General features: G+C 35.0%; 4 protein-coding genes across 9 annotated transcripts; 2 read left to right on the top strand and 2 right to left on the bottom strand.

Annotated features, from left to right (window-relative positions):
- The first annotated feature begins 13,558 nt into the window (after positions 1-13,558).
- LOC110816209 (tobamovirus multiplication protein 1-like) lies at positions 13,559-22,726 on the top strand. The gene is made up of 11 exons (XM_022044290.2): positions 13,559-13,840; positions 18,110-18,200; positions 18,282-18,334; positions 19,209-19,301; positions 19,412-19,483; positions 19,605-19,677; positions 19,960-20,005; positions 20,083-20,146; positions 21,545-21,598; positions 21,730-21,807; positions 22,423-22,726. Exons 1-11 carry the CDS (start codon positions 13,688-13,690, stop codon positions 22,513-22,515), a joined length of 870 nt encoding a protein of 289 aa, XP_021899982.1. The 5' UTR covers positions 13,559-13,687; the 3' UTR covers positions 22,516-22,726.
- A 2,212-nt stretch (positions 22,727-24,938) lies between these two features.
- On the bottom strand, positions 24,939-43,765 carry LOC110809617 (Calmodulin-binding transcription activator protein with CG-1 and Ankyrin domain). 2 transcript variants are annotated; one of them, XM_088206726.1, is made up of 13 exons: positions 43,533-43,765; positions 42,196-42,315; positions 41,523-41,638; positions 41,248-41,336; positions 39,140-39,182; positions 32,087-32,225; positions 31,752-31,871; positions 31,327-31,619; positions 29,937-30,464; positions 28,580-29,271; positions 27,429-28,011; positions 26,438-26,761; positions 24,939-25,305 (listed from the first exon to the last, which is right to left on the bottom strand). In XM_088206726.1, exons 1-13 carry the CDS (start codon positions 43,570-43,572, stop codon positions 25,192-25,194), a joined length of 3,201 nt encoding a protein of 1,066 aa, XP_088062852.1. In that variant the 5' UTR covers positions 43,573-43,765; the 3' UTR covers positions 24,939-25,191. The 2 variants fall into 2 exon arrangements, with proteins under 2 accessions (XP_088062852.1, XP_088062850.1); XM_088206724.1 differs by having other exon boundaries at positions 31,752-31,874; positions 43,533-43,764.
- Positions 43,766-49,472: 5,707 nt separating this feature from the next.
- On the top strand, positions 49,473-58,556 carry AOX2 (alternative oxidase 2). 4 transcript variants are annotated; one of them, XR_015812870.1, is made up of 5 exons: positions 49,568-50,120; positions 56,470-56,598; positions 57,095-57,583; positions 57,686-57,867; positions 58,006-58,556. XR_015812870.1 is itself a non-coding variant. In XM_022044220.2 (4 exons), exons 1-4 carry the CDS (start codon positions 49,776-49,778, stop codon positions 57,743-57,745), a joined length of 1,023 nt encoding a protein of 340 aa, XP_021899912.1. In that variant the 5' UTR covers positions 49,568-49,775; the 3' UTR covers positions 57,746-57,972. The 4 variants fall into 4 exon arrangements, 2 of the variants coding, with proteins under 2 accessions (XP_088062590.1, XP_021899912.1); XR_002539974.2 differs by having other exon boundaries at positions 57,987-58,556; XM_022044220.2 differs by lacking the exon at positions 58,006-58,556 and having other exon boundaries at positions 57,686-57,972.
- Positions 58,557-59,195: 639 nt separating this feature from the next.
- Positions 59,196-62,832, bottom strand: LOC110816161 (uncharacterized). 2 transcript variants are annotated; one of them, XM_088206463.1, is made up of 3 exons: positions 62,253-62,476; positions 60,177-62,047; positions 59,196-59,922 (listed from the first exon to the last, which is right to left on the bottom strand). In XM_088206463.1, exons 1-3 carry the CDS (start codon positions 62,324-62,326, stop codon positions 59,438-59,440), a joined length of 2,430 nt encoding a protein of 809 aa, XP_088062589.1. In that variant the 5' UTR covers positions 62,327-62,476; the 3' UTR covers positions 59,196-59,437. The 2 variants fall into 2 exon arrangements, with proteins under 2 accessions (XP_088062589.1, XP_021899913.1); XM_022044221.2 differs by having other exon boundaries at positions 60,177-62,832.
- Positions 62,833-71,023: the final 8,191 nt, after the last annotated feature.

Raw genomic sequence — 71,023 nt, 5'->3', positions numbered from 1 at the left:
TTATCCATTATAATATTTTTATATACAAACACTTTTTTCACAAATTTTATTAATATCATATTAATTGTAATATTTTATGTTATATTTAAAATGTATATATTTGATAGAAATTCACGCATTTATTGATTATAAAGAAAGAGACAGGGAAATGTTAGGCTTAAACCCATAATCTTTTATAAAGTATTAATCATTCATCTAACTACCACCAACCTATAGAAATGCATGTATATACATATAAATATCATAGATTATGTATATATATTATATACGCATATGTAATACGTTAATATATATTATAATTATACATTTAATACCCGCTGCCCACTCTCTCAAAACTAATATATATACTATATTAATGTCTGTGTATATATATAATATATTATTAAAAACCATATATGCACTTATTTAAACTATATAACGATGAGTAAGACAAATCTTCTCCTTAATTATTCTACTATCTTTTTAATTATTTTAATTAAAGATGTAAAATATAATTAAATTAAGTTAAAATTTCTCTTATATTTTATTTTCTATAGTTTTCTAAAACCTATTTATTAAGTTAATTAAAATCGTCTGAAATTAATCTTTACTTAGTGTAAAGTAAAACACAATAATTAAATAATATAACAAACTAATATTAAGAAGAAAAAAAATAACTAAAATTTATTGTACTATGATAGGTTCGCTCTCATATTTTCATTTATTTTTTTTAAAGATATTTTTTTACCACCCCCTACTTTGAAATCATGCTTGCAACTTACATATTAGATTTCGACCTTAAAATTTAAATAATTTAAAATATAAGACATATATGTAATTTGACTCTAAATAATTTAAATTTTGTACGTATACGTTATTACTTTAATTTTATACTCGTACAATTAATCTAATACATATGAATTTAGATTTTATACGATAAAACAAAAAAAGATTATGTTTGGTTTAATTAAATATGTTATTTGAATAAAAATTTTGAGTTTCATTGCACTGCACGTATCCTATTGAATTCATGTGTACATTTAAAAGTTAGACATGTTGCATAACTCTTCAGAGTCTTGTTTTTAAACACCATCACCAACAAATAAACTTAGAGAGAAATATATACTATTAATTAGTTTTTTTTACTTTTCAACATCAAATTAGGTAGGTTATGGAGAGTTAAAAGTGTGCGGTAGTCATTTCAAGTATTGGGCATGCAAAGATAGAAAATTAAAACTATCGTGGGATTGACTCCTAACAATGAAAATTACTCATAATTTTGGTAGCACAAGCCCAACTTTCCATTATTTTTATATTGAATTATAAACACCCTTATAAACAAATAGCTATATATAGACTAGCAATGTAACGACCCCTTAAATTCTGAAGGAAATAAATCATAAATTAAGTACGAAAGCAAAATAATTAGTTAGAGTTTATATTCCTTACACAATAACTTAAAATACCAAATAGTACTACAGGAAGTACATTTTTTAAGAAAATACAAAAAAAATTAAAGAAATAAACGGAAAATAAATAAAACTGGCATTCTACTCACAACACTCTTGTGCATCGTGTTCTGACTCCTAGTCCTCTTGATCTGAAATGATTAGTAAATGAATGAGTTATACTAACCCAGTAAGAATATCACGCTACTCACCGACACAGAAACGAAGGTTTGTAGAAAAATCAAAACAACTAATGGAGCTCTTAATTAAGCAAATTCATTTATCATAACAAAATCGTTTACCGTCTACTTACCGTAACGAGATTTACAAAAACAACCTGTAGAGTCAATAACATAACACATCATGATCTCATATTCAATTAACCAGAACAACAACTTTCTCTTTTTATCAGCCTACTAGTATCCATGGGGGTTCATAGGGATGTCCCCACAATGCGTGAATCCTTTCCTTTAACATTTTCAAGTAACGGGTCATTCCTATACTCCGTCCGGTATGAGCGTCAAATTATAAAATCTCAATACTCCGTCCAGTATGAGGGTAAAACGGGTCGTCCCCATACCCTGTCCGGTATAAGCGCCAAATTACTAAGCATTGATACCTCGTCCGGTATGAGACAACGTTCACAGTAGAATTTCCTATACACCCAATCTGTCTATCATCTCTCAAGATATCCAGTAAGGCTGTCATTTCATCCATTCACTTAATCACACAGTTCCCCATTTACCTTTAATCTTCAGTTTTCTAATTCAACTGTAATCACATAAAACAAACGATACATGCATTCAAAACTATAAAATCGATCAATCAAATACTATAATGCATTTAAACTGTAAACTCAATCAACAAAATCAACAGTGAATAATTTTCGGTCCTGACTCTATTTATAATCCGTAATTAATTATGAATATTTTTTAAATTGCACAAAATACCGTATTTATTGTTAATTTGACTTCAATTCCATAACAAAGAATAGGGTAAGAGATTCTTACTCAAATTGATGCCCAAAAAGCTAAACTTGTTGATTGCGCCTACTAGCGGTCCCTTAGTTCTCTAAATTTTTTTTCAGGGATTAAAACATGCTACAAGTACCTACAAATATCCCAAAAATCCAAAATCAGTGTCAGGATCTCTTTTTGGCCAATTTCGAAATTCCAGCATAGCGACTCCGCCATGCTTCGAGCAGCGGCAGTTTGCCTCAGGTCGACTATTTTCGGTCGGTTTTGCATTAACATTTACGAGAAAACACGTTAAGAGGGCTTGGTTGACCAAAAAAAAATGCAAAACTGAAACTCACCGGCGGCGGGGTTATCCAATGCGGCGGCTCCGCCGACTCACCTTTGTGGTTGGGTATTTTTCTTCGGTCAACCTGTATAGAAGGAAATAGTGGTTACAATGGTGAAAGAATTATGCAAAACGGAAATCGAAAAGGGTCTTATCGGAGGCGATTTTTGTAATTTCCTACAGCGGCAGCGGCACCGGGTTTTGCCCATAGTTTCCAATCGTTCTACCAGTCTTTTGGCTCCAATTTATTCATAGGGGTGTTTAAAATTGAATTCCGAGTAAATGAGGGAATTTTTACCTCTTTTGGTGGTCGAAAGTGGCTCCGGCGTGGTGACTGGTTGCGGCGGCTTCCCTTCCCGGCGGCTGGGTCTTGTTCTTCAGCGAGGGTGTCTAGCGGTTAGGGTTAGGGTTTCGTGTGAAGAGGGTTATTTATATCCGTCCCCTTTTAATTTGGGTCGTCCATCGCGTTTAATCTGAACCGTCCAATCGTGATTAAATAAGAAGTGGATCTGCATCGTTAATCGCGTTTAAATCTGACCGTTCGATCATGTCTGGAGAGGGGATGCATCCGGGCTATCCGTGCGCGTGGGAGCGGATCTGGGCCATCCGATCGCAGGCAGGCGGATCACCCATGTGGCATCGCATCAGTGTCTGTTGTCACGCAGTGCGTTCCGGTTCGTCGGGGTTGTTGACTGGGCATCCTACGTGGCACAACTTTCCTAAATTGTGTTTTGACCCCAGATTTTTGATTTTTCTTTCAAAAATAGCCCCAGAACCCAAATTTTCACCTCTTTTTCCCAAAATGATTTTCAATTTCATCATTTACCTATTTTTCTTCATTTTTATATTAATTTAAAATTCAAAAATATAAAAAATTATATTTATAAATTAATTTAAAATACATTAAAATTAATTGTGCATTACAACTCCCTCCCCCTCAAAAGAAATTTGGTCCCTCAAATTTGTCTCTCTCTCGCTCAATCAAACAATTGGGTATTGGGCTCTAAAGTCTGATTCTAGCTCTCATGTGGCTTCTCTCGACGTGTGATTTTGTCATAAGACCTTAATAAAGGGAATTTTCCGGTTGCGAAGTAATTTGCTCTTTCAGTCCACAATATCGACTGGTACTTCCTCGTAGGACAGATCCTCTTAGAGTGAAAGAGGTTCATGGGCCAAGACGTGAGAGGGGTCCGGGTTGTACTTACGTAGCATGAACACATGAAATACATTATGGACCCTGAAAAGTTTTGGGGGCAGTGTCAGTCTATAGGCGGTGGTACCAATTCTGTTTAAGATTTCAAATGGCCTAATAAATCCGGGATTCAGCTTCCCCCTTTTGCCAAACCTACGAATGCTTTTGAAATGAGTGACCTTAAAGAACACCCGATCGTCTTTCTCAAATTCTAAATCTCTTCTCTAGGTGTCTGCATAGCTCTTTTGCCTGCTCTGAGCCGTCTGAATATTCTTCCTAATCTTAACTATTTTAGCCGTAGTCTCCTTTACGAGATCTGGGCCGGACAGTTTTCTATCCCCCACTTCTTCCAATATATCGACGATCTGCATGGACGGTCATACAATACCTCGTACGGAACCATGTCAATACTTGTTTGGTAGCTGTTGTTGTAAGCGAACTTTATCAGGGGTAGATGATCATCCCAATGGCCATTGAAGTTACGAACACAAGCTCGGAGCATATCTTTGAATGTGCGGATCGTCCTTTCTGACTGTCCATCAGTCTAAGGGCGAAATGCAGTACTAAGGGACAGTTTCGTTCCCATGGCTTGCTGAAAGTTAGACCAGAACCGAAAAGTGAACTTGGGATCCCTGTCGGACACTAATATCACTGACACTCCATATAATCTGACTATCTCCCGAATATACATTCTTGTTAACTTGTCCAAGGGGTCGGTCATCCTGATGGCCAAGAAGTGTGAAGACTTAGTAAGCCAGTCAATAATTATACAGATAGCATCATGTTCTGAGTGTGCCCTAGTCAATCCTGTCATGACATCCATGGTGATATGTTCCCACTTCTACTCTGGAATCGGTAATGGCTGAAGTAGCCTACCTTGGCGTTGATGCTCTCCCTTGACTTGCTAACATACCAAACACTTAGAAACAAAGTCAGCCACATCTTTTTTCATCCCCTTCCACCAAAATCGGGGTTGCATACTTTGATATATCTTGGTGCTTCTGGGATGCATGACAAATTTTGAACTATGGGCCTCTGTCATGATGCCTTTTTTCAATTCACTGTCACCTGAAACACATACCCGTCCTGGAATTTGAGCAACCTATCGGTAGAAACTCGAAATTCTGAATTAACTCTCTATTCTGCATCTTTCTTGAAGTCTGCTAGGGTGGAATCGGCGGACTGAGCTTCCTTTATTCTCTAGATTAACTTAGGTTGAACGGTCAGGTGGGCCAAACATGTGACTCTCTTCAGGTCCTAAAGTCGTACCTATTGTGCGGCCCCTATTACTTTATATTTTCAAACCATCAAGTGAGCTAATATACTTGCACTTTTCCTATTGAGTGCGTCGGTTACTACGTTGCCCTTATCCGGATAGTATAAGATGTTGCAATCATAGTCCATGAGGAGTTCTATCCACCTTTTCTGACGCATGTTGAGATTCTTTTGAGTGAATATGTATTTCAAGCTCTTATGATTAATATAGATCTGAAAGGTTTTTCCATACAAGTAATAGTGTCAAGTCTTAAAGGCGTGGATAATGGCGACAAGTTCTAAGTCATGGGTGGGATAGTTTTTCTCATGATTCTTCAACTGTCTGGACCCATAGGCTATGACATTCTCATGTTGCATAAAAACACAGCCCAATCTTAGCTAAGAGGCATCACTATAAACTGTATATCCACCTGATCCACTTGACAAGGCTAACACAGGTGCGGTAGTCAACCGTTTCTTTAGTTCTGAAAAACTTCTTTCACAGTCCTCCTTCCACTCAAATTTGACGTTCTTCTTAATGAGCCGAGTCAGAGGAGTAGCTAGGCTAGAAAACTCTTCTACAAACCTGCGGTAATAACTTGTCATCTTCATAAAGCTACGGATCTCCTTAACCGAGGTTAATTTTTTTCAGCCGAGCACTGCTTCAACTTTTTCGGGGTTCACCGATACTCCATCTTTTGATATGATGTGCCCTAGGAAGATAATCTGCTCAAGCCAGAACCCACACTTATTCAATTTTGCATACAGATTCTTCTCTCTGAGAACTTACAAAACCTGAATTAGATTGTGAGCGTGTTCCTCTCTACTTTTTTAATAAACCAAGATATCATCAATGAACACAATGACGAACTGATTCAAAAATTATCTGAAAATCATGTTCATTAAGTCCATAAAGATGGCTGGAGTGTTGGTTAGTCTAAATGGCATGACTAGGAACTCATAGTGTCCGTACCTAGTTCGAAATGCTATTTTGGGAATGTCTTCTGCCTTGATATTTACCTGATGGTAACATGAACGCAAGTTTATCTTGGAGAAGACCTCGACACCCTACAATTGATTAAAAATGTCATCGATCCAGAAGAGGGGGTACTTGTTCTTGATTGTGACCTTGTTCAGGCCTCTGTAGTCAATACATAACCTCAACATCTCATCTCTCTTTCTTGCAAATGTGACTCTGGCACGCTAAGGGGACACACTATGTCGGATGAATCTATTATCCTACAATCCAGTGATCTGTTTTCTCAGTTATTCCATCTCAACACGGCTCATGCGGTAAGGAGCAACCGAAATAGGTTGGTGTTTGGCTGAAGGTCTATGGTTAATTCAACTTCTCTGTCCACTGGCAATCTGGGTAGTTCATCTGGAAACACATCTAGTAAGTCTCGGACTACTAGAATCTCTTAAATACAAATTTCTTTCTTGAGTTTGCCTAGTTAGAGAAAACAGTTGGGTGAAAATACTTGATAATAAGAGAATTTGTCATGAGGGAAATAAAGGTTAAAGAATTTTATTAATTTGTAAATGACTTCTCATTAGAAGGGGTTGAATACAAGTTTCTTGTGAACATAATCTACGTTGGCGTGATACACCGCTAGCCAGTTCATTCCTAAAATTACATCAAAGTCCCTCATATCAATTTCTATTAGGTCCACACTCAATTTTCTATCTGTTATATTTATGATACAACCTCTGTATACAACTTCTCCCAATAGTGTCCTACTCCCAAGAGTAGACACAAACAATACAGAATCAAGTTTTTCAAGTAATACATTTAATTTTGATGCAAAAACATGTGAAACAAATGAATGCGATGTACTAGTATCAATCAAAACATGAGCAAGATAGTTATAAATAGTGTACGTACCCTGTACCACGTCCGGGTCGGCTTCTGCATCTTGCTGAGTGAGGTTGTAAGTCCTGCCCTAGATAGGAGGTCTAGCCTGGTTCTGGTTCCTCGTGCACTTCCTTGCATAATGTTAGACACTACCACATATGTGGTAGGTGTTGTTGAGGCGATACTAGGATCGGTCCCCATGATCCTTGCCACAGTGCTGACAGATCCTACCGTGTCCTGTCGCAAGAATCTAAGGGGGAGCCTGAGTCATCAGACTGTGTCTTTTGTTCTGTTGAATATGTGTAGTAGGTGTTGGTCTGCAGTGTGAAGCTGATGGCCTGATGTTCTCTACTACTGGAGGAAAAATGTGAAGGTTCATCTTCACCAACTGTGCCTTGATCAGAACAACCAAATAAGTACTGAGCTCGAATACATCTAATTGTTGTCTGATCTCAGGATAGAGACTCCACTCGAATTTTTTTGCCTTTTTACCTTTATCCATCACGCTCTCAGGGAAATACTGGCCCAACTCTAGGAACTTCCGAAAATATTCTGATACAATCATGTTTCTCTGGACCAAGTGTGCAAACTCCATCTTCTTCAAATATCGGAGATGCTATGGAAGGTACTCTACATGAAAGACTGTCAGGAACCGTTCCTAAATGACTGGAAAGAGCAGGGTGGCCTGCCTCTCTCACCAGCATGTAGGTAGTAAGGATGACTTTCTGTTCGGGAATCACCCCAAGAGTCGTGAAGGCCTTCTCTGTCTCAGCTAACCAGTACTCGGCCTCTTCAAAGGAGGATCTCTCTACAAAAGTGGATGAGTTTAGTCTTTTATATCTCTCGATGTAGCCTGGGTCCATCATGGGAGGAGCTGGGTCCCATGGAAGAGGGACTACACTGTGCTGATGATGGATTTGGTGGCCCTACGGTGGTACTGGATGATACGGTGGAGGCACCAAATTATACTGTAGTGGTACCGAGTGATGCGGTTGGGGCACTGAGCCATATTGTGATAGTGCCAGGTAGTACTGTGGTTGGGGCACCGGATCATACTGTGGTGGTGTCGGGTGGTACTGTAGAGGAAAAAGGCCGTATCGGAGTGGCTCGGGATTCTCTCGCTGCAGGGGTGGCTCAACCTGTGGCAGCGGGAGAGAGTCAGGTAGCTCCCACCTTTCCTCCCGAGCCTGTTGGGCAGCGATAAGTCTCTCCAACATCTCAAATAACCGGTCAACATCCTCTCAAAGCGAACCCTCCCGGGATGTTCGGTTTAGTGGGGGTCTTCCTCTCCTCATCTATCCGTACCTACATTTCACAAGGAATGGTTGAGTGATAATTAATTGTTTTTAGTGTTTCCTAAGGACTTTGTGTAAGGAATGGTTACGAAGAACGCGGCTCTGATACCAACTGTAACAACTCCGAAAATTTCAAAGGAAATAAATCATAAATTAAGTGTGGAAATGAAATAATTAGTTAGGGTTTACATTCCTTACACGATAACTTAAAGTATCAAATAATACTACGGGAATTACCTTTTTGAAAGAAATACAAAAAATTTAAGGAAATAAACGAAAAATAAATAAAACTGGTATCCTACTCGCAACCCTCTTATGGATTGGGCTTTGGATCCTAGTCCTCTTAATCTGAAATGATTAATAAAAAAATGAGTTACACTAGCCCAGTAAGAATATCACGCTATTCACCGACACAGAAATGAAGATTGGTAGAAAAATCAAAACAACTAATAGAGCTATTAATTAAACAAATTCATTTATCATAACAAAATCGTTTACCTTCTAGTTATCGTAACGAGATTTACAAAAATAACTTGTAGAGTCAATAACATAACACATATCATGATCTCATATTCAATTAACTAGAATAACAACTTTTCTTTTTTATCAGCCTACTGGTATCCATGAGGGTTCATAGGGATGTCCCCACAACGCGTAAACCATTTTCTTTAACATTTTCAAGTAACAGGTCATCCCCGTACCCTGTCCGTATGAGTGCCAAATTATAAAACCTCAATACCCCGTCCGGTATAAGGGTGAAACAGGCCGTCCCTATATCCCGTCTGGTATGAGGGTGAAACGGGCCGTCCCTATACCCCGTCCGGTATGAATGCTAAATTACTAAGTCTCGATACCCCGTTCGATATGAAACAACATTCACGGTAGGGTTCCTTATGCACCCAGTCCATTTACCATCTCTCAAGATATCTAGTAAGACTATCGTTTCATCCATTTACTTAATCACACAGTTCCCCGTTTACCTTTAATATTCAGTTTTCCAATTCAACCGAAATCACACAAAACAAATGATACATGCATTCAAAACTATAAAATCGATCAATCAGATACTATCATGCATTTAAACTGTAAAATCAATCAACAAAATCAACAGTGAATAATTTATGATTCTAGCTCCATTAGTAACCCGTAGGTAATTATAGATATTTTTTAAATTGCACAAAACACTGTATTTATTGTTAATTTGACTTCAATTTTATAACAGAGAATAGGGTGGAGAATAAGGTGAGAGATTCTTACTCAAATTGATGCCCGAAAAGCTAAATTTGTTGACGCACCTATTGGCAGTTCCCGGGTTCCTTGAACTTTTCTTCAGGGATTAAAATGCTACAAGTACCTATAAACATCCCAAAAACCCAAAATCAGTGTCAGGATATCTTTTTAGCCAATTTCAAAATTTCAGCACGGCGACTCTGTCGTGCTCCGACGATGGCACTGCCGCCCGCGGCGGCAGTTTGCCTTGAGTCGGCTGTTTTCAGCCATTTTCCGCCGAATTTAGCCTGTTTTGCATCAATCCCTATGAGAAAATACGTTAAGGGGCCTCGGTTGGCCCAAAAAAAAATAAAAAATCGAAACTCACCGACGGCGGGGTTCTCCGGTGCGGTGGCTCCGCTGACTCACCTTTGCGGTTAGGTGTTTTGCTTCGGTCAACATGTAGAGGAGGAAACAGTGATTACAATAGTAAAAGAATTACGCAGAACATAAATCGGGAAGGGCCTCATTGGAGGCGGTCTTTGTAATTTCCTGCGGTGGCGTTGGGCTTTGCCCACATTTTCTGACCAATTCGCTGGTCTTTTGGCTCCGATTTGGCCATGAGGGTGTTTAAAATTGAATTTCGAGTAAATTAAATTTTTTTTACCTCTTTTGGCGGTCGGAAGTGGCTCCGGTGCGGCGGTAGGTGGCAACGGCTTCCCTTTCCGGCAGCTGGGTCTTCTTCTCCGGCGAGGGTGTATGGCGACTAAGGTTATGGTTTTATGCAAAGATGGTTATTTATATCTGTCCCTTTTTAATCTGGGTTGTCTATCGGTTTGATCTGAACCATCCGATCGCGATTAAATAGGAAGTAAATATGGACCGTTGATCACGTTTAAATCTGATCGTCCGATCGCGTTTAGGGAGGGGACACATCCGGGCCGTCCGTGCGTGCGGGAGCAGATCTGGGTCGTCAGATCGCAGGCACGCAGATCGCCCGCGTGGCCTTTCTGCGTGGCACCGCATTAGTGTCTGTTGCCACGCAACGCGTTCCAGTTCGTCGGGACTGCTGACTGGGCATCCTACGTGGCACAACTTTCCTAAAATTCGTTTTGACTCCTGGTTTCCGATTTTTCCTTCAAAAATACTCCGAAAACCCAAATTTTCACTCATTTTTCTCAAAATTATTTTCAATTTCATCCTTCACCTATTTTTTTTATTTTTACATTAATTTAAAATTCAAAAATATAAAAAATTATATTTATAAATTAATTTTAAATACATTAAAATTATTTGGGCATTACAATCAGCTTGATTTGTACTAACGTCGTTTTTTTTAGAGGATGGTATAAATATATGTGGAAGTTTACATGCGATGTTTTAAAAGTATTGAGTGGTTGAAGAAATGTTGGGTACATGTGCATGTGTATGCGGGCATGTGTGTTTTCATTTTGTGTTTGTGTTTGTGTTTGTGTGTGCAAAAACATATATATTACACGTATCATTTTTGCAAGAAGCAGTTCCCAACTAAGTGAGGTAATTCATCATGCTCGATAATGATCATTGTGGTACATAATCTCAAGGTATAAATAGATAATAACTAGTTATATGATATATATTAATTACTTTATATTTAGAAGATGGGATATATATACTTAAAGGTTGAGCTTGATTGTAAAACTTTTAAAAGTAATTGAGTAGTTAGAACTTATATGACTATACACACACACATACATTTGTGAATATATAGATTTCTTGAATTCATTTCTTTATAAGAGATAAATATCTTACATAACGGAAGATTCAACCGAATTTTTAACAAAATTAGTTTGTGACTATTATAAGTATGTTTTACTTTTCTTCTTTAGTTATTATTTTATGATATTTACTTCACATATAACCCATGAAAGATTACATTATAATAAGTACTTTAAACCCAATTGAGTTGAAACATTCACCGATTTTTTGGATTTGCCCTTTAAGTTACAATTAAGGAAGAATAATCTATTAATATGGATGGTAATAAGTTATGAGTATAGTTAGTATTAACTTATCTGAGAAGCGATGTATTTTAAATTATGAGAAACCTTTATGAGAGTGGGTGGTAAACTCTACATATTATTTAAAGGATTATGAATTAATATAGTTTTGGGTGAACTCAAAATACATAATTTATAATTTGGTCAATTCCTTGTTGGTAAATTCTTGTGTGCATTTGTAGAATTATGTTTCAATAGAAGTCACGAATCTAATAAATTTTTTCTTATCTTGCTACAAAACTCGATAGTTTTGAGTCCTATCTATTCGTTACTATTTGTTAAGAATTTAATTTCAATTGACAAAAGATATTAATGAAAATAATTTGTATAAAGTGTTCAAATACGATAAATTAATTTTATAAGGAAAGAAGAACCGTCGTACATTTTAGACCATTTATTATAAATAAATAAATAAAACCTTCACTCTTTGCACTCGAAATGGGGTTAAATCTTAAGAGAAATATGTTTTATTTTCTAAATCCTAATACTAACCTTAATATGGTTCAATCCCAAACTTGTAGGATTTTCAAATTACATAAAACCCAAATAGAATTTGTTAATTTAATATAAAAGTTAGTTATTTTTTTATTATATAAAACTAAAAAGAAGAACATTGATTGTGAAAAACTATAATTTCTTGTAACTCACTAATTATAAAGTGTATTAAAGTTTTTGAATATTTGAAAGTTTGTATTATTTTATCATGTTATTCATTGTTACTATTAAAATATAGAATATATTTTTGTAGATATAAGTAAAATAAATCATGTTATTTTATACTATTTATTCTTTAATTTTTGTATGATTCCTTGATACTTATCTTTAAACAATTTTTTTTTGTTGATAAAGTAACCAATATTTTTAATTGAGAGAATTTTTTTAACTTTTAACTATTTAAAAATCTTATTTAACATAGTCAGTATAATTATTATAAGAGTTTGTGTCTATATAACGTAGTCTCTTATTAAAAAAATTAACTTAACATAGTTAGGAGGGTACATTTTTCGGTCATAATTAAAATAAAATTAAAATTTTTTAACTTAAAAGATAAATTTCAAATTCTAACTAAAATAAATTTAAAATTTTTTTACAAACTAATATTATTCATCTGAATCATATAACTCATACAATATAATATTTTAACTGTAGAATTGATGATACGAACTAAAAATTATATTCCTCAATCGATTAAAAAAAAAATGACCTCACACATATTAATATTAATTACTCTAACTTTAATTAATAGCTAGATGTTCTTCAAGAATTGTTGCCAATGTTTATTTATTGATCGAATAAAGGATTGAATTAAATGAATGTCATGTTTTGAAGAATCATTGCAAAGCCCTCTAGAACAATAGTTTTTTTAAAAAATCATTGCAATAGAGTAAATATTTTTATCGATCCAAAATATTTTATAATATATTGGTAAGTTCTATAAGAAAAAATTAAAGAAAGAAAAAAATAAGGAAAAGTGAATTTATATCGTAGCAAAATTTAATTTGATTAAATATTAATCCGATGTTATTATTTTAATTAAAAAAAATTAATTATTATAAGATAATATTTTAATTAAAATTATAATAATTTATTACAATAAAATATAATTTGATTAGTATAAATTTATTAATAAAATAATAAATTAAATATTATAAATCGATTTCATATTTAAATGCTAAATATTCTCACACGAAAAATAAAATTATTATATTTTTTAGTGATATCAAAATAAAAAAGACATGGAAATAAGTTTGAAAATGACAAAAAATTTACTTTTTTAAATATATATATTTAAATTAAAAAGCTTAGCCAATCCCTTGCAATAAAGAATCGGCACGACGTCGTTGTAATCTCCGTGGCAAACCAACGCAAAGCATTTCCATTGCGTGACCGATCGAATATGCCACCCGGTACAAGTTTCGCGGTTCTTGGGTCGCACGTGGCAAACCCGACACGTGTCATAAGTTTGTTATAACCACGTACCTTCTTATTCCTCTCCCTGCTCTGCAGCAATAACTGAAACCTCCATTTCTTCCTCTCCATGCCAACATTTTCTTGTTCTTGTTCTTGTTCTTGTTCTTGTACGATACCTGTCTGTTGATACACCCAGCTGTATAATGACGAGGCTGGAGCGCATGATTGTGTATGGGGCGACACAGGGTTACAGTGTGAACACGTGGTGGGATGATATCGATGAATCGGAGAAATGGCAGCAAGGCATATACTATTCCTTGGCTGCAACTTATGGCCTCGTCTCCTTTGTTGCATTGGTAAATAAATATGTATATATATACATATATACACATCTATGCATTGTTTCTTTTATGTAATCTTGTCTTGCATCAGTGGCGTATTAATCAGCGAGGACGGCAAATGTGTTTTAACATTATTTGTGAGAAAAAGTTGGGATGGGTTTTTAGATTTTTGTTCTGGAAACAGGTTTAAATTCAATATATGTTGGCATAACGTCATGGATAGGTCGCTTTTAGCGTCTCTTCTGAAACTTTCTTGAATGGGCTCTCTTTTTAGTAACCTATTTTAATAAATGAAGCCAATCTGCCTTGTGTAATCTTGTCTTGCTTCTAGTTGTGGTAATGAAATAAATCTTGGGTTCCCTTTGGTTGGTGGTTAGCTAGAGTGATTGGCCTCTATTCTTTGTACAGTCTGAGTCGGTTGTCCCAAGTATCTGACCTCATATGATTGCTATTGCTTCCTTTGATTTGGTTTCTTGTTTCTATTTGATTGCTCCTTCATTTTGCATAGGCTCGAATGGACAATCTTCGACAGTTTTTCCTCTTATTGTTCTTAGCTTGATATTTGCTTCCAAGAATGCGGCTAAGTTTGCTATGTCAAGATTTCTTTAAATGAACTATATCAAGATTTATAATATTCTTCTTGATGCCCAGACATTTGTACTTTAGCACATAACTGGTGTTAAGAGAAATCTCAAGGGATTCTTTTTGTTAGTTTCTGCTGGAATAGTAACTCCTAGTAGTTTCCACCTTCTAAGACTTTCCTCTGATTGGTATCTTATTTTAAAACTTAGTTGCTATCTTGGTATCTTATTTTTAATTCTAAGTTCTATTAAGCCATCTATTAGGTTCATTATTTGGATCGTAAACAATAGTTTGGAATTTAAATCTTTTTGGTTCTTGTTCTTTTCCCGCTGAAGAGAGATCTAGGATTCAAATCTTTTTATAGCTACAACAAGAATATCATGCTATAAATTTCTAATAACTCACTTAATGTATTACAAGTTCTCACAGAAGATAATCAATATTTAAAAAAAAAGAAAAAAAAGAAAAAGAGTGTTTCTAATCAATTGGAACACCCACATCTTCCATTTTACCCATAACTAATCTCAATTTGAAGGAAGTTTATTAGGATATAAACTTTTCACTCTCCTTTCGCTACCTTTTCCCTATTAACATCTTTAGAATCATACTCTGCCAACTTGCCCCCATTTTTCTTAATTTTGGTCCCCAATTTTAGAGATCCAGATCGAGAACCAAATGAACCCAAGCGGACCCTTATAATAAGCAAGATCGAAAAATTTTATACATACGTCACAGGGGGCTTGAGCAGCCCCGATAACTATGTGTTTGGCCACATTTCTTCAAATCCAGGCTGGCTGAGGTGTTTATTTGCCTGTGGGTGAGAAAAAGGACAGCCAGGAACTTCTCTTCTAGTGGTAGAAGATGCTGTTTAGTAAGAATCAGCAAATGTTAATAAATCTAGCCAAACACATAGAAGTTGTCATATCTGTTGGTTGGCATAATTGCAGTCCAACTGAAAAATAGTCTTGAAACCCACTTAAAGGAATTTCAATCTCTTGATTTATAGTGAGAGGACTCTTGGTGCTAATTATTCAAATTAATGACTTTTTCCATCGAACTTATCTACCTTGATTCCATTGTTTCTTCTAACTGGTTACTTCATGCAGGAGGCCCATAGCTTACATTGCATAGATGCATAAAACCATCACATGAAATCGTTGGCCTATCTCTCACTGATTTCAATTGAGCATCTTGAAAATTGTAGGATGCCAGCTCAACCTTTTCTTCTTCAGGTGTGTGTTGGTGTCAGAGAAAAAAATGCTCTCTCTCATTAATCCAACCCAATTGATCTAACTTCTCCATTATGCTTGGGGATATCCAACATAGAGCATTCTGGGAAAACGAGAATGCTTCATGTGCTTCTGAAGGAAATTAAAATTTCCTATGCTGTTTAGTGTAAAATTTCCCAAGCGATTGTTCTCCCTAATTGGTTCTGCATCAGCTTCTGCTACTGGACCTCTTTTGCATCACCTGCCTCTTTAAATGTTGCCTTGACTGGAATTGCCTTTGCCTGCTGAGACATCCAATTAATAGATCCTTTGATTATTCACCTAGAGTACAAGCAAATTCTTGCCATTGTGCTGCAAACACTGCCTTGTCTTGCTCCTGCTCAAGACATGGTCTTATGCTGCAAGCACTGCCTTGTCTTCCTCATGCTCAAAACACAGGCTTGTATCCTATCCTCGTGATAGGTTTGAGGAAAGATTCAACCAGATGCCTCTGATATCAAATCATTAAGATCTCTATTTTGGGATCTTGTTACAGGCCTGTTACCACTGGAATCCATAAGAAGAGAAGAATGGTGTTATAGACTCTTTTTGTGGTCATTCTTATTGCAGAAAAGGCAAATAAGGAGCTGATATGGTTTAGGTTTATTCTATTTTGGAAACCTATTTATTAGTTAGGAAAGCTTATCCCTTATTTAGAAATTAATTTTTATTATATGGTTAAGGTTAATTCTATTCTAGAAACATATCTCTTAGTTAGGAAAATTTATCTCTTATTTAGGAATTTAATTTTTATTTTGTAGATTTATCTCTTAATTAGGAATGTTCTTTATTTTTGCTATGAGAAATCTAAATAAAAAAAGTTTCCTATAATGTAATGCATCTAATTCTATTTAAATGACTCTATATTTAATAAAGAGGTAAGCAGAATAATAATTACAATATAGAGATTTGAGCTCTTTCTAACGAGGTCCAAGGTGTCAAGCTTCCTTTGATGAGTTTGGAAATAATTCACAATAGGTCGCTCAAGGAATCATAGCAAGAGAAAAAAGCAAGATCCAGAATCAGATTATCCGGTGAACCGCTCGGTGACAAGATCCTGGTCTTAAGAACATAACAAATGGTTTCTAGATCTTTATCAATTAGCACCTATTTTCATTGAGAGCTATGGGCCCATTTGGAGTGAACTCTGTGATCTCTTTGAGTAAGAAAAGTATTCCAACACTCTTCAAAACTAATTCTCTGGATAAAATCTTATTCAAAATGAAGTAGCCTTTTAAGGCTTACAACAGGAGGCACATAGCTGCATTCCAAACTTAAAGCTGACACATAACTGACAGTAAGCCGCCAAATAAAAGGCTAAAGTGCACACAAACAAAATGACGTATATAAATTGATATTGTTGATGTTAACATATTAATAACAGATTATGGAAATTCCTATTAGCTTAAACTTTTAGGATAATTGGCTCAATCAAATTAGATGAGATGTTATCAGACTTTGAACGTTAGGAACCTTGTCCACCTGCTATTGGTTGTTGACTCATTTTTTTGCCTACTTTTGGACCTCAAAGATTGTGCAAAGCCCGTCAATCTCCATTTTTTTTTGCACTTTGCTTCAGGGCTTCTGTGTATTCCTCCTTCTTTGAGTTTAACTTCATTTATTAAGCTTAAAACTTCACCTGCATGTGAGGGGGTCTGTTAACATATAAATAATAGATTGTGCATATTCCTGTCAGCTTAAGTTTATGGTATAATTGGTTCAGTATATTATTTAAGATTTAAATCTAAAATAAACCTAAGGATAAATAGATCAGATTAGGACAGATTCAGGAAGTTGCTGACTAATTTGCTGACCAGGATCATAACAGATTTTGGTTCTTGTTGAATAACAATTGATTTAGTGGTCAACAATTCCAAAGATTAAGTTAGTAGGAAATGGTCTTTATTATATATATTTTAGCAAGTCTCTTCACTTGCAAGCAAGATATTGAGTTCGACATTGCAAAATAAGAACCCAAATTAATGCAAGTCATAGACAGAAGACAAGCTTGGCATGAATGCCAAATTATGTAAAAAAATGGATGAATAGAGAGGAGAGAGAGAGAGAGAGAGAGAGAGAGAGAGAGAGACAGAGACAGAGACAGACATACATACATACATACAGAGAGGTTTCCACCATTGCAATCGATGATGAAGTTCTCAATCATATTATTGGATAACTGATCAGGTGACTAATTTTCCCTTTTTTCCAATGAGTATGCCACCTTATCCCATTGCACTATTTGTACAAGATAGTGATTGGCTTTGACATTGTACAAAATTGCTGATTCATGGTTGGTATTTTGTATATTGTTAGCTAACACAACTTTTAGTTTGAGGATACATTATGGTGTAATAAATATGTTTATCATTATCCTGCATGATAAACATAGAATGCAACAATTTTTGATGTTTAGAGTGCTTTTGATTATCAGATACAACTCTTCCGCATTCAGATGAGAGTACCGGAATTTGGATGGACTACACAAAAGGTCTTCCACTTGATGAATTTTCTTGTCAATGGATGTAAGGATTGTGTAGAATTTGTCATGGATCCTCCTGTATCTGCTATATAAAATTGCTGAAGACTTTGATTGTTTCTGACAGTGAGGGCTGTTCTCTTTGGTCTCTACCAGAGTGTTTTTCTTCTCAGGTCAAAGGTTTGATATTCACAACATCAGTCACTTCTTTCCTTTTGCTGAGACACAATCTTGTAACCTGAACTTCAGTTTATCTGATTTTTCAATTGAAAGAATATTTAATATATGGTTGTTTGCTTTTTCTTTTTCTATTGGATTCGGGCACAACATCCTGAATACAAACACATGACCTTGGCTGCATACCTAAACAGCAAGAAAGTCATAAATAATTTTGTTGGTTTGAGAGAATAAGAGCGTGATATATATGTGCAAATAAGTGATGTTTATTTTAACTGTCCAGATTGTGGAAATAGCATGTCTGCCTTGGAAAAATTCAATATCCTTAAAAGAAGCTTCTATATTGGCAAAAATGTTTTTGGGAAATCAGAAATTATTTAAAAATTATGTTAAATATAGTAGTGAAGCTGACTGATTGCATCTATTCTTTTAAAGTGAATTTATTAATTGTTAATTTTTAATTTAATTGGCTGAAATTTACATACTTCCAGAGGGAATATGTGTCTTCTGTATGATAAACACAAGGTGGACTAATAGCTCCCTTCTTAAGTTCGTATATTTCCTTTCCTCATAGTTCATGCAAATTGTGGCTTTAGGTAGGGGGTATTAGAGCAGTCAAATACTGAAGTGCTTGAAGAGAAGCACAAATAGCCACAAAGTGGCATTTGCAGAAGCAAGGCAACCAAAAAGCTCTCTATCAGTTATTTTGCCAGATGCAAACTATCGTACTTTAGTTTATGTCATCATTTCATGTTTTTGACTTTAATGGAATTTTCATATCAACATTTCATGTTTTCCATTATCAATCCCTTCTCAGTTTCTGTTTTGTCATCATTTTCTTGTCAGTTGCTTGTCTTAAAATATTATTCTTGTACAGGCACTCGAAATGGTGCTTTTGGATCTTCCTAGTCTTCTATTTTTCTCCACATATACCCTACTTGTCTTGTTCTGGGCTGAGATATACCACCAGGTATTTTTCTTTCTTTTTGTGTTAAAATACCACCAGGTACACTGATTAAATTTTGTATAAGACACTATTGTAAACTGAGTGTTTATGGATACTGACCATGATTGTTTTAGGCAAGAAGCCTTCCAATTAATAAACTTCGGCCCACATATTACATCATCAATGGAGTTGTATACATTATCCAGGTAAGAGAAAAAAAGAAGTTTTATGATCCAATTTTGGTCCCAACCTGGCCCCAACAAAAGATAGAACTGTCTCATGGTAATTACAGCTTCTAGTTGTTTGGTTTATCATCCCATGGCACAGGTATGCATCTGGATTTCTGTGGCATTAAGCCGAAGCCCTGTTGCAGTGGAGCTTGCAAAAATCTTCCTTTCAAGTAAATACTACTGACTCCTTTTCGAACCTTTCCTGCTTGTAGATTTTCAGTTTTTGCTCCTAATTAGTTTCCATCTACAACATTAAATTATGATTCAAACTGAAGTTATTTACACTAATTCAAACTAAACGTAATTCACAATGATGTAATGTCTGGTCATGTTTGATGATGTGCTGAATTTTCTTTTTATTTAAAAAAAAAAGTGCTGAATTTTCTTGGGAAAGTACTTATGTGGATAAATAAACTATTGATAAAAAATTTCTATTTGATTTTTTTCTGCAGTCATTTCACTCTGTGCTGCTGTGGCATTCTTGATATATGGTGGGAGGTAACTGCTGAGGTTAACAAAAAGGCAGTTTTCAGATTCCTCCATTATATGCTCATGTAAATCACTTCTGCCTATAGGTTGTTTGTCATGCTGAGGTGCTTCCCAATTGAATCTAGAGGTCGTCAAAAGAAGTTATATGAGGTAATCCATGGTGCCACTTTGAGCTGTATTAGTGCTTGGTGTACATAATTAAAGTATGTAGTTTCTAACTTCTATCTACTTCTAGTAAGCTAACACGCCTCTTCACTTTAAGAGGATAATAAGTTTATCACATAAGCACAAATAAAAAGGTGCAAGTCAGACACAGATTAATAGATTTTACATAAAAGATCTAATTGTGGGCAAAAGATGGGTGAATATAACACAAGGAGCTGCAGTTTACAACGTTTGCATATAAATCCCTTTTTCTATTATACTGTGGCTGACTGAATTGTAATTACTTAACTGGTCGATTTAGGAGAATTTGTAATCCTGATTCAGGGCTAGAAGGACATGAATCATAAATACAGCATTGCATGTAATGACTAACTTCATTTTTAAGATCATAGTACCCTTAGTCACCTAATAAATTGACCAATTTTCTGTTATTTTGAGTTTGAATATGTGATAGAAAAAAATTAACAGTTACGATATAGCTAGATATTTGGAAATTTTTCAATAAATTGAAAAAAGTTTTAATTCTTTGAAATTTTGCATAAAAATATAAAATAAAATCAAGAATTAAAAAGTTTTTAGAATAATTTAAATGAAATTTTATAATTTTATGGAATTAAATAATATAAAATAAAATTAAAATATAATATATATAAGTTTATTGACTAAAATGATTAAGTGAAATTCTATCAATTTATTATGTAATAATATATACATCTAGTTATATATACATCATATATATACATCTAGTTGTCCAAGTTATTTATAACTTATTATAGTTTTACTACTATCAAACCAAATATTGTAATAAGTTATTACTAGTTGCAAACCAATATTGTAGTTTAATCATGATTCAATTACAATAATATGTCATTCATGCTGGATTATATTCTTCTCCTATTCATTCGGTTAATAAATGTGCAGTTTTATGTTCACGCGGATATATTCATCTAGTTGTCCAAGTTATTTTTAACTTTCCTAGTTTTATTTAAACTTTTAATGCTATCAAACCAAGTTTTGTAATGAATTATTACTAATTGCAAACTAAATATTGTAGTTTAATCGCAATTACAATATTATTTCATTCATGGTGGATAACTATTATATTCTAGTTCTATTCATTCAGCGAATAAATGTGCAGTTAATACTTTCTATTGGCAAATGATGTTGGAGTTTGACATCATGTTTCTTTTTATGTTGCTCTTCCAATGGGATTTTTTTTCTTCAATTGGTCATAAGTTGCATAATTAATGTTATACATATTTATATTATAATTCATTTATATCATTTACTTTCATTAGGGGGTTGCAAATGGAATATAAGAAAATAGCAAAAAATTTGTGATTAAAAAGATCGCGATTCCCAACTTATCTATCTGCCTGACAGGTTGGCTGTGTTACGGGAATATGCTGTTCTTGTTTCTTGATAAGATGCTTTGTGGTGAGTGCTACTTGATCAAACCTCTAGTAATTACCTAAGGTTCTTGCATCTCTAACAAATATCTATTTAAGTTAGCATCACTTCCTTTGTATCTTTGACCATCATTGTATCTTTTCTGCCTTATATTTTAGGTTACCCTTTCTGCCTTTAACAAGAATGCAGACCCTGATGTGCTAAATCATCCACTCCTCAATCTAATCTATTACACGGCAAGTTCTTGCTTCTCGATATTAGATTGTGTGTTACTATCCAATGTTCTATTTAGGTATAACACTGCTTATGATTGAATTTTTTACTCACATGTGGTGTTTGGGACCATTTTGTGAGGGGTTGTCGATGGATATGTTCAGGTCAGGCTTAAGTCGACTAGTTAAAGATTTTAGGTCATTCGGGTTATTAGGTTATGCAACATCAAGTTTGTTTGAAGTTTGGAATTTAACCATAATTATATTTAAGTTTAACCATAATTATATTTAAGCCTTTTAGCTATACTTGGATTTTTCTTTTCTGGGTCATTTCAGATAGTAAATCATTTAAGTATCCACTTTCTTTCTTAACATCAAGTATCTGACTTATCAGATATTTCAGCTGTCTATAAAATTGAGTAGCTTGGTTTTATGTCTGGTTTATTCAGGTCATAGGGAGGTTTTGGTTTTGGGTCAGTCATCAGGTTTTATTAGTTTAAGCCAGTTCTGGCCCTCTCTGCCTGCATGATAGGAATTTCAAGTCCTTCGAGTATTTAAATTTCCAAAGAGAATGTTCTATCCAGTTAAACAATTCATGTGAGAAAACTTTTGGTTGTTTATATCCTGACTGTTGAGCAGACGGTAGAGATTGTTCCGTCCGCATTGGTTCTATTCATCCTGCGAAAGCTGCCACCTAAGCGCATATCTGAACAGTATCACCCTATCAGATGATGACGATAGATAGATGCTCTCTGCCTCTTTTTATCTCTTTCTAGACTGAAGACTCACTTGTGGATTTGGAAGATCATATGAATGTGCTTTGATCAGTTGCCTGGTTCTGTCAAAAGGATTTCTATGACTCACCCAGTTGTGTATTTCTTGTTTGAATCCTTGTCAACTAGAATTGTTATTGTGACAAATCTTCAACTTCTGCCTGCCAGCATTTTTTTAAATCTTGGATGGATTCCATCTTATAATTCAAGTACAAAATATACACCCAAGTTAGTGTTACTAGATGCTTGTTTCTTATTGTTATTTCTATTTTTTCTATTAAAAGAGAATTATTTTACAAATAGAATATTTTATCAAAATTCTAAAATTAATTTTGAGATAAAATAGTGCCTTACAAATTGGACAATATTTTAAAGGGAAGTAAATTTCTTTTTAATTAAAAATAAGTAATTTCTTTTACAATAAAAAAAATAATCATCCTTAGAAAATCCCATATCTACAAATCTTTCTTTCTGAAAGTCCCTGAATCTCTCTTTTCCAAATCCAAAATTCATAACATCTGATTTGAAGATGTTCACTAAAAAGTATAAAATAAAAAATTTATGAATTCTTTAAGAAAGAAATCAGTATTATTGTTAAGTTTCGAGTATGATTGTATGATTTTTTGTTATGATACTATTGGTAATTACTATAATGAAACTACATGTATTTCTTTACAAGTAATTTTGATTAATGTATAAATTTTAGTAGAAACCCAAATTTACATCATGCACAAATACAAAAAATATATATATATATATATATATATATTTTTACTAAATACTTGAAAACAATTGGAGAAACACAGTATGATCTTATAGCTTCACTCATGTCTCAAAGGACCTGCAATTTAGGAGCCCAAAAACCTGTCTAGTGAATATAGACTTCAAAGGGATATTATTTGGTACATATTTTTTGAACATTGGAATGTTCTATATACATTGTAATCATGTCATGCCAATTATAAATATTATAGAACCCAATGAAACAAGAGGATAGGTAGCCACTGTCATACTGAATAAACCAGATAAAATCAACCGTGTAAAATATTATATTTGAGAGCGGATGATTTAGCACATCAGGGTCAGCATTCTGGTTAAAGGCAGAAAGGGTAACCACAGAGCATTTTATCAAGATTCAAGTACAGCATACGATAATCTGAGAGGCTAGCAGGGAACGTTGCCAGGCTATTGATAATCTGAGGAAGAAGGTAAATATTCTGGTTAATACTTGTTAGTTTTGCTGAAGAGCCGAAGAGACTTATAATCATCTTTTGCTTTGGTGCCTTGTAATTCACAAATTATAGATTATGGTTCATGATGAACTGCTTTGGATCAGTTGGGTCGTGGCAGAATTGAGGGAAGAAATTTGAGCATAGAAGGGCATCAGTAGCGGAAGGAAGGAAGCAAGTGGAGATTATACTTCTTATCATACTTTGGATAATGTGGAATTAGAAAAATAGAAGAGCTTCCAATGGGATTTTAGGATACTGATGATTTTGATATATTTAAAAACAGATGGTTCCAGACCCTGAGTTTTTTTTGCAATGAGATTATTTTTGTTGTTCTATAAAAAATTTATCGAATCTTATAGGTAATTTAATTGATATGTGATTTTTTTGTACATGGGTGACACCCTTTTAGTGCTTATAAATATATACTTCACACTTTATATTTTACAAGAAAAAAAAAAAAAAAAAAAAAGAAACAAGCAGAGCATGTGAAATTAAACTGAGAACAAAATAGAAAAAAAAAAATAAAATAAAACTTATTTTTTTCCCATTCAATTCAGTTTTAAACCCTTCCACCACCAACCAAAGGAAAAAAGAAAAAATGTCTGGATCTCTTAAAAAGTAATAGCACCTTCTTCACATGCAGCATCCCCCACGGTTATCAAATAGAACTAGAGAAATTACAAACACATACACTTTCATATTTCTGCAGCTTATTTAATTTATTTTTAAGATATTTAAAATTTAATTATTAGGGTTTTGAATTCATCAAGATTTTAATCCTAAAAATATAACTAAACTTTAACAGGAAACCAGAATAAAATTACTAACCAAATATTTTAACCAGAAATCATGCGGTTGAAATTTAATTACTCTAATCATGGGTAAAAAAGAAAACTAGCGATACTCCTTTTCTTTTCACCGGGACATCTCTTCTTCCCCGGCGTTTTAAAAATAACATTATCTTGTTAATGGAATGCAACTGACTACTTCAAAATTAAACTGAAGCTGGCTGACAACTGAAATTTAAAGTAAATTTTGATACTCACCCTTTCCAAAAGATAAACATTATAATGCCAAAATAACTTTATAAGCACAACTAATAAACCTGAATTACAATTAAACTTCTAAAGAACAATCAAACCAATAAATCTTCCACAAAAACTGTTCTGAGATAAACACTACTCCACGTCCCTTCAATCAAAAAGGGGAACCAAATATGAAACACTAAAATATAGATTCAACTCGCTAGCAATATGGAGGAGCAAACCCACAGTAACACGATATTATTCACCTATGCTAGTTCGGTATATATATGTACAAACAAAATTAAGTTAGAACCCCCATTTACCCTTGCCATTGAAGTAATTTATATATGTACATAACATAAATCAAACAACATTTGCTCATTCAAATGCTATAGACATGAAAGTGTCATCATCCAGAAGTGAATCAATATCGATAAGATCTTCATCACCTTCGCCTGTTTCTTCTGTCCTGTTCCCAGCCATATCACATGCCTACCAAAAATCACCATTGCAGAACATCTAATTAGTGTCTAAAACATCCAGTAGAGGTAACAACATCAAAAATCCAGGAACTTGGAATTTTTTTTTAGGATAATAGTCGTGTTATATGAGCTGCTATCATCAAGAAGCTGTGAAAGGAATTAATTCATCATATCAAACAGTAAGGCCGGTAAAGGAATTTATCACTCCCCCCACCCACTGACGACAAAGAGAAATACAGGAGGAGAGCTAGCTAATTATCTAGTCTAGATAATTATCCCAGGGCCACCGACCATGCACTTCAGCAAGAAAGTTTTAGACTGATTTTTTTATGCAAGATTCTCCTATAAACAACTGAAAACCCATACCATTAATTAAGAATCACATATCACTTTTAATATCACAAAATGACATAGATCCTAAGTTCTAGGCTTCAAGAGAGTACTTGGAGTTGTCTGCAAGCTGCTCATAAGAACAACACAATCTCTTTTCGTAAACAAAAAGATATAAACGCCTTTAAGTCGAAATAAAGCTACACTTTCTTTTTGCATCATGGCTTATCATGCATGTTTTTTTAAAATGTTCATTTAGCAATTCATCCTATACTTTTCTCTCTTCTAACAAACACAGCACAACAGCTAATTTTTAAATCAGTTTTTATCCAAACAAATAATTGCATAATTTCTATATTAGCACTTAAATGCTTTAAGCTTGCTTACAAGAAGATATTGGTTGGAGCACCCTTTTCTCAGCGGAGTTAAACAGGTCAATTCACTTTTTCTAACCCTGTATGGACCCTATAGGAATCAGGTTCAAAGTTTGTGTCAATGTATTTTTCTCTGTAATCTCGCATGTTCTATTCTGGTTGGTAATAGCTAATCCCCTGATCTCTTTGCGCCGGCACTCTCTTTGATAAATTTTTTTCTATAAAAAAAAAAGAGAAAAAGACCTCTAGGGATTTATCCGCACATTATGGATCTCTATGACAGTATGCATGTCTTATGTTGAATTAACCAACTAAGCTAAAGACAGAATTCAAGTCAGGTTGCTAATACCCAATTTCATCTAGGACCTAATGTTAGTTTATCACATACAATAAGCCAATTAACAGTAACCAAAAAGATGCATGAATGTAGTTATGTACCTTATTTTCACGGAACTCTTCAACAACAGTTAGCAGCCTACGGTATTGTGCACGTCCTTCAGGATACTGAACCATGGACTTCACCCTGGTAAGGGCCTTTTGTAACCTCTCCTCAGTTTGTTTTCTTCCTTCTTTTAGAAAATCATAATCATCCTCTTTAGGGGATATGCATTCAGGATCTGGATTCTTAGGGAGTGCATCTCGTCTAAATCCTCGTAGCCCACTTCCTTTGCGTCTCCAACGCAGAATAACCTTCTCCAGAATCCCTACTGACCAAACAATTGCTCTATATTGTTTCCTTACCTGGTGTCCCCTTACATGAGCCTTCAAAAAATGAAAGATAAAATTCAGAACCAGAAAACAGAATTCATGCAGTACAAAATATATTAGCATTTTAAATTTCTACCAATAAGATCCAATTTAGAATTTCCTCCTCCCGATAAGTTAATATGTTATTTCATGCATTAAATAGTTAGTGGGCTGAAATTGGAATCCAAACTGTCCAGCCCCACGTTATAGCCTTATGCTATGCATTACCACAAATTGACCTCCATCAAAATATTACAGGCTCCAACAACATTGCCTGGGCAGTGTTTTGTGCACTCTTTTTTAAATAAAAAGTATCGTAAGATTCAGTAATTCACAAGCACCAAGGGGATGCCAAGGACAGTATTCTGTACACTAACATCATATAGATATAGAAAGCTTTAGTAGAAGATACCAAATGGGTACTAATAATTAGCCAGCCTAAAAATCTATATCTGATAAGAAAGAGAGTCCTATATGAGCCTGTCTTCCTTGGAATTGCGAACTATTGTTGCAAATTCCATTTTCTAAATAACCACTTAATTGTACTCAGACAGTAAAATTCTAGATGCAGGCAACGAAGAACCAGGAGCAGCATAACAAAGCCAACTGGAAGCACAATAAATATTTTGATACTGAGAAATGGATTAAAGAATGAAAAGAGAGAAATAAAGCAGCACTGGACCTGGATTTTAACAATTCTTTGCCTAATTAAGAGGAATTCTTTTCTCCTCTTCCAACCACGAAACTTTTTCTGGATATGTATTGCAGCAGCATGAGCTCGCCCATCACCTTGTACAGATTTGCGTGTCTTGGCAGCAATAAGTGAAACAGCACGCTCATCCGATATACCAAATTCATCATCACCATATTCAGTCAACTGCTTTCGTTGGAATGACTGCATCCTGAACACTTGATGTATTCGATCAGCAGCTTGTGTAGCATTACAGACAGCAGTAAGTGAATCTCTCAGTGAAAGTACATCTGGCACATCGCTATCATTTATAGGAGTTGCTGTTCGCTCTAAAACAGTTTGCACGACTTTTGCTCCAGAAGCTTCAGAGGTGCCATCTTCCTGCGGATCATTCATTGTAAGGGATTCGAGATAACTGGTAAGAGTAGACTCCGCAAGAAAACCAGAGATTCCTTTATGTCCATTCCCAGAAGCCAAATCAGCAGGTGTTCTCCCCAAAGGAAATTCCGGAGATGGATCTGTCAATGCTCCAGGAGCAGCACCCAGAGAAACAAGGATAGCAACTGTCTGCTCCCTATACTTCAGAATAATCCAAAGTTAGGAAAGGTTCAGATAACTAGTTTTTGTCAAACACAATCCAAATTAGAAAACTAGATTTAAATCATCACAAAAATATCAAAAAATTAGATTAAATAAGGACATATTTCAATACCTTGGAATTAATTTGTTAGCACATCCAACCTCTTCTCTTTTAATAGGAGTGGCACCCCCTTGGTGCCTGGTTAATACTGTTTCTTATTTTTCTATTATACAAGATTGACTTTCCACTTGCCAGAAAGGAATGCAAGATGATAAAGATAAATTATTAGAAAATTTTGGCACCTTTCTACATAGATAGTAGACTCCTTAGTATAGATGGACTATATTAAATGACAATTCACTTCACATAACAAAAGAAAAAGAATTCCAGTAGTTGGTTGAGTTCAAGGCTCTAATAAAAAAACATATAAGCTGCCTTCCAAACCGATGCAAAAGGAAACTAGAATTTTGTCAAATTTTCGCGCGCCCCCGGCAAAAAGAAAAAAAAAGAGGAAATTTAGAGTTATAAGAGGGTCAAAGAAAACTGAGTTAGAGGTCCTTGCCTGCCACAGAATGCAGCCCAATGAAGAGCAGTCCAACCACAAACATCTCGGAAATTGATGCTAACTCCAGCAGCTAAAATTGGTTTGACGGCCCAATCATAGCCAAGACCAGCAGCTAAGTGTAGGACACCCTGTCCCTCGTCATCTAATATACTTGGCCCTTTACCATCTTCAGTCACTTTATGAACAAGCCATGAATACAAGTTCTCCTTGCTAAGGATGTGAAGACGCCGCTCTGCTGCTTCATGTTGATACACCTTCTCAGAAGTAGAATCTGGCATCTGGTAAGGCTCTTCTTCTTCTTTTAATAAAATAATTTTACTGATTAAATTTCGCTTGTCATGAACACCTTGGTAGATATGGCTTTTAGGACCAAAGGATCTCTGAGATAATAGCCTCTCAAGTCGCATATGGAAGAGCATTTCACTTGTAGAAGCACCATAAATGTCTCCAATGTTTACATGTCTCGAAGAGTCAATTCTATAGTCAAATTCACGAACTTCACTACAAGCCAACCTGTTGGAACATGTTACATAGAAAGGGACACTGCCAACTGTGTGTGAAGGAGCATAGCAACAAAGAACACCATCCACTAGAATCTCAGCTGGAACTTCCACTTCCCCAAACATACATGACCAATTACATTTTATTACCTCTTGTTGACTCTTCAAAAAAGTTCCAATAATCAGCACCTGTTTCAGAATGTATAAAGCAGAAGGTTAGAAGTACATAAAATGCAGGTCTATCTATTTTATTACAGATATCGACCAAATTAAGTGAAGAGGCAGAATCAAAATCAAACGTCATTACTTGGAGAGAGAAACATGCAAGATATTGGTAACATCCTTGAAAGATCATATTCCTGCAAGTAATGATTGTAAAAGTAAAAGGAGAAACAGAATAGTTCCCTGACCTCATAATGAAACTGACACCTTGCCATCTGACTGGAAAGAAATAGAAACAGCAATTGTTCTCTCCATATAAAGAAAATAGCAATAGCAACATATAAAACAAAATCACGTAACATATGGTTAATAAAACCATAGCTTAAACTGAATGGTACAAGTCCTCTATCCCAATCATATTGTTGACCACCTTTCCTGATTTTTTGATGATTTTAATGTCAAATGCTTAAGTCCTTCAAAATTGCCTTCAATTTTCTTTTTTCATTCCATTCAAAACAGTTATTTACAGAACATAGAAGGAAAATTATGGGAAAAACCAGTATATCAATCAAATGCACCTTCAATACGCATGAAAGTCAAATCATTATGCAGGAAGTAAAAGATTGATCAAATAGCTTCACTAAGTAATTTTCACAAAAGGTCACTCCTAGATGAAACAAAACATCCAATACCTCAACTTCTGAGTCTGTATAGGCCCATTTTGGAGTGAAATCTATTATGCTGAAAAGCTGATCCTGGGAGAGAGAAGGGCTCAATGAGGAACCATCCACTACACTTCCAGGGTCAACACTGCTCCATGAAATACCAGTTGATGACTGCATTTGCAGATCATCCACCTCTCCGAGTTCTTTGGAAACCCACCGAGAGAAACTGTCAACTTTCTTTAAGCTTTCCTCTACATCTAGTAACTGTTTTTTCACAGGTAAAGCACAGTTCATGTTTCCTTCTGTATTTACATCATTCTCCGAACTTGATCTCGCCATATATTGAAATTCTACATTTCTAAGATGAAACTGAAGGTTGTCCTGCCCAAGCTGCTCATTTTGCAGGTCAGGATGACTACCCAATCGAATAATATTATTTTGTAAATAATTATCGTGTGTTCTTTGCTCATATAACCTCATATCAAGATCATGTAGTACTGCAGGGTTTGAGACCGGATCCATAGGCCATTTGGAGGAATTCTCCCCTGAAGGAATCTGTCACGAAGTTTAAAATAATTAGGACATGGATAATAATTACCATACTTATTAAGATACTTAAAATGACTCAAAGAGCCTGAATCTCTTAAACACATAAGAAACTATGAAACCTCGGAACAGAAAATTGCAAGCTGCTGTCTACAAGCCATACAGGATAAAACAAGGACTAACTTGTTACAAAGTAACAAGTTATAGTTTTGGAGGAAGAACGAAAATCTTATTAAAAGCACCAAGGGATTGCTGCCAAAATACATAAGACATTTGCATAGCAGTATTAGTTAAAATACCTAAAAGGTATTTGTAGTTTTGGATAATCTAGTATTTGTAGCGCATTTTTCTCAAAAAAAAAAACCTAAAAGGTTCCCAAGATCTTCTCTGCAAAGAGAAGATGACCCTTCAGCAAAATAAATAGGTCTAAAGTCAACAATTCCTAATTCTACCAGGACAAGAACAAACACTCCAACAAATCCTTCAATTCTTTTCTTCCCAAATGACCTAGAAGACATGAATGAATGAGTGGCAAACTTTTTTCTTGCCTTGCCGCTTCAGACCATCCCAAACCCTTCCTTTATTGTATTGCTTATCGTTATTATTACACTCAATCTGTTCCAGAATGTTAACCCTCAATACACAAGTATAACTAGGTGGTAGTAGGCCGTGCTTAAGTAGCCTCCAAAGTAACAGATTCCAGGAAAGAACAAAAAAACAAAAAACAAAAACAACATACAGCAGAATGCGCAAAAGAAGAAAATGTCTGCTTAAGTCAGTGCTTCCCTTTCAAAATGATCATTCCTCTTAAGCCTAGTCAGAAAAGCAATGAAAGATGCAAAAATAGATAAAGCCTAACTGTTCAAAGTACCTGCCAAGTTGGTTGCATCAACAGAGGATTCCCAAAGTCCTCTTTGACAAGAGTATTACCAGCTAAAAGCTCACCCTTAACCATATCTTCATGTTGAAGCATGATTTCACTACCCATAGGCTGTGTAGAAGTTGTAGGTCCATGAGTAGGTACATTATGATATCCAGCTGTAAAATGCTCAAAGACCCCTCCCCAGCTTCCCAAATCAGCTGCACTCTGAGAGACACTTTCAACAGGACTATTCCCATGGATATTTGATATGCTAGGAACTGTTGTCCAACTCTCTTGCTTGCCTAGCAAGAGGGTTAAGTACGGCATCAGATTTAAAGCCAAGCTCATGCTGAAGTTACAAAGATTATGCATGTGAACAGTGAAAAAGCAATTAACTAGTCAATAAAACAGCATAGACATAAGAGGAATGTTACCAGAGGACTGCATTAAATAAGAATTCAAGAGATCAAAATCCCTTTTTTCTGTAATTTGAGCACACCCCACATGTGGTGATTCAGGTAATATATGCGAGCCAGAACTTGTTTGATGACTATCTCCTGCATCAAATATCATGTAAGCTGCAATGGCAATTATGTGCATAATAAAAGAGGTCATAGAAATTGATAAAGCTCATAAAAATCAGATCTTGCATTCATTATTTCCACCATATTTAAAAATATATAAAAAAAAATTATAGTTTTTTTATTTAAATCAATATAAACAGATAAAGAGATTTCAAAAGAAATAAAATCTGAGGCTAAAAAGATACCAGAATCAGCATCTTCACACAATGACGTCAAAGTGCTGGTTGGGCTTGTTGAATCCGTATTTCTTGAAGAACTGCCGTCTTGGAAGTTTGATAGAACTTCTTTAGTTTCTTTAATGCCTCCAATATTGGTTCTACTGCCCTGATAGCGACAAAATAACATGTGATATGTAAGAGTTAGACATGCTGAAAGAGAAGCAAGTAAAAGATCCATAACGTATCACAGGCATATGCTAAATAAACCACTGTTAAAAATACACATTAAAAAAAAAACAAATTCACCAAACTCAAACTGTTTCTACAAGAGAAAATGCTAAAATACCTCCTTACTGTGTTTGATAAAAAGACAAAGGATTAATGCTCAAATTCTTGTCATTCCTTAAACATTAGAGAATAAAGAAGAAATCAACCACTTCACCCAATGCTAGATTGAACTATCCAAGGCAATAAACTCAAGCAAACATCATAGTTCTTTAAAAAGAAAAAAAGATAAAGATAAACCCATCGCTAGGTAACCAGGGGGAGCTCCCAAAATACCATAAAGAAGTATCAGACAAATGAACCACCTTTGGAAGAAGAAACTCTAATTGCTTATCCAATCACAAGATTATTGGGGCATCCGTTTCTAAATGGAAAGAGCAAAACCCCTGGGTAGCACTTGCAATTTTCTTTTTTATGAAGAAAGAATATAAAAGGAGAAAGTACAAGGACGCATAATAAAGAATCATCCTAAGCTAAAAACATAAAGTCAAATAAAGAAACAGAAGAAAGAAGACCGATTAAATAAAATAAAGCAGTCCAGCCCAATCCCTTTTTAAAACTGGACAAAGAAACCACCCCAACACCCCATTCTATCCCTCCTTTTGTGGTGCTCCTTCAATTCGCATTTGTGGTGCATTGCTCCTGATTTTCTGGGGTTGTGTTTGGATCACTGACTCTGTTGCTGATGATCTGAGCTTAACAAAGTATCCAAGAAATAAGAAGAGGAGAGAACTTATTTCCCTTATTCCCTTGGCAACCTTGTGGGGTGATAGAAGGGCTTACTTCCTCTTTCGGTAGAGTTAGCGACTTATAGTTCCCTTTTTATTTAACAGCAGCCCTCTTACTTCTGTTGAGGACCTAAGTTACCTTATTAACGTCTTAATTACCTTGTAAATTCCCCTTCTTTGAGAGGAAATATTGCTTCTCATGTATTTCTATCATGAATGATGTATATTTATACAACCTAAATGCTAACAAACCTAACAAATTCTAACAAGATCCTAACAATTTTATGGGGAGGAGGAAATCTGTTTGTGACTCCCTCCGTATACAGAATCTACAGCTAATAAAACAGAAAATATACAATCTGAAAAATACCCAGAAAATACAACTTAATTTCTCCTTATTTTCTACTTAATTATTCCTTATTTTCTACACTCCTCATTAATCTAGTTTACATATATGTTGAGTAAACCTAAATTGGATATTATATCATCGAAGGTTCTTTTAGGTAGAGCTTTCATTAGAATGTCCGCAATCTGTTGACCGGTTGAAATGTGCATTAGTGTTATAGTTCCATTTTCCAATTTCTCTTTGATAAAATGACGATCGATCTCCACATGTTTTGTTCTGTCATGATGTACAGGGTTCTTAACCATACAGATGGTTGATTGATTGTCGCATCACACCTTCATAGGCACGTTGTTAGGAGCCTTTAATTCGACAAGTATTCTCTTTAACCACATACCTTCACATATACCGTGAGCAAGGGCCCTAAATTCAAATTTTGCACTGCTGCGAGATACAACTGACTGTTTCTTACTTCGCCAGGTGACCAGGTTCCCCCAAACGTAGGTACAATACTCTGATGTAGATCTCCTGTAACTTGTAAAGCCTGCCCAATCTGTATCAGTGTAAATTTCAACATCTCTTCTATCTGTCTTTTGAAAGAACAACCCTTGTCCTGAATTCATTTTAAAATACCTCAGAATTCGATATACAACTCTCATGTATTTCTCAATTGGTTGATTCATGAACTGACTTACTGTACTCACTGCAAAACTAATGTCAGGTCTTGTATGTGCTAGTTAGATAAGCTTCCCAACGAATCTTTGGTACCTCCTTTTGTCAACTGTTTTATCACTGATTTTGGATCCAAGCTTAATAGTTGAATTCATAAGAGTGTCAGCAAGCTTGCTTCCTAGCATCCGAGTCTCCTTGAGGAGATCCAGAACGTACTTTTGTTGAGATATTGAAATTCCTTTATTGGATCTAGCCACTTCCATACCAAGAAAGTACTTTAGTATCCCCAGATCTTTAATTTCAAATTCTTGGGCTAGGAATTGTTTGAGTTTCTGAATCTCCTCAACATGATCACCTGTAAGAATGATGTCATCAATGTATACAATCAAAATGGCTTTCTTACCTGAGGTGCAATGCTTGACAAATAGTGAATGATCAGATTGACATTGTTCATATTCTTCATGTTTTACAGCTCTTGTGAATCTATCAAACCATACTCTTAAAGATTGTTTTAAGTCATAGAGTGATTTCTTCAGTTTGTACACTTTCTAATGATTGTCTGTTAGTTCAAACCCTGATGGCATATCCATATATACTTCTTCCTCTAGATCACCATTAAGAAATGCATTCTTCACATCTAGTTGACAAAAAGGTCAATCAAGGTTAGATGCAAGTGAAAGAAGTACCTGAATAATATTATGTTTGGCTACTGGAGCAAAAGTCTTCTGATAGTCCACTCCATATGACTGAGTATAACATTTGGTTACCAGGCGAGCCTTATACCAATTCACACTCCCATCTGAATTATACTTAGTTGTGAAGATCCATTTGCACCCCACTTGGTGCGTTCCTGGAGGTAGATCAACTAATTCCCATGTCTCATTCTTTTCAAGTGTCTTGATTTCCTCTTGAACAGCTATCCTCCATTCAAGTATTTCCAAAACTTCATGAATTGTTTTGGGCTCTGGTGAACTACTGTCTATCCTGCATATAAAAGCAAGATGTTCCGAAAATAGTTTGTCCAAAGAAATATAGTCTTGTATAGGATTTTTAGTGTATGTCCGAGTCCCCTTTCTCAAAGCAATAGGAACATCAATATCAGTATCTGAAGCAGGAGCAGAGATTACATTACCTGAATCAATGGTGGATTCATGGCAAGGCTTGGATGATTCAGGTACTTTTCTTTTGTTTCTTCTAGTATAGACACGTACCTTACTAACTACAGGTAATGTGTTCTCTGTAACTGGCTTTGGTTCAGGTTCTAGGGAAGGTTTGTCTGGTGAGAAATGACTCTGTGGATATAGAGGAGGTATACTCACATCCCATAACTGATATTTTTAAGTAAATGTCTTCCCCTGAATATCAGTTGTGGGGTAAAAAAGTTGGTTTTCAAAAAATGTGACATTCATTGTATTATAGAAGCGACGGATTTCCGAAACTAAACACTTGTATCCTTTCTGATTAACAGAGTATCCAACAAAAATGCATTTTATGGCTCTTGGGTCAAGTTTCCCACGGAGATGTTTGTAAATATGGACATAAGCTGAACAGCCAAAAACTTTGAGTGGTAATATATTTAAAATATGAGATGCAGGAAAGATTTGTGAAAGAATGGCATAAGGTGATTGAAATTGTAAGATCCGGGAGAGCATCCAATTTATCATGTAGGTAGCGAAAAGAACTGCCTCTCCCCAGAAGAATTTTGGTACATGAGTGGTGAATATAATTGATCTAGTTACTTCAAGAATATGTTTATTTTTCCTTTCGGCTATGCCGTTTTGCTGTGAGGTATGAACACGAGCTTTGGTGAATAATTCCATGTTCATTAAAATATTTTTCAATTGTGGCTTCAAAATATTCACAAGCATTGTCAGATTTCAACACTTGGATGGTAAACTGAAACTGGGTTCGAATCATTGTATGGAATTTTTTAAATAGAAATCCAACTTCTGATTTTTCTTTCATGAGAAACACCCACGTAATTCTTGTATGGTCATCAATGAAGGATACAAATCATCTAGTTCCGGTGATGTTGGAGACCTTGGAGGATCCTCATACATCGCTATGAATCAATGCAAATTGTTTTGAAGATTTGTATGGTAAACTAGGGAATGAACTTCGAACATATTTAAAAAATTGGCATACTTCACATTGAAAAGAAACTAGATTTTTTTCTTTGAATAGTAAAGAGAACATCTTTTTCAGATTCATGAAATTTGTATGTCCTAATCTATAGTGCCACAAAATGATATCATAGTCATTATTTGCAGAAACAGAAACAGAGTTTGCACATACAGCTTTATAAGCTTGTCTTATAGAAGTGTTGATTTAAAGTAGGTATAATCCTGAGATTATTCTAACACTGTCAATCGTCCTCCCCGAGTCCAAATCCTGAAATTCACACATATTAGAGACAAATTTTGCAGCACATTTTAAGTCTTCACATAACTTGCTGACTGATAGTAAATTACAATTCAAATTTGGAACATGGAGAACTGAACACAGAGTTAAATTTGGAGATAAATTTACAGAGCCCATTCCAGCCACTTTTGAAAGAGAACCATCAGCAATCCTTATTGAAAAAACTTCTTCACACTTGTTGTATTTTTGAAACATTGAGGCATCTCCACTCATATGGTCAAATGTTCCAACATCTACTACCCACATCTGTCCTTTTTCTAAAAAAACAGATAAACCATAGATATTACCTTTGTGTGCCATAGAGGCACTGACCGGGTAGAATTTTTTAGACGAAATAGCTGAAGGGCTTCCAGTTGTTCAGGACTGAAGGGACTGCTCTCCACAACATCAGAGGGCATTTCTTCAACAATTATGTGGTTGCCCTGATGCTTGCTTGAGATTTCTGCCTTGGAGGATTTCCACTCACCCGAAGGCTTCCAGTCACTCGGCTTGCCATGGAGCTTCCAGCAGCGCTCACGAGTGTTCCCTAGCTTCTTACAGTGATCACACTAGGGCCTCGTCTTCTTCGTTCGAGCGTCGACAGCTCGAGTTGTGAAAGCTGAAAAGTTCTTAGCCAGGTGGGCCTGCTCAATATCACCCATCATGACCTTCTTGCGGCTCTCTTCATGTCGGACTTCAGAGAACGCCTCCCAAAGACTCGGAAAGAGTTTGGTACTCAACATGCGTACCCAAATCTCGTCGAGGTTCTTATTCAACCCCAGCATGAATTTGAAGACATGTTTCTCTTCAACGAACGACTTGAAGTTCTTCGCCTCTTCAGGGCAGCTCCATCAACGCTCTTCAAAGATATCCATCTGCTGCCAGTTATGAGTTAAGGCGTTATAATACTGAGTGACGCTTAACTCACCTTGCCGAAGATCATGAAGTGCGGACTCTATCTCGAAAATGGCGGAAGTGTTTTCTTTGCTGGAGTAAAATTCCTGACATATTTCCCAAATTTCGTGAGCAATTTCATAGAATAGGAAATTCTCTCCAATTTCTAGGGTCATTGACGTGATGAGCCACGACATCACCAAGCTGTCTTCAATCTCTCATACGCAAGCGCTTGAGTTAGTTGCTGGAGGAGATACGACTTCGCCAGTAAGATGTCTGTAGCGACCCTTTCCCCGGATGAATAATCAGACAAAGGACGACTATTATAGGTAATTACTACCTTTGAGTTTGTGTCCTGTAATGCAGGACACAGACATCTCACTCACAACATTGCTGGTTGCTGTGTGATGATAAGAACCAGATGAGACCTCCGAAGAAGATGAAAGCTCGCCTGTGGCCATTTGTGATTACGGCTCAACAGGGATCACTTTTCTTGGATCAGGTAAGGCTCTGATACCATGAAGCTATTTGAGAGGAAATTTTGTTTCTCATGTATTTCCATCATGAATAATGTGTATTTATACAACCTAAATGCTAACAAACCTAACAAATTCTAACAAGATCCTAATAATTTTATGGGGAGGAGAAAATCTATTTGTGACTCCCTCCATATACAGAATCTACAGCTAATAAAACAGAAAATATACAATCTGGAAAATACCCAGAAAATACAACTTAATTTCTCCTTATTTTCTAATTAATTATTCCTTATTTTCTACAGGTTGACACCCAATTGATGCCATGTTAATATATTATCCTTTTTCTCTCAAGGAGAAAAAAAGAACAGCATTCTATCCCATGAAAACATGGACTCAGAAAAGAACCAAAAAATTCCAACATTACATTCCAACCATAGAAACTTTCAGGGCTTTGTGATTATTTCTGTAGCACACTTTAAACCAATGTGCATGAAGAAAAATCCTTTCATAATATTTTATAAATGTGTTTGTGTCTGTGTCTGTGTGTGTGTGTGAATCTGATGCACCTTGGTGGCTTTTTGATAAGTCTTTTCTTTCCCTATAAAATCTTAAAAATCCGCTCATGGTTATTTACCTAATGAAGTGGGTTAAGTAGAATCCAACATTACAGTCTATTTATTAATTCATTGTAAGAAAAAGAATTGTGAAGTGAAATATTTTCTTCAGAAACATCTGGTTGACAGTGAAATGAAAGAAGTTGCTTCACATTTTTACAGATGGTCCTTAAGTTATCATATGCTTTCCATTACCAATAATTCTCTCAATAAAAGGACAAAACAAGCTTTTTCACTTTTCTGCACATAGTTGCCAAGATATCATGCAAGTCCCAACAGCTAACTATTCTTTTCATATAAAATGCTTTGCAAATCACATGAACAATACCTTCTTGACCACCCCCCCAACAAAAAAAAACTCATGAAACAAAGAACTTCCACGTCAAATGCTTGACAATTTCTTTTCATCAAAATTAGGTATTACCTTCCATTCAAAATACACTCAGAGGGTTCCACCCATGTAATAAGAAGAACAAAACTAGGTGAGAGCCTCTATTAGGCCTACTAACGCCAATCACTGGAAATTTTCTAATTCTTAGTTTTAATATGTGATGTGCAAAGGGTAATTTCAAATTTTAAGATCATGTCACAGCTAATAATAGAATGTATAGAATCTCTAGTAAAGCCATACTTTAAATGAAAAGAAAGGAAAGATTTATTATTACCTTCACTTCCAAGTAGTGAACGAAAACAATGTGCATCAAATCCCTGAAATATTGCACAAAATTATCAACAATGTAGGCAACATCCTACAAGGAATAAAACACTTCAGAATAAAACTTCCCAAAATTCATTTCAAGAAAAATGGATTATTTTATAACAAAAGGATAAAATTTCTGAAATCCAAGATCATTAGAATCAGCGACTGCTGCATGATCACAGAAAATTTGTGGACCAACAGTAGGGACTAAAAGAGCATGAAAACAAACACATCTTCTTAACCCAGCAACATTTTCAACATCTCCATCTCTGAATTTTATGCAATTGATGAAAATGTGATATTCCTTAAAAAAATGCCAGACAGAAAGTAAATAAGATAGCTCTTGCAAAAATAAAAAAATTTAGAGCTAGCATTGAAGTGATATTTAAAAGACAATCTACAATCTCACCTAACCAATCCCCAGATGCATGGTATTCATGTTGGTCTCTGTTGTTTTCTAATCAGCTACATTTGTGTTCATGGAAAGCCTAACTTCTATATTTTTTCATCACGTTATTGATTTGACAGTGAGAAAACGTTTTGGCAAATTAGCACGTGTTCTGGATGGCACATGAATATGTATGGTAAATATCCATCTCTTTTTTCAGGTCAAATTTACTACAATGTTAGTAACATATAAATAAGTTTTTTTCAATTGAATTCTCAGCATTACCGATGTTCTGGCCTTGAAGTTGATAGCTCTTTCTTAAGAAGAAAAAAAAAATCGCCATTAAAGCCTTGAAGTTGGTAACTGGACTTCGAACTAGAACTTTATAATTTAGTGACCAAATTTATATCCACTGACCAAAATAAGTTTCTCGAGTCTCAACCTTAAAATGTTTGAGCATTGAAGATGATTCTTAGGGGCACATCTACAACTTGTCACTAGAGTTATATCACTCATCAAAAGAACTTAGTCCAATACATATGTTAAGCTTTGACAAGATTATATAACCAAGGATGCCATGTTGATAAATCACACAGCTGCACAGCTGCATACTTCCTTTTTTTTAATAGACAGCTACATAATTCTAATAAAATATTAAGTGATGAATTGTTCACCAACTATCTAAGATTACCCTAGCCCTCAAAAGACAAATATCAGCAGCAAGAGTGCTCTCAGTGAACTCATATAATTGTAATAGTTCCTCTCAATGTATTTCAAAAAAAAAAATTAATCGTTCCTCCCAATATGCCTTGTCCTCCTAGAGAAGATACATGAGCATCGATTCCAAGTATAGACAACACTTCTTTTTTTTCTGAACTCAAGTATTGGGAGAGAGGTTGTATCCTAACAATAGACAATCTGATTAGTAGGGGAATGGTCATCATGAATGGACGCTACTTATGCAAGGAAATTGTGTCAAGTATTGTGTCCTTTTTCCTATTGGCCTTGGTGTTTGGCTTATAGTCTCTAAGAGGTGAACTGTGTTGTGGCTGACTCAGTCAAAGAGAAATATGGACCTAGAGAGGCATCCATGGGAACAAACGCCACAACAAGAACTAAACCCCATCTCTTTAGCTACCTTTTTTTCTTTAAATAACATCTCTTTAGCTACCTTATGAGTTATTTAGGAAGAAAGAAATAGAAAAGTTTAAGTGCATGGATTGTCTTTTGATAGGATCGAGAATACTTGGTACTAGACCCTAGGTTTTTTTATTAGCGGTCATCCTCTTTATGCTTATGACATTTTGGGGGATCTAATTGATGTTTTAACATATTTGTAAAAAAAATTTATATGTATCCCCTTAGTGCTATTTAATTAGACTTTTTCTTCTAAGAAAAATGAGTGACCCTCCAGCGTAACTTTCTGGAGAAGCGGGGCGGGGGGGGGGGGGGGGGGGGGACAGGTGAATTTGGGCTACCAATGGTGTTTGGGCTACTGAAAAGTCTGGGCTGTTTGGGCTATCAATGGTGTTGCATTCTATCAACCTTGATGATGGTTTTCAGTTTCAATAGTGTCCAAACTCTTCAAGTATCATAATTATATAATCTAAACAACAGAACTTGGCCAAAAGGAAACCTGATAAGTAAATTAAAGAGAGTGAAAGCTTAACCAAATTCATACTTACGGTTCAAGCATCCAGTAGCTACGCCTTTGAAAGCTTTCATTCTCTTCACCATGTGCATAATAGCAATGCAATACATCAACACTGCCAACCTAAAATTCCATAAAGGATGTTAGCTCCAAGCCCTAAACATATTTTATTTGAAACATACGAATACTTATTTCTTCTAGAAGCCTCATATTGCACTACAGTTGATCATACAATGGCATGGCAGAACATACATAAGCATTAATACATGCACATAAAAAATAAAGGAAATAACCCCTTTGAAATCTTACCTTCAACTTCTCATGCGCTTCTTTCACGGTCTTTCCGTCCTTTTTCTTTCTCCAATTGTGGCCATCCTTCCTGAAGTATCTCAACACCTTACGATCAAAAAGGAACAACGAACCACCTGAAAAGTGGAAGGACTGTCAAGCTAGACTATTCCTTTAAAAAGCTTGTGGATTGAAATGTATATTTATAATTAGGTCATAAAATCATTATGGTCACAGTAACAAAATAATTTCATGTCAAACTCAGGTTTAAAACATTTCAGAAGACTGATACTTGTTTCAAGACAAAAAACTTAATGTTTTCTGCAAATTATACAAATACATGCTAGGAAATCCAAGTAAGAAATAACTTGAACTTACTCTGATTAAAAAAAAGTACAACAGAAAAAATCCATGAATATTAACTTCTGTTATTCTCGCGTGCCTCTTATAAGTACAGTTGAAATAAGTCCCTTATGTGGTTCTAATAGAAACTTCTTTTGAGTATCAAAAGAACAAATTGACATACACAAAAATAACAAAATTGAATTGATAATACAATGATAAGCTCCGCACTTCCACCATGCTCTTAAAAATGCTTTTGACTGCGCCATGCTAAATTGGTTTGGTTATCCAACATTATTGTATGAGATAAATATTAAATCCAGTTCCTACACAGTAATTGCAATAGTCATACTCGATGGTCTAGTTGGAGGCTCTGATGCAATATGAAACTTTTGATAATTACGAAGAATTTCACAAATTTCAGCAGGCCGCAACCACCTATGCTGAGCTTCTAGCAGCAATTGTTCAATATCTGCAGATGGCAAGAAAATTTATGAATAACAAATTTGTGCAGCAGTAATGGAGCAAACTCGTAGAAATGCAAATCCGTTACAAGGTATTATATCAATAGTTTCAGAAATCATCTGCAGTTTGTGTGCAGCTTCCATGCACACACATAGTCAAACAGAGAAACTCTATTAACAGGTCCATCGATCCCCTCATAGAGAAAATTTTTTATTTCAGTAACTTATTTGCAATATGAAAAGGAAGAAGAGGTAACTTGGCAAGTGAAAATTGAGAGTCAAACGAAATCATCCACATCAAGTGTTGGGGGGCGCACGTTGTGCAATATTATAGTTTAACTTTCATTTTATTTCATTGCCATATCTCCTGCACAAATTCCAAGAACACAGAAACATTTTGCAAGGAAACAGTATAATAGGAAACAGGCCAACCCACTTCCATATGATGGTAGTTCTTTTTTGAGAAGACAGTTCTTGAGTAGAGTATTTGTAAGATTTCACAAGTGAACACATGCATACTTCCCTTATATCTACAGAATGCTCTGTGAGCAAGTCAAAAAGATTATCTACCCCAATGATTACGTAAAAACCCTTTCTTTCAGATGATAGAGTTAAAAGAACCTAATTTACAACCTTGATTAGAGAAACAATCTCTTTTAACATTTTTAAATAGAGAATATAAAACATAGTAGTAATTGGACACTAATCAACCATCCTAAGGGTACCAATATTGGGCCTTTGCACGGAAGTCTAACCCATCCTAAGGGTACCAATTCACACTTTCTCAAGAACTAGCTAAGATATGAATAATTTAGTTGTTTTCATCAGTTGCTGAAGTTGATTGCAGATTATATGTAATCCAAACAACATCATTATCACCGCGTTATCTACCAAACTAAACTCCCAAACGTCAAATGAATCAAACATCTGTCATTTGCATGGGAAAACTGTTTATATCCTCATATCACTCGCTTTCGCACTTCATAAAAAAAAGAAGTAATTTCATTTTCAACGCAAAATAATCATTTTACTATATCGCAAGCAATCAAAGGTATTGTTCATGATTCCCTGAACCAGTCCATCAAAATACCTGGAAATTTTCAATTGATAAACGCGTTTCTAGAAAGAACAAGATCCAAACAATTTTAAATTACGGAAATTCAACCACAAACTAGTAGAGAAAATAAAAACAATAGATAACGCGAAAGGGACAGGGAAAACTGACCTAATCGATGGCCCAAACCGTACGAGCCACGATCTGCCATGAGAGGGCAAAGACTGAATCCACAGAGACCTCCCTCTTTTTTGAGGTAAGAAGAATATAGCGAGAGCGAGACGCGAAATCGAAATGGCGATATTACAAACTGAACAGATCTTTTCTTCAATTCTCCCAGTCAAGCTTTTTGAACGAGGTTGTTTTATCTGTGTGAATGTGAAAGGGATTTATGGGTATTGTCGAAACTGGAAGGAAAGTGCTCAGTTTTAAAAACAGTGAGGACTTAGATGGACCAATCATTCCCTGCCACCTGGCACGGTTGAAGTGAAAAAATGGTTCCTCCCGAACGGTGTCGTTTCCTTAGCAGCTGGGGTCCACTGCTTTTCAGTGTTCTTGTAGTTCTTGCCCAGCAGCGTTCGGGTAAGATACTCCGTACCGTCCACCGTAACTATCTAATGTCGTCTAATTTAAATTGTTTATATATTATTTTTAAATATTTTAATAATTTTTGTATTATTTTTTGTTTTCCTATTTTTTATTTTCAAAAAATATATCCATTAAATGTCTCTGATATTTTTAATGAATTTATCATATGATAATAAATTAGATATATAACTATTTTTATATAAAAAAAATTTTATTTTAATTATTTTTAATATAATAAAAAATTAAAAAAAAAAATCTTCTAATTTCTACAAAGAGGCACCAAGGTGATTGTCTCTCAATGTCAAATAATTTATTTTTTAATTTTATATTTTTAATTATTAATTATTTTAAAATTTTTATCATATTAAAAAATAAATAAATATTAAAATATTATTATATATATAATGCCAATGAAAATTCATTTAACCATAAATAATTATATTTTAAACTCGTTGTCATAAGGAGATAAATCTAATAATATGAACTAATAGACTTTTTTTAAAAGTATAAAAACTTAATATTAAAAAATTAACACATAAACTAATTTTAATATTTAAAAAGTAATATACAGTCTAAATTAATTTTTTTAGACCATTTATTATTGGATCTTCATGTAGTTAGGGGTGTTTGTATTCTGGTGTGGATCAATAAGTCGAATGAATAGGGCCAAATAATTTAGGTTGAAGCGAAGTAAATAATATTTAGTATTATTCTTCATCAAGTAATAGAGGATTAAAAAATCAATCTATTTAAATTTGATTTTGATTTAGATGGTATATAATTAAAATGAACTTGTATTAAAAAATAAGTTCAATTAATTTTTGTTTGGACCGAAAAATATCAACTTAGTTTTGTCATATCTAAAATTAAAATGATTTAAAAATTTGGGTATGACTCATCTCTTATTAGGTCACCAATTTAATTTGATTTGACACTATAAATATATATAAATACATTAAATATTTGAGCTTTTATATCCATATAGGTTTAGGTAAATATTTGAGTTCTTCAAATACCTTGAGCTGGTAAAACTATCCAAAAAAAGCATAAGAGTTATATTATAGTACAAGGTTAAATTTTAATTATTAAAAATAGATATTCTTAAAATATTTTTTGAAATAGACATAAATTATTTGACAAATAAATTACTTTATCTTAAAAAAGTTAATCATTATATAGCATATTGATATACAAATAAATAAAATATTAGTTTTTTTCATTAAAATATTGAGAATTAATTATTGGAAGTGCTTTTATTCTAAATTATTCTTTATTTCGAGTATAATTGTCAATAAGTTAAAATTGCATGATTTATTGAGAAATTCATTGCACCATGCAATTAGCATTTTTCTTGCTTCATTGTACAACACATCTCCATGTTGTTGACTTGGTTGCATCCAAGTAATAACTTTTTCTAATTTTCATATAGTTTTGAAAAAATTTTATATTTATCAAATTCCTTTAGATAGTTATATTTGTATACCATAATACATACCTCATACATATTTCAATGATAATTTTAATTACTCGTACTTGTCCTATATATATTTTTTAATTTTACTTAATTACTCATACTCAATAAAATAGGTACTGAAACATGGTAGCGTGTTTCACTTATCATTTATATCATCGTCTATGTCATCTATTCAATAAGCTAATAGAAATTTATAATGCACTCCTTAAATAATTATCATTTATTAATTTAATATAGTACTTACTCAATAATATAAGTATTTTTTGTATCATAAAAATATTAATAAAATATTATTTTTAATTTTTTTTTATAAAACACATGTATTTATTTTTAAAGTTGACTCGAGGATAATATTAAATTTGATTTGAAAAGTGATTTTGAAAGTGATATCTATATAACATCATAAATATAATCATTAAACAGAGATGGAGCTGTAACACCCAAGTGTTTTTTCTTATTTTATCTTATTATTTTTATTTTTATTTATTTGAATTTTTTAGATTTTTATTTAATTTAATTTAATAAAAATAAAAATAATAATAATAATAAAATTATGTAAAAATATTATTTAGATTTAATTGAAATTGATTTTGGAAAAAAGGGTCGAAAATTTGGATTCTGATGGTGTTTTTTAAAAAAAAATCAGAAACCGGTGGTCAAAACGCAATTTAAAAAAGTTGTGTAACGTCAGCGGCCACGTCAGCAGCCCGGTCAGCAGCCCCGGCCAACCAGGAGATGCTGTGTGGCAAGAAAAAGCTGACAAAGGATGGGCCACGCGGGCGATCCGCGTGGGCGCAATCGGACGGCCCAGATCCGTTCTCGCGCGCACGGACAGCCCAGATCAAACATGCGCACGGACGGCCCAGGTTCACGTGTACGGACGACCCAGATTCAATCAGGCACGAACAGCCCAAATTGCATCGCGATGGACAGCCTAGATTTTATCTCAATTAAATCGCGATCAGACGGTCCAGATTTAATCTTGATGGACGGTTGAGATTAAAAGGCAAAAGGTATAAATAACACCACCCACACCTGACCACAAAACCCTAGCCGCCAGTGCCTCGCCGAAGAAGAAGAACCATACGCCGGATGAGCCGGCCGCCGCCACCCGCCGCCGCACCAGATAAGTTTCCGACCGCCAATCGTGGTAAATTTTTTCCCCCTGGCTCGTTTTTCGATGCTGAGTCCGCCTATGGCCAAACAGGAGCCAAACCACCTGCTAAACGGCAGAAAAATCAAGCCGAAGTCCAGCGTCGCCGCCGCGACCCCCATCTGTTTTTTGCCTCCGATGAGGCCCTTTCCGGCCTTCGTTCGATGCAAATTTTATACCACTTTGATTACCGTTCTTTTCTCTACAGGTTGAGTGGACCCAAACATCAAAACATGACTCACGCCGGAAGAGCCACCGCACCCGAGAGCACCGCCGCCGGTAAGTCTCGATTTTTCGTGATTTTTTTGGCCCCCCGAGGGCCCTATGGTTGTTTTATCACAGGGACTGATGTAAGTGTGGCCGAATTCGGCCGAAAACGGCCAACCTGAGGTGGATCTCCGCCGCAAGCGGCGGCGTCGTCGCTGGAGCACGGCGGAGCCGCCGTGTTGGAATTTCGATATTGGTCAAAAGGGCCCCTAAGTCTGATTTGGGATTTTTTGGGACACGTGCAAGTACCGGTAGTACGTTTCAGTTTTCTGAGAAAAATTCAGAGAAATTAGGGACAGCCTGTAGGCACACTGTAGAGTCGAATTCAGACCCCGAAACAAGTAAGGACCCCTCACCCTATTTCCTATCACGGTATTAAAGCTAAATAAATAATTAAACTGTACTGTGTGACTTTATAAATACATAATTGATTAAGGTTGCCAATGAAGCTCGAGTCTGATACAGTGTTGGTATATTATTGTTTGATCTAATTTTCAGTATTAAATGCAATATGATGTTTGATATAATTATGTTATGGTCTCATATACATGAATCATGGTTTCTTTTATTATGGTTTGTATTATGGTGAACTCGATACTGTGTTGTCTTATTTGGTGTCAATTACTGGTTTACATATTGTGTATGATTGGATGATTGAGATCAAGGAAAAAGGCAAAAAGGTTATGTGAATTGATGAGTGGATAATGTGGACAACCTAACTAGATATCCTGGGAGATGGTGGACGGACCGGGTCTGTAAGAAACCCTACCGGGAACATGGTCTCTCATACCGGATGGGGTATGGAGACCTTATGTATTTTAGCGCCCATACCGGACGGGGTATGGGGACGGCCCGTTTCACCCTCATACCGGACGGGGTATTGAGGTTCGTGGTTTTGGCGCCCATACCGGACGGGGTATGGAGACGGCCCTAGAATAAGGTTATAATGTTAATGGTTCACGGATAGCGGCGACCCCCTATGGTTCCCCATGGATACTAGTAGGCTGGTAAAAGAGGAAAATATGTTGTTTAATGATTGAAATGCAAAGGCGTGGTAAAAGTTATGTTATAAAGTCTATATGATTTCATGATGATGATAATGTTATTGCTTTCATATGTTGTTTTCATGGATCTCACCGAGGTAAGTGGACAGTAAAAGTTTTTATGTTAATAAACGAGTTCGTTATAAATTATGCTCCATTGGTCATTTTTATTTTCTACCCACCTTTACTTCCGTGGCGGTGAGATAGCGTGATGTCTTTACTGGGCTAGTGTAACTCATTCCTTATTTAACCATTTCAGATCAGGAAGACGTTGTTCCCGAGCCCGTCCGCAGGAAGACGGCGAAGGGAACGTCTAAAGACTTCATAATTATATTTATAGTTCTTATTTCGAGTATCTCTTTTAGTTAGCTTGTTCTTTCATATTTTGAATACGTTTTGGTTATTGTGTAAGGGATGTTAATCAAATTTTTATTACGCTTCCGCATTTGAGATTTTGAATACATACATTTCATTTAAATTTCCGGTGTCGTTACAGGAGCAATAAATATAACAATTAGGTTTTTTATAAATAAAATAAAATATAGTTATAGTCAAATGATTGATTTATATCGTAATTTTGTTCTTTTAAAACTCAAATTTTTTAAAAGAAAATTTATTTCCTTATTCAGTGGATTTTTTTTAATTTTCAAAATACTATATATTGTTTCTATTAACGCTTTTGCTAATATTTTGTTTTCTGTGATATTTTTATAATTATAATTTGGTTATTGGAATTTAGATTTTTTTTTAAAATAAGATTTTATACTCTTATTTCCACATGAATAGCTAGGAAACTCTTAGTGGATAAGAGTGAAGTAAATTGATCTCACAAAATTTTAGTTAAAAAAAAAAAATAGAAGAACAAAAATTACTCCACGTGCAATATTTCAATAAATATAAATTTTCCTTTTATACTTCTGGCAATTTGAATTCCATTGGTTAAATTAAGCGGAGTTACCCATAAAATTAATAATATTTAATAAATGCAATTTCTATTTTTTAATAAAATAAATAGTGATGAAAGCAACCGCATGGACTTTACTAATAAATTTTTAAAAATATTTATTTTTTGTATTATATAATTCCGCCTAATAAGATGGTTTTGCTTTGACTGGTTCCTAACAATGTATATATACACATTATTTTAAAAAAATTAAGAACAATATATTTAAATAGCCAAAATACACTAAATTATCAGAAAGAAAAATACATACAAACAAGATTCGGACCGCCCAAAATAAAACTATAATATTATTTTTTTATAAAAACGCACGTTTGGAAAAAAAGAATTACAAAAGAGAAAAGTCAAAGTTGGACTACAAACGTAGAAGCTTTGTGTTAGAGATGTCACAGTCTATGACTGCCAACGTGGCGAATCCAACGATCATCACGTGTCACTAAAACAGAGTCCCGTGAACCTGGAATCACCAACCTGGATCACTCTCATAATTTCGGGAAACCCAGACAGAATTCTGGATCATTCAGGGCCACAATTAGATCGTGCGTTAATCTAACGGTTGATGAAGGGATCGTACAGTACGGATTGATTTGATGCTGCACTGGATCATCTCTGAATAAACCACCACACGCCAGCGCACTTTCTGGAGGTCGGATCCAGTGCACTCGTTCGCACGGGAATATAAACTAAAGGTAATCGACGGTCACTAAAAGTTTCTTGCTCTCCACGTAACGGTGATATTGCACGAGAGTAAACCATAAAACTACACCGCGAAACATCAAATAACTACCTTACCACCAATACCATGTAGACTCCACCGATCGGTTATCCTCACGAAATTAACGGCTTCTGACAATCTCATTCGGGAAAGGAGAACATTTTATGCTCTGGTGGATTTTGGGTTTTTGAAGTTAAGAAGAGAGATCTGAAAATGAATCGGTTCGTGGCACGGTCTGTGATTAGGGCTCTGATGGTGAACAGCAGAAGCTGCGGTGGGAGCAACAGGATGCTGTACGCGGCGACCACTGCCACTGTGAGACCGTGGGAGATCAGTGACGTGGGAAGGGGTGGTGATTTTGGAGCGTTTAACTGGAGGAGGATGATGAGCTCCCAGGAGAGCTCGGCGGTGGAGGAGGTGAAGAAGGAGAAGTCGGCGGTCGAGCAGGCGAAAAAGGACAGCAGTGGCGATAAGATGATGTTGTCGAGTTACTGGGGGATCTCAAGGCCCAAGATCACCAGAAAAGATGGCACCGAGTGGCCGTGGAACTGTTTCATGGTACTCCTTACACATCTTCCATTTCTTTTCTTTGTGGATCATTATTGGAAATTGTATGCGTATGTGAATGCGGATACATACGAATTATATATATAGTACGTTTTCAATTATGTACATCTGGTTTGACTTTGTGACCAACTTTGTTTATCTGATGCTAACTTTAGTAGTTTTAAGTAGTTCTGTCGCTCTGTTCATTTTTTTTTCAATAGACTGATTGACCACAAATTGTTTATTGGATAAGAAATGTTCTTTTAAGTGGTAATACTTGCCATTTTAAGATAAACCTTTGAAAATGTTGATTGATTAAATATTTCTTTTTTAGTTTTTGTCGCATGATATAACATTAACATGGTCTGTGCGTCTTTAGTCTTCCGGTGCTCTGTTCTGTTGTCAACTTTTGTTGTCCTTCTTTTTGGTACCTTTAATGAACTGGATTGATCGGTGAGTCTAGGAGGTTTTCAATTTTAATGGGGTTGGTGCTGATTAGTAGACGAGAGTAACTTTATGGTCTTGGGACATTTTGCAGAAACTAAATCCCCTAACAGATGCGAAATAATATTTTGGCTATATCATTTTGTTTTGGGGAGGGACGATTTTCTTTTTGAGCTCCGGATTGGTCTATGACCTGAATTGAATTTGAGTAGGAATATTTTGAGTTATTATTGCAGTAGTACTTTTTGTCCGTTCACTACTTTAGCATCACTTTTGCATGCTAGTATTCTGGATCTTGAAACAAGTCACAGAATTAGAAATTATTGTAACAGAACACCTTATCTAAGCATTGGTCTCTGAATACACAGTACGTCTTTTGATGACTGTATGATATTGTTAAATATTTATTTATTGACTTTTCATAAGTTATCACCTACAACTTGTAAATTATGTTTGAAGAAAGCCATTTCTAAAAGTAAATTAACCAAGTAAGTTAACTATCGGAAAAAATCATGGACTATTACGCTTGTCTATGATTTGGAGTTATTGCCTCGTCCTCAGTTGAGACTTGAATTTTCAATGCATGCCAGGTCAATTATGGAAACCTGTTTCATCTTTTATCTGCAATCTTTTGCTTATCAGCTATTGTAAAAGATTGAAAAATATCGCTGCTAGGGTTTTTGAAGTAAATGAATGGTCAAGATCGAAAGCAGAAAATGGAAGGCCAGATGTAAAGCACGCTGGGATGAAGGACAGATAGACGGTGGAAATTAAAAGATGTTTTTTGATTGTGAACAGCTGTAAAAAAGCAGGTTATGGAATATTGAGTTACTGTATCTCTTAGGGTTTTTCTTCTCTCTCGATCAGTGTAATCTCTCCCTCTCTCTCTATGTATATAAATGCATGTCTATGCACGATAAATGAAGGGATAAAAGAAATATTTAAAAACTCTTTTATTACCTTTCTCAATTTTTTATATGGTATCAGAGCTTAGTGCCTGTATTAAGCACAGTTCTTTTAAATTTTTACTAACCTACCCTTACAATAGCCACCCTAAATACTGCCAATGATATACTGACCCTCCAAAGCTCAGACAAGCCTGGAATGCAACTAGTCTCTGCACCCCTTGATGGCTCCAATTATCTCTTCTAGAGTCGAGCCATGATGATTGCTCTAAGAGCTGAAGATAAGTTAGCTCTCGTTGATGGCATATTCGAAAAACCAATTCCCAACACAGCGGAGTATGAAAGGTGGCAAAAGGCTGACAGCATGGTGGTGTCCTGGATCCTCAACTCAATGACCAAAGAACTAGCCAGCGCCTTCCTGTACACCACATCTGCATAAAATTTGTAGGATGAAATCAAGGAAAGGTACGGAGAAAGCAATGGTTCTCTGCTCTATCAATTGAAACGAGAAATTAGCTCAATTACTCAATCAAGCCTTTCAGTTGTTGCTTGTTTTACAAAACTAAAGAAACTTTGGGATGAACTAAGTTACTTAAGACCATTACCTACGTGTACCTACAACGTTGTTAACCTGTATAACGAAATAGACAGTACAAAAAACTTAATCCAATTTATGATGGGTCTTAATGATACATATGATCATATAAGGAATCAAATCTTGATTATGGAACCATTACCCAATGTCGACAAAGCTTACTCAATGGTGCTCAGTGTTGGGAGGAAAGGAGAAGTGCAGATCAACGATGCAGCCGAGGGGATGTCAACTGTTTTCTATGCCAACCAAAAGGAAACCTTGAGGCCACAGAACCGAAGAAGGAAAAAAGACAACAGAATATGCACTCATTGCAAGAGTACACGACACACTAGGGACAAGTGCTTTAAACTCCATGGCTATCTGAATGGTTCATTGAACTCAAAGGAAAAAAAGGAAAAGAAAAGGCAAATGCTATTTCAAATGGAAATTCCACAATTAAAGGGGAAACAATGACCACATCAAGTTGGAATGCAGAAATGACTAATATCATACAACAGGAGATCAGCAAATATATGAAAAATCATGGAGCAGGCACAATGGAATCAGCAGGATGCGTGGGTTACTCTGGCCCTGCAGGTAAACAGTCTAACTGCTACTTTATACATACCTCGGCTGATACAAATACATGGATAATTGATACAGGTGCAACATCACACATATGTCATGATTTTAGTTTGCTCATCAAAACCACTAAAGTAGAACCCATAATACCTGTCACTTTACCCGATGGAACTATAAGATACTCAACACATAAAGACACCATAAAACTATGCAATGACCTGACCTTATATGATGTTCTTTACATACTAGAATTTGCATGTAACTTGATCTCTGTCAGAAAAATGACTCAAGTTTCAAATACCTACATTTCTTTCTATCCAAACCATTATTTTGTGCAGGACTCGACGACTAACAGAAAATTAAAGAAGGGTAGAATAAAGGGAGGCCTGTACACCCTGAGCAAAGACATAGAACCAGAAAAGGCATGTACCAGCCACACCCTACAACTTTGGCACAAAAGACTCGGCTACACATCAATGAACAAGCTACTTCATATTCCCACCCTGAATTTTTCAAACGAAATGGATTCACATGTTTGTGAAATATGTCCCTTAGCAAACAACAACGATTACCTTTTTTCAAAAGCAGTATTACTACCAATGATGTCTTTGAATTAATACATGTTGATCTTTGGGGTCCTTATTCAGTTCAATCTATTTCAGGGGCTTCTTATGTCCTAACTATGGTGGATAATTTCTCTAAAACAACTTGGACTTTTTTGTTAAAAGAAAAAATCAATGTTTCAAATATTTTAAAATAATTTTACAGTATTGTGTCAAATCAGTTTAAAAAAATTATTAAAATTATTAGAACGGATAACGACATTGAATTTGTGAATAAATCATGCAAAGATTTTTTTTAAGAGAAAGACATTGTGGACCATAAAACTTGTGCTTACATGCCACAGCAAAACGGCGTGGTAGAAAGGAAACATAAGCATCTTTTACAGGTTGCTAGAATGGTAATGCTCGAATCAAATTTGCCAAAAGTTTTTTAGGAAAAATCCATTCTCATGGCTATATACATAATAAATATTTTATCAAGCTCAGTTTTGAAATGGAAAACCTCCTATGAAGTTTTACACAAAAAACAACCGGATTATTCTGTTTTAAAAACATTCGGTTGTTTGTGTTGTACTACAAACACGCATCCTCAAAAAACAAAGTTCAAGGCACAAGCTTTAAAATCTATTTTTTTGGGGTATGAAATCGGTTTTAAAGCATACAAATTACACGACATTTCAAACAAAAAATTATTCATGTTAAGGGATGTTATATTTCACGAACATGTCTACCCATATCAATCACAACCACCGCAAACCGACCATCACAATACACTATTGCCAATCCCCAATTTGATCATATTAGATGACAATGAAGACCAACGACATAACAGAAGGGAAATCACTTTACCTGAACCCAGATTTCAAGAACCAGCAATTTGAAGAAGTACCAGGGTGAGGGATAGGCCTTCTTGGATGGAGGACTTTATGGCACACATGACAGAAACACCATCCCCAGACTCCCTTTATTTCATGTCAAACCCACCTGTATACAATTATGATTATGTCAATTTTGTTGCACATGTCTCAATTACGCAAGAGCCAAAATCATATGAGGTTGCTAAAAAGGACAGTAGGTGGATTGAAGCTATGCAAGCTGAACTAGATGCACTAGAGAAAAATAACACATGAGAACTAACCTTGCTGCCTGAAGGGAAAAAGGTAATTGATTCAAAACGGGTGTACAAAGTCAAACACAACCCAGATGGAACAGTCGACAAATACAAGGCGAGACTCGTTGCCAAAGGCTACAGCCAAGAATTTGGAATCGACTACCACAATAATTTCTCACCAGTAGCCAAAATGGTAACCGTCCGGTTGCTCCTTGCCATAGCGGCTGCAAATAGTTGGCATGTCCATCAGCTGGACATAAATAATGCATATTTACATGGTCACATAGAAGAAGAACTATACCTAAAACCTCCAGAGGGCTACACTAAAGTAGGAAAAGGACAAGTCTGTTGCTTAACCCGAAGTCTATACGGGCTAAAGCAAGCAGGACACCAATGGAATAAAGAGCTCACTTCAAAATTCCATTCCATTGGGTTTACCAAATCTGAAGCAGACCATTGTTTGTTTACAAAAAGGAGAAAAGAAAATTATCTTGCCATAGTTGTTTATGTAGATAACTTGCTTATCACAGAGCAAGATGAGAAAGAAATCAATGAGGTCAAAAGAGCGCTAAATGAAGCTTTTACGGTGAAAGATCTGGGACAGGCACGATACTTCATCGGCTTTGAAATAGCTAGGTCAAAAGGAGAAATTTATATCAGCCAGAGAAAATATATAAAGGATAAACTACAAGGCACAGTCATGCATTTATATATACAAAGAGAGGGAGAGACTACACTGATTGAGAGAGAAGAAAAACCTTAACAGATACGACAACCCAATATTCCAGAACCTGTCTTTTTACAGTTGTTCACAATCAAAAAGCATCTTTTAATTTCTACAGTCCATCTGTCTTTCATCCCAGCGTGCTTTACATCTGACCTTCCATTTTATACTTTCGATCTTGACCATTCATTTACTTCAAAAATCCTAGCAGGGATATTTTTCAATCTTTTACAGCCGCCCCTCAGGATCAAATAGGTTTGTAGTTTAGTTTCTCTGAACACCCATCTCTTACTCCACTCAACTTCACCAGACCAGACATCTCTTACTCCACTCAATACTTGAGCCAGTTCATGCGACAACCCAGGAAGCCGCATTTGGATGCTGCACTCCATCTTGTCAGATACCTAAAACAATACTCAGAGCAAAGTTTGTATTTTCTAAAGGAGAACAACTACAAGATTCAAGCTTTTTGTGACTCGGACTGAGCATTATGCCCGATGACTCGTAAATCCACCACGGGCTTCTGTGTCTTCCTCGAGCCATCGATGATATCCTGGAAAACAAAAAAACAAACAATAGTTAGTAAATCATCCGCGGAAGCCGAATATAGAAGCATGTCTTCAACGATGTGCGAGCTTCAATGGATAACTTATCTGCTCGATGACTTCATGGTCACGCCTCCTTTGCCTATCGTATTACAATGCGATAACAAAACCGCAGAGCACATCGCGGCAAACCCTGTGTTTCACGAAAGAACAAAACATTTCGACATAGATTGTTATATCGTTCGTAACAAAATCTTAAGTGGTTTTATCAAAACAGAACATGTTATCTCAAAAGAACAACTCGCAGGCTTACTCACAAAGCCACTAAGCAGAACAGCTCACCATCATCTTCTTCTCAAGATGAAACATATCTAAAGCGGCTTCAAACATGGATCGACCTAAAGAAAATGGGTGTTCAGAGAAACTAAACTACAAACCTGTTTCATCTTGAGGGACGGTCGTAAAAGATTGAAAACTATCCCTGTTAGGGTTTTTGAAGTAAATGAATGGTCAAGATCGAAAACAGAAAATGGAAGGCCAGGTGTAAAGCATGCTGGGATGAAGGACAGATGGACGGTGGAAATTAAAAGATGCTTTTTGATTGTGAACAATTATAAAAGGCAGGTTCTGGAATATTGGGTTGTTATATCTGTTAGGGTTTTTCTTCTCTCTTGATCAGTGTAGTCTCTCCCTCTCTCTTTCTGTATATAAATGCATGTCTGTGCACCATAAATGAAGGGACATAAGAAATATTTAAAAACTCCTTACATTACCTTTCTCATTTTTTTACGCTTATCTTGTTTGTTTTCGTGTGGGAAACTCCTCAGAATTTTCTTTGCAACTGTGATTTGAGAAAAATTGGTCATTAGTTTTGGATATTGTCGTTACTGACTTAGTTCCTTTGTTAGTATAGCCGTGGGAAGCGTATGGAACAGACATATCTATAGATCTGACCAAGCACCATGTACCAAAGACGTTTCTTGATAAAGTTGCTTACAGGACAGTGAAACTGCTCCGTATTCCAACAGATATCTTTTTCCAGGTATAGTAACCTCTCTCTCTCTCTCTCTCTCTCTCTCTCTCTCTCTTTCTGTTGATTGTTGAATCAAACACTTTTTGTCAGAAGTTTAGAAATCTCTACGACTGGCAAATGGTGGATCACATATTAAAGAATGATATGTTGATGTTAATGCCTAATAGAAATTTTAGGCAGTGTTAGTTTAATTTCTATATCAGGATAAATTCAGAGTGGCAGATGAGGTGAATGAGTGAGAATTTCGTTTTAGAGTTCTCTCTGTAGTTTCAAAATTTTTCCTCGTGTACATAATTCTAAAGAGAAGATACCAATTTTTTGTATACTATAACGAAATTGAATTGGGTTTAAGTTTCTGAAGCACCCTAAACTTTTACTTTTGTTAACTAAATTTTGCATGGTGATTTATGCAATTTAGATTTATGTTTGGCATTTTGACCTGTTTTCTGCAAATGCTTGGCTGATATATTTTTGAACTGTTTATATGTATTCAAATGATGTTCAGAGACGGTATGGATGTCGTGCAATGATGCTGGAAACGGTGGCAGCTGTTCCTGGAATGGTGGGGGGTATGCTGCTGCACCTGAAGTCTCTTCGCAAGTTCCAGCAAAGTGGTGGTTGGATCAAAGCCTTGCTTGAAGAAGCAGAGAATGAGAGGATGCATTTGATGACGATGGTGGAGCTTGTGCAGCCCAAATGGTACGAGAGGCTATTGGTTCTCGCCGTGCAGGGAGTCTTCTTTAATGCATTCTTTGTGTTATATATTCTCTCCCCCAAATTAGCTCATAGAATTGTTGGCTATCTGGAGGAGGAAGCCATCCATTCATACACAGAGTATTTGAAGGACATCGATAGTGGTGCAATAAAAAATGTTCCAGCTCCTGCAATAGCAATAGACTATTGGAGGCTACCAAAAGATGCAACTTTAAAGGATGTCATAACTGTGATACGTGCAGATGAAGCTCACCATCGGGATGTAAACCATTTTGCTTCTGTAAGTACCACTTGGACTCGTACTTCTGCCATGATTTTTTGATGAAGCTTGGCGTCTGTGGTTTACTCCTATCTAACAAATGTCATTTGCTATGCACTACAGGACATTCATTATCAGGGAAAGGAATTGAGGGAGGCACCCGCACCTCTTGGTTATCACTAAGGCAAATATTGAATGTGAGATAAGATGATAAGCGAATTTGGTGTACATGTTGAAAAATGAAAACTTCTATATTCTAAAGTGGGCGTTATTCTACTGCACGGAAGTGATCATTAAGTTGATAGGTGAAACTTTAGAAAATATGCTTGTAATTAGAAAGAGATTTTATTATGTGCCACTTTATGTGTTTGTAAAGATGTTGAGATAATTGCTATTTCTCTTTATGTTCATTTTGTCTTTGTAGATGATATCCTATGCATTAGAGGATCAGTGCCAATCTGCCACCACCCATTTCTTCACTCTTGGAATCTATGGAGAGGCACCTAATGGCATAGCACTGATTTAGTTCCTGGTTTCTAAAATTGCGACATCTGGGATGAAACTGGATTTGGTTCAAGGCAATTGCTCATGTCCCATTATGCATACTCCACTTCTGCAGCTCTAACTGAATATATGAGCAGAAAATTGTCCGTGCACCATTTGTCTATGCAAAATTCAAATTTGATTTGATATTTGATTGCAGCTGAATAGAAAACCATAAACCTGACTTGAAATTACAGCAATAGGCAATCTTTGATAGAGGGTGAGTCTGACAGGGGAGGAATTCAGGAAGAAGGAGCCTGCTGGAGCTGCCAGCCTGGGCCGAGGAGGACCGGCCGGAGCCGTGGACCGTCCTCTTAATTCACTTTCCAATTCATATCATGGCGGAAATCTCTGGTTATCAATTTTATTTTCGCAAGTTCTCTAACAGATTTGCTTCCATCTTTGCAAGGATGTTACTTTTGTAAATCTTTTTAATATATTCTTTTTTAAATTTTGTCATGCAAGATAAACATATATTTCAATCTTCACTTAAAACAAATCATGCTTCTATTTAACTAAGGAAGAAAAAAGTACAAGCATATGATGTATTATAAAATTGTTATAAGAATAGGTAGGTGTAAGTCGGTCATATGTGGCAAATATTAAAACATAAATGACATGAAAGCACACAAGTACTTTATTACGATAGAATAACAAATTTATGGCTGTCATTTTGGACATCTGATATTATTTACGTAATCAAGAATATACAGCAATACAGACACGTATCATTAGGTGGTATATGAAGGAAACAGGAAGTATGTGAAAAGTCGGAAAATAAATTGAAAAAGTTTCTTCTTAGTAATTTACAAAATAATGATGCATATAATAAGGCTACATGCACCCACCCAAATGACATGGAAAATATTTTTATGTCCAATTATATACGATTTCTTATCATCATCAATGTCTATATTTAGCAAAATATATGGGGTGTGCAAACTTTTGAATGTATATACGTATATTGTGTATAATTTTGTCTTTGAAATCTACTTTTTCAATGTATTCCTTTTAGATCTTTTTTCATTGTCTTATTGTCCTCTAGAAAGACATATATATATACATGTATGTTTTAACTTTAAATTGGCTATGAATCACAAATTTTGAAGCTTAATTTCACGCATATTACATTGACCAACACACTTCATGAGCTACAACAAAATTTAAGCGTACAAACATCTCATGACATTTATTTATTTTTTCTTCTTACTTTTGTATAACACATAATTGCTGTTAGTCCAATAAAAAAACTTGAAAAGTAAAATCAAAAGAATATTGTATCTTAGGTGCGCATATATATATATATATATCATATATTAATTTATATGCTTTTCATTTATATAGAGGTCCACTTGCATGACTTGATCCATTGAGATCCGAAGAACCAGAACCCATAAGTTGTCCAAGCGTAACTTTGTCAAATGACTCAGAAAACGATAGCTTCCTACTCGACAGTTCTTGCGACACTTGCTGCATCGTCGGCCGATTTTGTGGATTATTGTTTATACATGCAAAAGCCAACTTCACGATCCGTACTATTTCTTCCGCCACCTCTGGCTCTGGGCTGGCTAGTCGCTGATCTAACACATCCTTTAATGATATGGCATTAGGTTTTACGACTGGTGTCGATGGTTCGACGAAGGAAGAGGAAGATGATAACGATGATGATGATGGCGATCGCAATGGTGGAGATAGAGACGGTGCCGAGAGAGAACATATCAAATCACCAGGATGCCTCCCCATCATTATTTCTAGTATCACCATTCCGAAACTATATACATCACATTTTTCTGTGACCTTCATTGTGTACGCAAGCTCTGCAAAAATAATAAATAAATAGTTTTTTTAGTAGAATTATAATTATTGTATTAAACAAAAACTATTAAGATTATACATCAACTAATTAAGTAGCAAAGAAGAAGACGATGAAGATGAAGAAGAAGAAGAAACATAAGAAGAAGAAGAAGAAGAAGAAGAACGTAATAATTTACAGATTTGTTAGATCAATGTAAGTGCCAAAATTCATTAATATATAAAGAAAATTAAATATTAAAATTGTTAAATAATTTACCTGGAGCGATGTAGCCACAAGTTCCAGCAACGGCTGTCCAATTAGAAGAATCAAGCTTCACAAGTCTAGCGGTTCCAAAATCAGAAACTCTCGCTTCAAATTTTGTATCCAGCAATATATTATTGCTCGATATATCCCTATGAATAATCGGTGGGATACAATCATGATGCATATAACAAAGAGCATTACCAACTCCTTTCGCCACATTTATTCTTCTGATCCAATCCAACTCTTTCGCCTGCTCCACCTCGCCAAGAATCTTCCCCAAGCTTCCCCTCTCCAAGTACTCATAAACCAGAAAAGATTGCTGTGCATGACTACAGAACCCATGGAGCTTCACAATGTTTCTATGGCGGATCTTGGTTAATGCCCGAATCTCAGTCTCGAAGGTTTTTCTATCCTCCAGCTTGGGATACTGTGATGGGTGAAGCTTCTTCACTGCCACTACTTGTCCTGTTGAAAGCTCTGCTCTGTAAACACTTCCATGGCCGCCTACCCCGATGCAGTGCTTGGCATCGAACCCTTCTGTTGCTTCTTTGATATCTTCGTAAACCATCTTCCCGTCGTAGCTCCAGATGGCGAATAGGTTTCCATGGTGGGAGTCTCTGAGCTCGTCGCTTGTTTTTCTCCTTTCTTTCTGCAATCCATAGAGAATCCCAACGAGGATGCTCAGGATAAGTGAAGCTCCGACGAGAGGAATGATGATCAGGAGCACTCCGTTGCCATGTCCTCTGTTACGATCAGGACAGTTTAACAGGCCAGAATAGTTTCCACAGAGTCCTCTATTATGGCCCAATGAATCTGCATTAATTGTTTCTCGAAAAGCTTTGTTTTCTGGAACAGGACCCTCCAATTCATTATGAGAAAAATCAACTATTCTCAAGCTCTCCATCTGTTCGAAAGATGATGGAATTGACCCAGTAAGTTGGTTGCGGGAAAGATCCAAAATTTCCAGTTTAACAAGATGTCCAAGCTGCCATGGAATTTCCCCAGAAAGTGAGTTTCTGCTAAGATCTAGCATAACTTGGAGGGACTCCAACTCGCCAATCTCCTCAGGAATACCTCCATGGAGTTGGTTGCTACTCAAATTCAAGCACAGCATTTTTGAACACTGACCCAGATTCAAGGGTACTATGCCACTCAGATTATTTGCAGCCAAATCAAGATAAGATAAATCTGGTAAATTGCCGAGTTCTTCAGGAATTTTTCCTGATAGATTGTTGTTGCTCAAAGTCAGATTAAACAATGACTTCAATGTTGCTAACTCCTTTGGAATTCCACCCACAAGTTTATTTGATGAAAGGTCTATAAAGTGCAGAAGAGTAGAGCCTGCAATCTCTGGTGGTATCACACCTGTAACCTGATTATCAGAAATTTTCAAGCTTGTCAACAACTGGCACTTGCCCCAGTTGGGTGACAACTCGCCATGAAAATGGTTGTAACTCAGATCAACATAATCCAGCTTCGGGTAAACACCAAAGTCTTCAGATATATTACCAACAAGATTGTTTCTATCCAGACGAAGTCTTGTTAAAGTGGTACAGTTTTTGAAGCCTTTAGGCACAGTTCCAACAAAACGGTTGTTGCTTGCACAGAAATCCTCCAAGATTCCACCTTGACAAACTTGTTCTGGTAAAAACCCAGAGATGGAATTGTTGGAGAGGAAAACCAAGGTCAAATTTGTAAGGCGGTTGAACTCTTGAGGCAATTCACCAGATAACTGGTTCCCATAAAGTGAAAGAACCTTAAGTTGATTTAAGTTGCCTATAGAAGCTGGGATAGGACCGGTGAGATTATTCAGATTCAATCTAAGCTCCCTTAAAGATCCCAACTTTCCAATTTCCTCTGGGATGGATCCCAAGATATGATTGCTGGAAAGGATTAGAACAGAAAGATTGGTCAAGTTTCCTAGCTCTTTAGGGATGAACCCAGTAAACTGATTGGAACCCAGAATGAGAATACTGAGTTTAGAGAGATTACTAATCTGGGGAGGGATTGTACCAAAGAGTGAGTTCTTTTGGAGATCAAAGGAAGATAGATTAGGGAAAGAAGAGAAGTTGAAATGATCGAGCGTACCTTCCAAGTTTACACTGGTTAGATTTATTCTCGTGACACTTCCCTGATTGCAAACGACGCCGTGCCAGCTGCATGGGGTTGTGTTTTTGTTAGAGGAAAGAGACCATGAAGAGAGCATAGACTGAGACTGGTTCTGAAGGCTTGCTTTCCAGTTGAGAAGTGCCTGAGCTTCTCCATTAAAAGCAGCATAAGAAACATGAAACGAAGAAAGCAAAGTGGAAAGTAGGAGTAAAGATTGAAGTAGCAGTAGAGTCTTGGGGAGCATTGTTTTTAGTTCAAAGATTTAGACAAGAAAGGAAACTTTCTGTTTGTGAGATTGGTTAAATGAATCGATATTTTTATACATACAAAAAGATGGAAACAAAGACTCAATAATTCTCTCCTTGAAATTTAGAACCGAAGAAATAATGAGAAACAAAACAAATTAGAGTAGAAAAAAATTGAGTCAAAGAAAACGGGAGGTTAATGGGATGGGTCTGGACCAAAAAAAAGATGGGAGTTTTTTCTACCAAATTGGTGGAATTCATAATTTGGGTTTCCCTTATTTTCTTCTTCTTTGAAAAGGGTTTCATAGTATTTGCTTATATATAAGAATACATTTGATTAAACAAGGTGTTATTTTAAGGGAATCAAATCAGTTTTCTGGAAGGAAATGATCCCTCCAGTTGTGTCATTTTCAATTTGGTGGGGGAGTAGACGAAGACTTTGAAAAGTCAATGGTCTTTGTCCTTTGCATAATTTCTTTTAACTTATTATTTGCAAAAAAGGTGATTTCCAATCCAAAGATTTTTCTTAACATGCTTTTTTGACTGAAAAAAGGCAGCGATCCAGACTCCAATCAATTCCCTTCACAGTTATATTGGAGACGAGACGAGGCGGAGTCCAGAGGGGGGATGATGACCTTCAAAAATAATATTTTCAAAAAAATATTAATTTTTATTATTTTTAAATTTACAGTATATATTTATTTTATTTTATAAATATTATACACGTATTTTAATCTTACCAAACATGCTTATTTTATATATATATATATATATATTTATGTACAATATAAGATGATTGAGGTGTCAAACTAGAGGCTTTTTATGTGCCCGAAGAAGCGGCTGGGAATTTATCCTTTTCCGCCAATCAAAAGTGACGTATCTATCTTCATTAGTCACCATTCATTTTCTTCCACCAATTATTTTATACTCAAAAAAAAAAAAATTATTTAAAAACTTGATTTCTCTTTTCTTTTTTTTTTGTTCCTTCGACTGAAAAATTATGATTATTCCTTAAAATTAGGAACTTTGCAATTAATTAAAATCTTTAATGAAAAAATAATATAAAATTTACATCTAATAAAAATAATTTTGAAGTGAAAATTATTCCATCATCATAAGATAATTCTACCATCGTAAAATGTGATACCATATACTTTTTATTAATTATGTTATAAATAAGAAATATAGGTTTAAAATAAAAAATTATTTTAAAAATTATTTAATAATATTGATTGAAGGGTTTCTAATATTTTTAAAATTAAGTAAATATACATTAAAATACATATTAGTTCCCTTCCACAACACTAGTCATGTAACTAATCACTCACTTCAACTATTAATTTTTCTTCATCTAAAATTAGAAAAACCAATTATGTTTCTAGCTATAAAAAAACAAAAATAAAAAATTACAACTTTGGTTCATACTTAAAGCTTACATGCTACATCTAGGGGCAAGCTATCTCGTACGCGAAGGCATGGATAATATTTTGTATTTTTTAGTAGTTATATGAACTACTTTATTACATTGACGTCGGATCCATGAGAGAGATATATTTGGCATGTCTCATAGTAAGTCTCTGCAATCCTAGACAATAAAGCCAAACTCTAAATTATCTTCTTAAGTAATTTGTAGAAATGCATGAACAAATTGAGTGTCGTGTCCGGCCTTTTGAACATGATTGCGGATGTATTTGCATCACATATCGTAAGGCATTCTAAAATATTATAAAAATTTAAGTAGAAATTTAGTTAATTAAATAATTTTTTTTATAAAAAAATATCGTGAAATTTAAGATCTAATTTAAAAAAACTGCTTATTTTATTCAAAAATTTTAAATTTTCCTACCATTGAAATTGTGTCACAACGAGCATGATAAAATATTGAAAGCATCTAATGTTTTCATATATATATATATATATATATATATATACATACACATGTATAACTAATTGTTATTGAATGATTTATTCTGCCATTTGACTCATTCAAACACCACAATTTTATATAGATTAATTTCGCTTGTCTTTTCTTTCTTTTTCTTTTTTTTTTTTCCCTTGAAAAAGTCATCTATGTTTGTTAGTTATTTAGTCATGAGCACTGAAATGTTGCATGTATCTTAGAGCAAATAATTCAATATTAAAATCCTTGAATTTATGTAAGAATATTGGCGATCTATTCTACTTAGTTTTATTAATTATTTATTCATAATACATTATGAATATATATTTTAAGTCAATATATTCCGATCATAATATAATTAATTAAAAATTTAAGAAATTACACAAATTATCTAACCAGTGGATTAATTATTCTCTACTCTCTTTTATATTAGATAGTTAAATTTAATTTTTATCATATGTGAGTTCTTTATTTATTATTTTTTATCTGTTAAAAAATTAGGACTAACCTTAATGCGGAAGCAATAGGATAAAATACTTATTTTTTTGCCAACAGAGAATAATTATTAATATCTTTTGTTTTTTCTTGAATACTACTAGAGTTTCGGGTACTCTTTACACCCCAAAACTCAAGTCCGTTTATAGTTTAACTTAACGTGAGAGAGAGAATTGTAATATACTTTTTTTAAATGTTATCTGTTTTCTTCAATTAAATGAAAATAAATTTTTTCTCCTTTATATACTCACTAAGAGTCATACCCTTTTAAAAGAAGAGTTTCTATCTTATAGACTTAGGAAGGGTTGTGTCTTTTTACAATGAGTGTTGTGGACGTTTTTAATTTTACACAACATCTCCCACTCGGCCACACAAACTACAATAATCATAATATACTACTACATAAATATATCTCTCACGTTTTATACAGGATATGGGGTATGCGACTAAAAGGCAATAAGTAGTGTTATGTTAAGTCATCGTATAACTAATATAATATTTTTATATTTATAATACCCCAGATCATTAAACATCACTGTTAGCATACATTGTCCCTCTATACTATAATTATATTACTTGGTTATATACAAAATATAAGTGCCAGGGTTTATGTGACGATTTCAGAAAGATTCTTCCTTAGACACTCATAATAATCCATCTCAACTTGACTATTTTCCTAACATGCTCCACTGCATCGTATAAGTCGTGGCCCTTAGAAACATATTAAAGTAGCAACATCAAATCTTGACTTCATATGATAACTCCAAGTCGAAAGGCATCATACAAGGAAGATACAAGAGTTCACAGGTGTCACACAGTGACAAAGTAGGGAATTATTTTGTCACTCCTTATATCGGTTGTCATGTAACATATACAGTATGATATGTATGTCACAACATAGCTCCCACTAAGTTGGGCATGTCACTCTTCTATGTCGTGCGAATTATAAGTGTAGATACTACTCAAATATCTAATTCGAGTCACTTGATCAACATACTCAATGTATGACCTCATACTTGATATTCGACTCTAAGGCTCTAGTATGAAATCGGGTATATTTTATATTCGACTCTATAGAGTCTCATCTTAGACATACTAACGCGACTATAAAATTTTAATATTTTATCATTAATACAACACAGATATAAAGACAGTTCATATTGGACATACTTAACCCCAATATAATTTAGTCTTATCCTACTTACTACTCAAGTGTTAGGAAGATCATCTGTGTGATAAGGTCAATCATAAAGCCTGGTGATATTATTACGTATCTAATCATGCAATTATGTTCATGAATATTTCATAAGAAAATAACAACTTTTGTTTCATAAATGATCAATACACAAAAACATATGTCCATTACATATCAAATCCCACTAAAAAATTAACGCTTACTCAAACATAAACTCTTCACATGACCCTGAAAAACATCTATAGGTATAGGTTTAGTCAAATGATTAGTAACCATTTTACTAATGGATATATACTTAATAACAACTTCTCTTTTTTTGATGGCAACTTGAACAAAGTGATAACCCCTCTTAATATGCTTGGTTTTCCTATGGAATATCGGATCCCCAGCATATTGGATGGCCGGCAGTATTGTTACAGTATATTTCTATAGGTTCATTAACTTTAGGGGTGATGTTGAGATCCTGTAGAAAGCTTCTCAACCAAATTACCTCTTGTACAGCAAGACAACTAGCAATATACTCCACTCCCATTATAGATAAAATAATGCAGTCTTGCTTTTTACTACACCAAGATATAACACATCTACTAATGATAAAAACATATCCTGAGGTCGGCTTAGGCTCATTCCAGTTGTTATCCCAGTCTGCATCTAAATATCCTTTCAATCTTAAGTCCCCTCCTTAATAACAGAGGACTAGGTCATTTATACCACGAAGGTAGCATAAGATTCTCTTAACTGCTTGCTAATGAGCAGGTCCAAGGTTGTTTTGATAACGACTTACCAAACCAACCGCAAAACAAATCTCTGGTTGTGTACACATCATGATATACATCAAATTGCTTATTGCAATAACATAAGGAACGTTGCTCAATTTCTTTTTCTCTTACTCTGTCTTTGGGCACTGACTAAGACTTAAGATTAGACCATTCTCAATATGAGTGTCAACAGATTTGGAGTAATGCATATGAAATCGTTCCAAGACTCTCTTAATATATGCTTCTTGACACAGTCCTAGAAGTTTCTTGGGACGATCTCTCATTATTTCTACACCAAGGATAAACCTAGCTTCACCCATGTCTTTCATTTCAAAAATTGAAGACAACTATGCTTAATAGCATTGATCATGTCCATGTTGTTTTCAGCTAATAGTATGTCATCAACGTATAAGGAGAGAAACATAATCCCTCCCATTGTTTTCTTGACATACACACAACAGTCTTCATCTACTATAGACAAGCTAAACGAAGTAATGGCTTCATGGAATTTGAAATACCATTATCTGGAAGACTGCTTGAGACCATATATGGATATTTTATGACAACAAACCTTGTTTTCTTGACCTTTTAAGACAAACCCAATAGGTTGATCCATCCGTTCCATATTTTATCTAGAAAAGTCACTTGTTTCCAATTGATTTATGTTGAGGCGGGAGATCAACTAGTTCCTAAACCTTATTTCTCATCATTGAGTCCATCTCATCCCTCATGGCATCAATTCACTCTTTACTGTTTGGTGAATTCATAGCTTCCTTAAAGGAGGTAGGTTCCTCAATTTCTAAAATCGTGGATAAGAAAATTTCTCATTCAATTTGAAAATATCGTTGGAAAATTTTTTCACGTTTACTCCTTCGGATTGTAGGGCCTTCATCACCTATCTGACTAGATGATAAATCTCTCTCACTGTCCCTTGGCATAAGATTTGGAGCTTGAAAGCTAAGCACATGTTCCAAGCCCAGATCTCCATTTTCTGATGGATTATCATTTGTAAGTAACTTTCCACCATTTAAAAATAGTAGGATCACTCCCATTATCTTTTTCATTTGGTGGAATGTCACTATCCTTGGTGACTTGATAGGTTCTCAATACCTCCATTTCACCAATAAATAGTTGCATGTTCTCCTATAACTCATACAATTCATAAATCTCTTTTATTCCGTCAATGCTTAAGAACTCATCCTCAAGAAAATCAACATTGCGAGGGTCTATTTCAGTCATGCCACCATTTGGGTGTTCTTTAAACATTACATATCCTTTTGAATGTTCGAGATATCTGATGAACACCATTTTAATTGCTCTTGGACCTAGTTTTCCGTACTTGTGGGTTGGGTTATGTACATAGCCTGACGATCGCTAAGGATGTAAATGATCTAAAATGGATTTCTTGCCGTCCATAACTCATATGGAGTAATGGGTACATAATTACTTAGTGCACAGTTAATGATGTAGGTTGTCGTAAGCAACGCATCTCCCCAACAATTATTAGAGAGGTTGCCATGTGCCATCATCGATCTAACCATGTCTAGTAATGTATGATTCATTCACTCTACAATACCATTTTGTTGTGGAGTATGAGGAATTATAAGTTGCCTACATATACATTTTTTCTCACAATATTCTTTAAACATATCAGAAAGGTATTCACAACCATGATCGGTTCGAAAAGTTTTTACTCTTCGATCTATTTGATTTTCTACTTCCGCTACAAAACGTTTGAACATATCTAATGCTTCATAGCGGTGAGAAATTAGATACACATATCTATATCGTGAATAGTCATATATAAAAGTGAGGAAATATATGAAACCCTAACGTGCTTTGATATTTAAAGGCCGATAAATATAAGAATGGATTAATTCTAAGGGACTTGACACCTTTGAAGCCTTACCAAAAGGCTTCTTACTCATTTTACCAGCTAAACATGACTCACATTTAGGTAACTTAACCTTCGTAAGCCGATCTAAAAGACCTTCTTTAGTTAGTCTACTCATTCAGTCTTGACCAATATGGCTAAGTCTAGCATGTCACTTAACAGATTCAGAATCACAATCAAAGTGAGAAACATAAACACTCATAGAATTATTATATATATTATCTTCCACGTCAAAAACAAAGAAATTATTTCTTAAAGACCCATGACCAAATACATCGCCATATTATATAATGTCTAAAGTAACAGGCTTAAAGTTAAAAGAGAAACTCAATCTCAATAAGGAAACAACTGAAAGTAAATAATATTGCACCCCAAGTGCATAGAGAGTATCATGAAAGAGTAAAGTATTTCCTCCACGTAGCTTGAGCTAGTATGTTCTGATTCCAAGGACATCCTCTTTGTTTTCGTTGCTCAATACAATAATTTGCAAACCCACCGAGACACGATGATAGTCCACGAATCCAGCTCGATCTTGAACTACATGTTTACTTGCTCCCGTGTCTACAATCCAATTAGGAAAATAATTAGCAACTAATACATGGGAGCAAACAAATAAATCAAGAGGCAAAATAGAGATATATACCTTCTTCGGCTCGAAACAATCATGAGTGAAGTGACCTTTATTGCTGCAGTTGTAGCACTTCATACGCGTTACATTTTTTTCTCTATGGCCCTTAGACTTATGTTGTTTGGCCACACCACCTTTAGGTCCATAGGCTTGAAAGGGGCACTAACCTTTCTTAAATTGCTTAGCACAATTATGTTTATTTCCCTTGGGTTTGACCTCATGGGCAACAAGTACCACATTGGAAGGATTAAGCACTTTTTGACGCTCAACTTCCATCTCAATGTGCCTAGCAATTTTAAAGAAAGTGTTAATGTGTTCACTATGAACCATCAGGAATTTAAAATTTTTTCAACATTCTGGTTCATCTGGAAGTGAACGAATCACATTCAGAACCTGCTCCTGATCTTTTATATCACACCCTACAGCCTTAATGTCACAAACTATAGCACTCTTGACATGTAAATATTCAACTATACTGTGCTTTGAATCCATTTTATATTTCATCCACTTTAAATTCAAGGCACGGAGCTTTATAGCAGATATCTGGCTATAAGTGATCTTAAACTTATCCTATGTGTTCTTAGCTGTGGAACAACTATCAAACTCTTTAATAAAATCATTATGCATGCAATACAACATAGCATAGAGCGCAAAATGGTTTGTCTTGAACCATGTTTGGTATGCATCCAGATTCTCATTGTACCAGTCACTATCGATATTTTTTAGCTCAAGTACAATAATGGTCAAGGTTTTCAAAATCTCGTGCTCATTAAGAATATATTGAATCTTTCTATACCATACATCTTAATTTGTCCTATTCAATTTCTCATTGGTAGACAAATTAGTAATCATCTTCTTGAATGTCATTTATACAAGTATATAAAAAAAATAGATATCAAACACGATTTTTCATAATTAAATTATTAAAATTTTATTGTTTATATCACATGCTCGAAAATTTCGTTAGACTCATAATCATCACATATAATGTAAATTAAAAATATTATAATTTAATTATTGTAATAAAAAAAATTAAATGAAACATATCCATATAATCCTTTAATTTTGTCAAACTAATTAATATAAAAAAATATCACATAAATATATGTAGTTATTTTAATTTTAATAAAAAATGTATAACTAACTAATGCATATAAACTAATTAATATACATTAGTACAGTAATAATAAAATACTAACTAATATACTCTACAAATAAATAAAATTATACGCATGAATGGAATACTATTAAAATACATATACCGATAACTAATAAATACATAAATGTTCATCTATATTATATAACTCAATTGGTTAGAGTATTTATTTAAGAAATGAGAGGTTTGTTATCAATCTCAACATTTAATTTTTCATTTTTCTTTCTCCTGAGAGAGAAAAGAAGAAACAAAATAATAATAAAATAGAGGGTTTTGCATAGAGTTGGTTATATATATATATATATATATATATATAAATGTGTATATATATTTGTATCTTCAACCTCTCTCTCTCCCCCCCCTCTTTTTTTCTTCTCTCTCACGCACGCACAGTGCACTTGTTTTTTTTTTTTTCCTTCTTGCACATAGTGCATCGTCTTCCTCCTAATTTTTTTTTTTAATTTTCTATATTATACATA

This window comes from Carica papaya, chromosome 6, assembly GCF_054855325.1.
Source record: "Carica papaya isolate Zhongbai chromosome 6, ASM5485532v1, whole genome shotgun sequence".
NCBI lineage: Eukaryota > Viridiplantae > Streptophyta > Magnoliopsida > Brassicales > Caricaceae > Carica > Carica papaya.
Note: the sequence above shows the minus strand (reverse complement) of the source record. Positions and strands in the feature narration are given on the sequence as shown.

What these genes read in the sequence shown, in the direction of transcription:
- LOC110816161 (XM_022044221.2), bottom strand. Translation starts at nt 62,517, where the DNA reads ATGCTCCCCAAGACTCTACTGCTACTTCAATCTTTACTCCTACTTTCC. An exon ending in TTGTGGCTACATCGCTCCAG is followed by an intron (nt 59,923 to 60,176) that starts GTAAATTATTTA and finishes TTATTTTTGCAG; the next exon opens with AGCTTGCGTACACAATGAAG.
- LOC110809617 (XM_088206724.1), bottom strand. Translation starts at nt 43,572, where the DNA reads ATGGCAGATCGTGGCTCGTACGGTTTGGGCCATCGATTAG. An exon ending in AAGCGCATGAGAAGTTGAAG is followed by an intron (nt 41,337 to 41,522) that starts GTAAGATTTCAA and finishes ATGGAATTTTAG; the next exon opens with GTTGGCAGTGTTGATGTATT. An exon ending in TTCACTACTTGGAAGTGAAG is followed by an intron (nt 32,226 to 39,139) that starts GTAATAATAAAT and finishes TGTCGCTATCAG; the next exon opens with GGCAGTAGAACCAATATTGG.
- LOC110816209 (XM_022044290.2), top strand. Translation starts at nt 13,688, where the DNA reads ATGACGAGGCTGGAGCGCATGATTGTGTATGGGGCGACACAGGGTTAC. An exon ending in TTTTTCTTCTCAGGTCAAAG is followed by an intron (nt 18,335 to 19,208) that starts GTTTGATATTCA and finishes ATTCTTGTACAG; the next exon opens with GCACTCGAAATGGTGCTTTT. An exon ending in GTCAAAAGAAGTTATATGAG is followed by an intron (nt 20,147 to 21,544) that starts GTAATCCATGGT and finishes TCTGCCTGACAG; the next exon opens with GTTGGCTGTGTTACGGGAAT.
- AOX2 (XM_022044220.2), top strand. Translation starts at nt 49,776, where the DNA reads ATGAATCGGTTCGTGGCACGGTCTGTGATTAGGGCTCTGATGGTGAAC. An exon ending in GGCCGTGGAACTGTTTCATG is followed by an intron (nt 50,121 to 56,469) that starts GTACTCCTTACA and finishes TTGTTAGTATAG; the next exon opens with CCGTGGGAAGCGTATGGAAC. An exon ending in CAACAGATATCTTTTTCCAG is followed by an intron (nt 56,599 to 57,094) that starts GTATAGTAACCT and finishes AATGATGTTCAG; the next exon opens with AGACGGTATGGATGTCGTGC.